General features: G+C 34.9%; 7 protein-coding genes across 36 annotated transcripts; 5 read left to right on the plus strand and 2 right to left on the minus strand.

The window, feature by feature from the left end:
• The first annotated feature begins 12,240 nt into the window (after nt 1-12,240).
• Nucleotides 12,241-14,726, plus strand: CBSX3 (Cystathionine beta-synthase (CBS) family protein). Of its 2 annotated transcripts, none has more exons than XM_007046345.3 (6): nt 12,241-12,390; nt 13,244-13,506; nt 13,593-13,674; nt 14,091-14,164; nt 14,252-14,312; nt 14,403-14,726. In XM_007046345.3, the coding sequence occupies exons 2-6, from the start codon at nt 13,249-13,251 to the stop codon at nt 14,543-14,545; spliced, it is 618 nt and encodes a 205-aa protein (XP_007046407.3). In that variant the 5' UTR covers nt 12,241-12,390; nt 13,244-13,248; the 3' UTR covers nt 14,546-14,726. The 2 variants fall into 2 exon arrangements, with proteins under 2 accessions (XP_007046407.3, XP_017973981.2); XM_018118492.2 differs by having other exon boundaries at nt 12,250-12,390; nt 14,392-14,668.
• Nucleotides 14,727-15,244: 518 nt separating this feature from the next.
• LOC18610616 (Phospholipid/glycerol acyltransferase family protein) lies at nt 15,245-20,835 on the plus strand. 4 transcript variants are annotated; one of them, XM_007046348.3, is made up of 6 exons: nt 15,245-15,615; nt 16,600-16,812; nt 16,941-17,068; nt 17,847-17,944; nt 19,408-19,545; nt 19,717-20,835. In XM_007046348.3, the coding sequence occupies exons 2-6, from the start codon at nt 16,604-16,606 to the stop codon at nt 19,999-20,001; spliced, it is 858 nt and encodes a 285-aa protein (XP_007046410.3). In that variant the 5' UTR covers nt 15,245-15,615; nt 16,600-16,603; the 3' UTR covers nt 20,002-20,835. The 4 variants fall into 4 exon arrangements, with proteins under 4 accessions (XP_007046410.3, XP_007046409.3, XP_017969877.2 ...); XM_007046347.3 differs by having other exon boundaries at nt 15,246-15,615; nt 17,859-17,944; XM_018114388.2 differs by lacking the exon at nt 15,245-15,615 and having other exon boundaries at nt 16,604-16,816.
• Nucleotides 20,836-22,019: 1,184 nt separating this feature from the next.
• Nucleotides 22,020-31,099, plus strand: ZWI (kinesin-like calmodulin-binding protein (ZWICHEL)). Of its 4 annotated transcripts, XM_088809447.1 has the most exons (25): nt 22,020-22,038; nt 22,163-22,245; nt 22,603-22,821; nt 23,008-23,080; nt 23,227-23,358; nt 23,442-23,680; nt 23,777-24,110; nt 24,989-25,088; nt 25,169-25,350; nt 25,428-25,543; nt 25,717-25,819; nt 25,931-26,083; nt 26,179-26,325; nt 26,691-26,891; nt 27,021-27,185; nt 27,268-27,372; nt 27,501-27,641; nt 27,733-27,927; nt 28,092-28,218; nt 28,395-28,597; nt 28,719-28,901; nt 29,210-29,305; nt 29,475-29,672; nt 29,863-30,134; nt 30,675-31,099. In XM_088809447.1, exons 3-25 carry the CDS (start codon nt 22,664-22,666, stop codon nt 30,865-30,867), a joined length of 3,816 nt encoding a protein of 1,271 aa, XP_088665573.1. In that variant the 5' UTR covers nt 22,020-22,038; nt 22,163-22,245; nt 22,603-22,663; the 3' UTR covers nt 30,868-31,099. The 4 variants fall into 4 exon arrangements, with proteins under 4 accessions (XP_088665573.1, XP_088665570.1, XP_007046414.3 ...); XM_088809444.1 differs by lacking the exon at nt 22,020-22,038 and having other exon boundaries at nt 22,072-22,245; XM_007046352.3 differs by lacking the exon at nt 22,020-22,038 and having other exon boundaries at nt 22,072-22,245; nt 23,777-24,104.
• A 1,785-nt stretch (nt 31,100-32,884) lies between these two features.
• LOC18610599 (AP-3 complex subunit sigma-like) lies at nt 32,885-38,404 on the plus strand. Of its 17 annotated transcripts, XM_088803097.1 has the most exons (8): nt 32,885-33,058; nt 33,180-33,217; nt 33,705-33,801; nt 33,944-36,936; nt 37,489-37,510; nt 37,619-37,655; nt 37,764-37,828; nt 38,244-38,404. In XM_088803097.1, the coding sequence occupies exons 1-4, from the start codon at nt 33,043-33,045 to the stop codon at nt 34,132-34,134; spliced, it is 342 nt and encodes a 113-aa protein (XP_088659223.1). In that variant the 5' UTR covers nt 32,885-33,042; the 3' UTR covers nt 34,135-36,936; nt 37,489-37,510; nt 37,619-37,655; nt 37,764-37,828; nt 38,244-38,404. The 17 variants fall into 17 exon arrangements, 7 of the variants coding, with proteins under 7 accessions (XP_088659223.1, XP_088659222.1, XP_088659220.1 ...); XR_016024271.1 differs by adding an exon at nt 33,439-33,500 and having other exon boundaries at nt 36,504-36,936; nt 37,489-37,828; XR_016024276.1 differs by adding an exon at nt 33,439-33,461 and having other exon boundaries at nt 37,489-37,828.
• Nucleotides 38,405-41,161: 2,757 nt separating this feature from the next.
• On the minus strand, nt 41,162-43,897 carry LOC18610601 (AP-3 complex subunit sigma-like). 5 transcript variants are annotated; one of them, XR_001928184.2, is made up of 7 exons: nt 43,738-43,879; nt 43,520-43,613; nt 43,291-43,352; nt 42,988-43,081; nt 42,027-42,194; nt 41,638-41,703; nt 41,162-41,499 (listed from the first exon to the last, which is right to left on the minus strand). XR_001928184.2 is itself a non-coding variant. In XM_018121888.2 (7 exons), the coding sequence occupies exons 1-6, from the start codon at nt 43,789-43,791 to the stop codon at nt 41,686-41,688; spliced, it is 423 nt and encodes a 140-aa protein (XP_017977377.2). In that variant the 5' UTR covers nt 43,792-43,879; the 3' UTR covers nt 41,162-41,499; nt 41,638-41,685. The 5 variants fall into 5 exon arrangements, 2 of the variants coding, with proteins under 2 accessions (XP_017977377.2, XP_007046421.1); XM_018121888.2 differs by having other exon boundaries at nt 42,027-42,127; XR_001928182.2 differs by having other exon boundaries at nt 41,638-42,194; nt 43,738-43,897.
• A 394-nt stretch (nt 43,898-44,291) lies between these two features.
• On the minus strand, nt 44,292-48,871 carry LOC18610602 (subtilisin-like serine-protease S). 3 transcript variants are annotated; one of them, XM_088810658.1, is made up of 11 exons: nt 48,539-48,871; nt 48,347-48,441; nt 48,135-48,232; nt 47,807-47,965; nt 47,184-47,295; nt 46,554-47,082; nt 46,370-46,464; nt 46,046-46,288; nt 45,838-45,952; nt 45,517-45,703; nt 44,292-45,035 (listed from the first exon to the last, which is right to left on the minus strand). In XM_088810658.1, exons 1-11 carry the CDS (start codon nt 48,626-48,628, stop codon nt 44,485-44,487), a joined length of 2,274 nt encoding a protein of 757 aa, XP_088666784.1. In that variant the 5' UTR covers nt 48,629-48,871; the 3' UTR covers nt 44,292-44,484. The 3 variants fall into 3 exon arrangements, with proteins under 3 accessions (XP_088666784.1, XP_007046422.3, XP_088666788.1); XM_007046360.3 differs by having other exon boundaries at nt 44,292-45,047; nt 48,539-48,869; XM_088810662.1 differs by lacking the exons at nt 48,347-48,441; nt 48,539-48,871 and having other exon boundaries at nt 44,292-45,047; nt 46,554-47,077; nt 47,807-48,008; nt 48,135-48,205.
• A 4,168-nt stretch (nt 48,872-53,039) lies between these two features.
• On the plus strand, nt 53,040-55,116 carry LOC148764400 (uncharacterized). Its single transcript, XM_088808078.1, has 4 exons — nt 53,040-53,260; nt 54,058-54,358; nt 54,464-54,897; nt 54,984-55,116. The coding sequence occupies exons 1-4, from the start codon at nt 53,040-53,042 to the stop codon at nt 55,114-55,116; spliced, it is 1,089 nt and encodes a 362-aa protein (XP_088664204.1).
• Nucleotides 55,117-60,004: the final 4,888 nt, after the last annotated feature.

Below are 60,004 nucleotides of genomic sequence, written 5' to 3' on the forward strand. Positions count from 1 at the left end.
TGTGAGGGGAGTGGGTGGTAAAGTAATCCAAAGGCGAATAAAAAAGCTGCAGTTGATGCATCAAATAAAGGTCTTGGTGATTTTGGAGCCAATGGTGAATGTATCCAGAATTGAATTTTTCAGAAGGAAACTAGGCTTTGATGGGGCGGTTTTTAATTGTTCTCAAAAAATTTGGATTTTTTGGATGCATGGGATCACATGCACAACTAGGTTTGACCACCCACAAGGTTTGCATGTTCAATTGTCGTTTCCTTGGCTTCCTTTTCCCATTCAAGCATCTTTTATTTATGCAAAATGTACTAGACTGGAACGGAATGCTTTATGGGATTTTTTGAGAATGATTGCAGCAGATGTACAAGACCCTTGGCTTGTTGCAGGGGATTTTAACGTGATTTTAAGTAGGGAGGAAAGATTATTTGGGGCAGATCCACATACAGGAGCTATGGAAGATTTTGCAACTGCTCTATTTGATTGTGGGTTGCTGGATGCAGGATTTGAAGGCAATAAATTTACGTGGACCAATTCCCATATGTTTCAAAGATTAGACAGGGTTGTTTATAACTCACAATGGGGTTCTCAATTTCCTACCACTCGGATTCAGCATTTAAACCGAGATGGTTCAGATCACTGCCCGCTGCTTATCTCCTGTTCCAACTCCAATGTGCAGAGGCCTTCATCATTTCGGTTCCTTCACTGTTGGGTAAAACATCATGGGTTTTTAGAGTTTGTGGCTAATAATTGGAATCTACCGATGCAGGGAATCGGAATGAATGCTTTTTGGTTGAAACAGCAGAGACTTAAAAAGGCACTCAAAGGATGGAATAAATATGTGTTTGGTGACATTTTTAGCAACTTACGTGCAGCAGAAAAACAGGCCGAGGAGAGTGAAAAACGTTTCCAAGAGGACCAATCTCCTGCAAACCGTGAAAGCATGCATTTATCCTATGCTAGACTCAATCATTTGCTCAGCGTTGAAGAGGCGTATTGGCAGCAAAAATCGAGGGTTAAGTGGTTGGTGGAGGGGGAAAATAATACACGATTTTTCCACATGAGAGTGCAGAAGAAAAGAGTGAAAAATTCTATATTTCGGATCGAAAATAATGATGGTTCGATTGTGGAGGATCAAAAGCTTCTTAAATCTGCAGCAGTGGATTATTTTGCTAATCTTTTACAGGCGGACAGTAGTGATAACACCAGGTTCAATGCTTCCTTAATTCCTTGCTTATTAACTGACCAAGATAATGAGTTGTTGTGTGCAGTGCTTACGCTGTCTGAGGTCAAGGAGGCAGTCTTTGGGATTGACAAAGACAGTGTGGCAGGGCCTGATGGGTTTTCCTCTCTCTTCTACCAACATTGTTGGAGTATCATTGCAAATGATCTGCTTTATGCTGTTCAGGAATTTTTTAGAGGAGCAAGGCTGCCAAAAGGAGTTACATCTACAACTCTAATTTTACTACCCAAAAAATCAGATGCAATACAATGGAAGGACTTTCGGCCTATTAGTTTATGCACTGTCCTCAACAAAATTGTCACCAAGCTATTGGCAAACCGTTTATCTACAGTATTGCCTTCACTGATATCCGAAAATCAGAGTGGCTTTGTGAAAGGTAGGCTGATCAGTGACAACATACTTCTGGCCCAGGAATTGATTGGTAAGCTGGATCATAAATCGAGAGGAGGTAACGTTGTCTTAAAACTTGATATGATGAAAGCTTATGACCGGATAAACTGGGATTTTTTATACTTGATGATGGAAAAATTTGGATTTAATGCCCTTTGGATAGACATGATTAAACGCTGCATTTCGAACTGCTGGTTTTCTTTATTGATTAACGGGCAATCAGTTGGGTATTTAAAATCTGAAAGGGGTTTACGACAGGGAGATGCCATTTCACCATTATTATTTATCCTTGCTGCTGAATACCTATCTCGTGGTTTAAATAATTTATTCTCTCAATTCTACTCATTGCATTATCAATCCGGATGCTCTATAAATATCAGTCACCTTGCCTTTGCGGATGATGTCATGATTTTTACTAATGGAAGCAAAGCTGCCTTGCAGAAAGTGTTAATGTTCTTGCAGGAATACGAACAGATTTCAGGGCAGAAGCTCAATCCCAACAAAAGTAACTTCATCACAGCCAACACTGTGTCTAGCTCAAGATGCCAGATTATAGCTCAAGCCACAGGATTTCAGCAAACAAAATTACCCATTACATATTTGGGAGCTCCTTTGTATAAGGGACCTAAGAAGGTGTTGCTGTTTGATTCCCTTATCAATAAGATCCGGGATCGCATTACAGGATGGGAGAATAAAGTTTTGTCTCCAGGTGGGCGTATTACTTTATTACGAAGTGTTTTGTCATCTATGCCGATTTATTTGCTCCAAGTGATCAAACCGCCTGTGATTGTTATTGAACGAATTGAGAGAATTTTTAATTCTTTTATTTGGGGAGGTTCATTGGATAGTAGAAAGATGCATTGGACGGCATGGGGAAAAATAGCATTACCTTGTTCAGAAGGTGGGTTGGGTATTCGTAATTTGACAGATGTTTTTGAGGCTTTCTCTGCGAAACTATGGTGGAGATTCCAAACTTGTAGTAACTTGTGGACTCGATATATGAGCGCTAGATACTGTACTGGCCAACTACCACACAAAGTGATTGCTAAACCACATGATTCACCTACATGGAAGAGAATGCTCATTGAGAGAGACATAACAGGGCAACAGATAAGGTGGCGGCTTGGGAAAGGAGATTTATTTTTCTGGCATGATATTTGGTTTGGAGATGACTCGCTGGTAAACTCTTTCCCCTCATTTTCTAATTCCATGATTAAAGTTCACTATTTTTTTCATAATAATGAGTGGGATGTTAACAAGCTGAGAACTGTATTGCCAACTAATGTCGTGAATGAGATATTGAAGATCCCTATAAGTTGTTTAGAAGAGGATGCAGCATATTGGGCTTTAACGCCTAATGGAGATTTTTCTACCAAGAGTGCATGGGAATTACTTCGACAAAGACAACCTAATCATCCATTAGGTAAATTCTTTTGGCACACAAGTATCCCACTTATTGTCTCATTTTTCTTATGGCGTTTAGTGAATAATTGGATTCCTGTGGAGTTACGGATGAAATCAAAAGGCTTCCAATTAGCATCGAAATGCCTTTGTTGCCGGTCAGAAGAGACGGTTATGCATGTTTTTTGGGATGGTTCGGTTGCACAACAAGTTTGGAATTATTTTGCGAAATTCTTTCAAATATCTGTTCTTAACCCTAACAATGTTATGCAAATTATTCATGCTTGGTATTATTCTGGGGATTACACTAAACCTGGACATATTCGAATTTTATTGCCTTTGCTGATCTTTTGGTTTCTTTGGGTTGAAAGAAATGATGCTAAGCATAGAGGCCTTGGAATGTATCCGGATAGAATTATTTGGCGTATTATGAAATTGTTAAGGCAGCTGTTTCAGGGCTCTTTGTTATGTCAATGGCAATGGCGAGGTGATCTTGATATTGCTACACATTGGGGTTTCCGTTTTGATCAAAAGAACCAGGATCCGCCAAAAATTATTTACTGGCATTGTCCATTGATTGATGAATTTAAGCTGAATGTCGATGGTAGTTCTAAAGATACATTCCAGAATGCCGCTGGAGGTGGCCTTCTTAGAGACCATGCAGGTAATATGATTTTTGCTTTCTCTGAAAATTTTGGACCTCATAATTCATTACAGGCAGAGTTAATGGCATTACATCGAGGTTTGCTTTTATGTATTGAGTACAACGTATCTAGAGTCTGGATAGAAATGGATGCACAGGTAATTGTACAAATGATACAAGAGGGACATCAGGGTTCATCCCAGACTCGATATTTGTTAGCCTCCATCCGAAAATGTTTGAATGCTCTCTCTTTTCGGATTTCACATATCCACAGAGAAGGGAATCAGGCTGCAGATTATTTGTCCAACCAGGGGCATACGCACCAAAACCTGCAGGTATTTGCGCAAGTAGAAGGTAAGCTTAAAGGATTTCTTAGGTTAGACAAATTAAATTTACCGTATGTTCGATTCAAATAAATGTAAAGGAGTAGTACTCCTAATTTATTTTTACGCCTTTTTTCTTTAGTAATTATTTAAACTCTTGTAACAGGAAACTGTTTCAATTTTATGTTTGCATTCACAAATATGCACATAAAATTACATTTTCCTCATTAGGTACTTTTCTTAACTCTTCACAATCTCATGTAATTCTGGAGGTTCGGTTTAGGCCCCCCTCCCTACTGTCCTTCATTTTTCTATAATTAATAAAATTAAACAGGATAGCTGGGTCCTGCGAGAACTTCCAGCTTAAAAAAAAAAAAAAAAACCTTAAACCTTAACCCCAAATCCTAAACCCCTAAACCCCAAACTCTAAACCCTAAATCCTAAACCCTAAACTCTAAACCCCGATATGTGTTATACAAAAATCGAGAAATTTTTCAATAGTTTCTTATAGGCAGGTTCAATGGACAGCAAAAGGATCCACTGGACTTCTTGGCACAATATCATTTTTTCAATTTCGGAAGGTGGTTTAGACATCCGTAGTTTGAAAGACATCTTTGATGCTTTTAGTGTAAAACTTTGGTAGCGATTTGACACCTGTCAGAGCCTATGGGCGAGGTACATAAGGTTAAAATATTGCACTAGCCAGATTCATCATAATATTGCTCCTAAACCGCATGATTCAGCTACATGGAAGCATTTAATAGACGAAAGAGAGACAGCAGGCCAACAAATACATTGGAGGATAGGAAAAGGTGGCAAATTTTTTTGGCATGATGCTTGGATAGGTGATGAGCCACTGGTAAATTCTTTTCCCTCATTTAGTCAATCTATGATGAAGGTTAATTATTTTTTTAATGACAATGCATGGGATGTGGATAAGCTTAAAACTATTGTTCCTAATGCGATTGTGGATCAGATATTGAAGATTCCCATTAGCAGAGATAAGGAGGACATAGCATATTGGGCCCTTACACCGAATGGAGATTTTTCCACTAAAAGTGCTTGAGAGTTATTGAGACAACGAAAATAGGTGAATCTAGTGGGTTAGCTGATTTGGCATAAGTCTATTCCCCTCACTGTCTCTTTCTTTTTGCGGTGCACGTTGAATAACTAGATTCCAGTGGAGATGCGTATGAAAACCAAAGGCATTCAACTTGCATCAAAATGTCTTTGTCGTCAATTGGAAGAATCATTATTGCATGTTTTATGGGACAGCCCAGTTGCACAGCAGGTTTGGAATTTTTTTACAAAATTCTTTCAAATCTATGTTCATAATCCTCAAAATGTTTTGTAGATCCTTCGTTCATGCTACTATTCAAGTGACTTTACTAAACTTGGGCATATTAGAACATTATTGCCTTTGTTTATTTTCTGGTTCTTATGGGTTGAAAGGAATGATGCAAAGCAAAGGGACCTCGACATGTATCCTGATCATGTTATTTGGCAAATTATGAAAATGTTGAGACAGATGTTTCAAGGTCATTTATTGTGTAAATGGCAGTGAAAAAGGGATATTGACATTGCTATACATTGGAGTTTTAATTTTGCACAGGAAAGATAAGCTAGACAAAAAATTATTCATTGGATTAATCCATTGATAGGTGAACTCAAGTTGAATGTCGATGGTAGTTCTAAGGATGAGTTTCAAAATGCTGCTGGTTGGGGTGTTTTGAGGGACCACACAGGTAATCTTATTTACTCTCCATTGGAGCAGGAGTAAAATCTCTTGTTGTGCCTTTTACCCAAGATCCCTTTGTGTACAAGGACCGACTTGTTGTTGTGTATTTTTAAGATGAAATACATGCCTTAGCACAACCGTTCAAGATGTCCCTTATGGGTAAGTTCTCCCATATGCCAAAATTGCAAGAAGTAAGAATTGCGTTTAAAAAGATCGATTTAACAGGGGCTTATGAAGTTAGATGGTTAGACTATAATCATGTTCTCATCCACTTGTCTAATGAACAAGATTTCAACCGGATCTGGATAAAGCAGGTTTGGTTTATAGCAAATCAGAAAATAAGGGTGTTCAAGTGGACTCTAGAGTTTGAATCGGATAAAGAGTCAACTGTGGTACCTGTTTGGATTTCTTTCCCCAACTTGAAAGCTCATTTGTTTGAGAAATCAGCTTTATTGTTAATTGCAAAAACGGTGGGCAAACCATTATTTGTTGATGAAGCCACTACTAATAGGTCTCGGTCAAGTGTGGCTCAGGTATGCGTGGAGCATGACTACAGAAAACCACCGGTGGACCAAGTTTGGATAGTGGTCAAGAATAAGGAAACGGGTGCGGTTACAAGTGGATATTGTCAAAGGGTGGAGTGTGCTCAGATGCCGGCATAATGTGACCAATGTTGTCATGTTGGTCATAAAGAAATAGACTGTATAGTGTTGGGAAACAAAGCTAGACCACCTGGGACTACTAAGTCACAGCCTATCCGAGTGGTGGAGAAGACCACGAGGTATGGAAGAGGCAGTTCAAAAAATCCTATGCCACTATCTAATCGACCCGAGGATGGGGGAAGAAGTGCAGGGTTTGAAGATGGTGGAGGTTCGGGTATGGAACAAAGAAAAGAAAAAAGAAAAAATCTGAAAAATGGAAAAATTCTAGACCCCGAGGAACCAACTAAATAACATCAAAACTGGCAATCGGTGAACAAAAGCAGTACAAGTGGTGTAAAGGATCAGTAGGGCAAAGAGGTGGTGTTCGAGAAGGACTCCAACGGAGATAACATTTTAGGTTCCAACCGTTTTCATGTGATCGCTGAAGAAAAAGAAGAAAAGCATATCTAAACCGAGAAGCATGGGAGTGTAGAAGAAGCGAACAGCAATGGAATAAAAGTAACCATTGGACGGGACGTTGAGGTACAGAATTCTAGGAAGATGACGAGGCCACCATCGAACAATTTTGAGACGCTTGAGGAGGGTGAGGACGTAGAACCGGAGATGAATGCAAAACAGGGGCGAACAGGGCACGTGAACAGTGCCATGCCTTTCCAAAAAATAGTAGCAGCAACTGAGCAAGTTTCTCCGGCACACGTTACAGTTGGGCACTTGTCCTAGGAGGAAGGATGAGAGTTGAAAGGTCTGCACTGTGAAGTGACAGAGGAACGAAAGAAAGGGGCAAAAGTCCAAAATGAAAATGGCAAACTAGATGGAGCAGCGATGGCAGCTGTATTTTTTACAAATTTGTAAACGATAAAAGACAGCATGCAAAGGCTCTTTCACGAATACGGGGTGTATGGGCAACCCTAAAAATACGTGGGGGAATGTGACAGTCATGCAGAAAAGAAACGTGGAAATATGGCAAATGAATGTGGCGAAACAAGGATGAATGCAGTGTGTTCTACGCAGACGCAGATTGAAAAGGGTGCAATGCAAGGGAATTTTCACGAAAATGGAAACCAAATTCAAATTGGAAAGAACATGGGAGAATAAGAGATGGCAAAAACGATAGTGGGTGAGCCTTCTTTGGCTGTAGCAGTAGAGGATAATGGGATGCCACATCACACAAGGTCGAATGAAGGTGCAAGCAGAAATTCACAAAATTATTTTAATAATTTTGTGAAAGAGACAGCAGCAGTTGCAAGCGATAGGACATTACAGCATGAAATGGGACATGCTGGTGCTGCAAAACATTTTAAAAATCATTTTCTTCAGCTACTAACGTAGGTAGCAATCAGGCTGCATGGGGATGGACAATTGAGGGTAGCAAGTGGGTTCGAGTGCCATGCAAAATATGTAGTGCCTAGAAATAATGAAAAAGGAAACTGCCAACAAAAGCCGACAGATAGGGTTGTAGGACCCAGTTCGCATAGTGAGAGCATGCCATGTCCAGACGGCACATTTGATTGAGAATTAATTCATGTCGGGGCTGATGCATCTTTGAAAGCAGCAGCAAAAGGTGACATGACATGGCTACAGAACCTTTTACAAACAAGTGTAGGAGAAAAAGATAAACTTAGTGCAGAGTGTTGTACAGTAGTTATCTCACGTAAACGGGATGCATGGTTAAACGAAGGAAAGAGTGTTAACAAAGCCCACAAAGGGCAAGGCTTCAACGGCCGCAGCAGTAGGTACATCAGCTACACGTCTTTCTCTCAATACCAATGGATAACAGGGCCCACCAAATAGTGCAACGGGTGGGAGAGATATGGAGGTGACAGTACCCGCAAAGGGTGATGGGACTATAGTACATAAAGTGGTGCATGAAGGCGCCAAGGAAAATTCAAAAAATTATTTTTCTAAGCCACCTGCACCGGCGGATATTTTGCTACATGGGGAGGACAAGCAGACATTAGAGAGTGGGATGGGGATCCAACATGTGTTAGTGGATAACTTGGAAGGAAGTGGAGAATACAGTCCATCCATTGGACAATGTGCAAGTTAGACTGTGTTCAGCATGTTCGGACAGCCCAATGATCAGCCCAACAAATGCCAACAATCAAGAGATATATTCATACAGCCTAATGGGCAGCCCAACAAATTCCAACAACCAGGAGATATGATTAAAGGAAGTGTGGAACACAGCCCAACATATGGATAGTTTACAAGTCAAACCAGGAACATAAATGCCCATCACCAAGTTATTTCATCAGAAGTTTGCTCACGTGAAAGGATGGAAAGTCAAGTAGACATTCCCCCCACCCAAGAGTCCGCCTCGAGTAAGTGCATGCAGAATAAAGAACTAAGTGATGTTCCTTCGTTTCCCTCTTTCTCTAGAACAAAATTCACAAAAATCGAGGTCCATCCTAGGATACAGCGTAGGAGACATTCAGACACTGAAGTTTCAATTGATAAAATATTAAGTTTAGCCTCAAACAAAGCTGTGGACATGGGGGAAAATGATGAGAACTCGGATGAAAATGCCATCTCGGTGAACTTTGCAGCTAGTTGGGAACGCGAGAGGTATTTCTAGTACACTAATCCAGAGAAGAATCAAGAAATTTTAGACATTGCAAAGTACATTTTCGGTTTCAAATTTTTTGCTCTAAGTGCCTCTATGAAACTTTCTTATGCTCATGTAACTTGAAGGTGCAGTTCATGGCCCCCTCATTTGCACTTTATATTTCGTAATTAATAAATTTTAACAGGGTAGTTGGGCCCTTCGTGTCTTTTCCAGTTTAAAAAAAAAAAAAAACCCCTGAACCTTGAACCTTGAATCTTGAACCCTGAACCTTGAACCCTAAACTCTGGAGAAGAATCAAGAAATTACAGTTATTACAAAAATAAATAATCTATGTCATTTAGGAACTTATGGTAGATGTTTCTAAAGTCAATTTTATTCACATAGATTGTTGTAATATGGAAATGTTTCAATTTTATGACGGTAGTAAAAATTATGGTCATAAAATGAAACACTCCATTCTAAGTGCTTTTCTTATTCATAATTTCTGTTTTAAATTTTCTTAAGATCATGTAACTTGGAGGTACGGTTTAGGTCCTCTTCTTTGTACTTTTTATTTCGTATTTAATAAACTTTACTAGGGCACCAAGGCCCTATTAAAAAAAAAAACCTGAACCTTGAACCCTGAACCCAAAACCCAAAACCCAAAACCTTAAACCCCAAATCCTAAATCCGTAACCCAAAACCCGAAACCCAAACCCGAATCCTAAACCCCAAACCCAAACCTCAAACTCAAACTTCGAACCCTGAACCCTGAACCCTAAATCCTGAACCTAAAATTTGAACCCCTAACCCCTAACCCCTAACCCCAAACCTTGAACCCCGAACCCAAACTCCTAAACCCGAACCTCGAACCCAAAACCCTGAACCCTAAACCCTAAACTCTTAGTAAAATAAAGGGTTTAGGGTTTATAATAACTTTGTTTTGTTGTTAATGCATGAGAATAGGGGGGAAAAAGATCTCAATCTCAAATAATGTGTGGCTTTTTTTCTTAAGAAAAATCAAAATTTAGATTATTTAACTGTGAATTCCAAACCTATCCTAGCTCGTATTAATCAAGGTGTGGTCTTTTTCTTTTTGGGTCTGCAATTTCAGTTTGGGTATGGTCATGAGCTCAGCCGATCCTGAAATTTAATTAGCTTCGACTTTGGACCAAATCTGGGTATAACTAGGCCTCTATAGAACTCCAGTTTGAAACTGTGGCCTTGAAGTCAGATATGTTGGGCTCATGTCTACGAAGGGGTAAAGAGAAATTATAAGTCCCATTTAAGGTGCACCTTATACTTATTTCTGCTTAGCCTCGGGTTCAGATAAATTTTCCATCATCTGCCTTTAATGTTAATATGTTCGCAATCTGGCTCGACAATTAGTATATTATATACGTGACATATATAGACGATTTAAAACAAGTTCGGATCGGCCAAATCCGCTAGTAAATTTTGAAGCATTGATTGGGCGGTGTTGTATTGCATTTCCAATAGTTTGAGTGCTCTAAGGTTAATCCAAGGATGATAATGCATTATTTGATGGAAAGTATTGAAAATGCAAATTTCATTAAAACTTGGATTATTGCCAAGTTTTTTCTTCCCATGATGAGGAGCTAGCAATTCTGCTCCTTCCTTGGACTTGGGATTTACAAATCAAACCCTAAGAACAAGCCAAAGAGAAGTTCGTAAGTCGAAATGAAGATGAAGTATGAGACGAGCAAGTTATATATCAAAATTGCATATAGAAAGAGAAAGAGATTTGTCTTGTTTCTTTGGGGTTGTGAAATCATCCAAAAGGTTTTTCTCGATTTTTCATTAAATTTAGATTCATTTTCAATGTCTAATGGTTGTGTTTTACTGATGACGGTTTTAACCTTGATATACTGGTGATTTCTACTAGTTTGTTATGCCTAGTTCTTTTGGTTGATGGTGGAATCTCTTGGATTACTTTTATTGTACATTCACGTGATTATTTTTGTTTTCTACTTGTTGGAATTATGTTTTTTATTGATATAGGTTCACCCCCCACAACTGGGAAAGTATGCTTGTTGTCTGAAGGCATATCAACCAATATGCAACCTTATTGATAATGTTCTTACCATGGGAGTTCTTTCCATCCCTCTATATCAATGGGCGACTTCTTATGATTTTCAAAAAAAAAAAGTCAATGCCTTTGAAACTATTTCAATCTTTTTCCTACTATTTGAAACTGTTTACCTTGCCAATCTATAAATAAAATCATCACAGCATATTCCTTATTTTGCACTGCTAATTGTGCATACAAAAACCGTACATGAAGTTATCAACTAATTGAATTCACTCTTGGTTATTTACTATGTCTCTTAGTTTCTTTGTTTTGCCACAACATGACACTTATTAAACATATAAGTCAATCAACACCATGCCTCAACTTTTGTATACTATTAATTGTTTCTTTTTCCATTTTGCAATAACTATTTCAATTGTTTACCTTGCTAAACAATTTTTTTGTATATTCTTATTATATTTATATATCATCATCTTCATATTTCATTGTTAAATATGTATAAATTGAGAAAATGTAATACAATCTCTTCATATAAATAAATAGATGAAAAATTTCTAAATTATAGATCAATACAATTTCTTTACTTGTTTTACAAATTCTCAACCTCTACCATTCTTCTGATCAAATAATTTATTATTTTTGCACGTACACAATACTAAATGTAGTGGTCTATGACCGAACTTATGAACTAATCAATTATGCATCCTTTTGTTGCATTGATGACATATAATTAAAAGTAGCCGTTGGTTATGAAGACATTGAGCTCAATTTCACTTGATTGTAAGTCAAGCTTTGGAGAGCAAAGGCTACACTGAAAAAACTAGACAGGGTCACGAGCATAATGTAAATATCTTTTTTTAATGTTGAGAAACCTTTACATTGCCGCAGCCTAATTCAAAATATATACAATATTGATATTTTTCAAAAAAAAAAATTCCAAAGGCTACTTTCTAGTTATAGATCAACATATATTGTATTTGCATTATACATTAATATATAATATATTCTATATAAACATATTAATAATGCTTATATTTTATAAAGTAAAATTTATTATTATTAACTAATAATTTATTTAATTAGTAAAAATTTGTTAATGTTAGGATCGAACTCACGTCTGAAAAGAAAACACTGCAACCACTAGCCATCTTTGCCAACCATACACATCGAGGAGGGCGGAAGTTTAATAAATAAATCTAGCTAATCGCCAAATATAAGACTAACCCTAGGTAACTCCTGGGCCCATTTTTTCCCGAACTTTTCGGTCTTCACACTCGCATCCGCCGCTGCTGCCTCCAAAGCCTTTGGCCCTGGCCGTACCGAGCCAACTGAAGAGCGCCTGAAGCTTCCTTTATCGCGCCGACTGCATCTTCCTCCAACAGCTCCTCGCCTCCTCCCTTCGTGGTACAAAATTAAAAGTTTACATGATTTGTTGTTTGTTTGGTCTGAGAATTGCTTCTAATAATTGATTAGAACCTCTATAAATTGTTTTCTCAATTCAGTTTCACGTAACTTATTTTATCTGTGTCGTGTTTAGTGAACTCAAAAAGCTTGCTTGGGAGTTCTCTTTGGGCTTGAAAGAATCTGTTTTTTAACCAATGAAGGGTCTGTTTGGTTTTGCTGGAAAAGAAAAACGAATTTTTCTTAATGAATGAGAATCAAAATTTTGTTAGTTTTCTCGGCAGCCAAACGGTGAATAAATGTGCAGTTTTTAGTTGAAGATTTTGAGGGAAGCCCCCACTCTGTGACAAATACCTTGAACGGTTTAGAATTATATATTAAGAACCCGAAAAATGGGCTTAGCAAAAAAAACTCATGATTATTTCCTATGATTTCCAGGGTGGATCTTCTTTATTTAAGCTGAGATTTCCATCTTCTTCAGATACTATCTTCACTGTTCTCTCTACTTTTCTTTAAACACAAAGGTTGTTCATCAGGTTAACTCTATGACAAATCAAGTAACTTAAAGCTCCTTAACTCTCCTGGAACTGAAATTAAAAGTCTTTCTATTAGCCCCATGTATTTAGCATTCTAACATGTGAGACATAGTATCGAATTTACTGCTGTCATTTGCTGCTTTCCAAACCTTATCAGTAGAACCTTCATATTACAAAATAACTTTTACAAGGCATGGCTTCAACTGCCTCTTAAGTGAATTGTTTCTACGTTTACATCAGATTACATACTTCTCTCATGTCAAAGCCATTGCTGAGACGGTTTGAATGATTTTTTTATGTGACTTCCACAATCATAACAGGCAGAATGAAAGGGGCAGTTCAAGCTTTTTTGTTGCATGGGAATACTGTAAAAAATGCTGTGTTGCAACGCATTCGGGTGGTCAATCCAGTTAAGCGACCCATTATATTTTCCCGCTTTGAATCAGTTTCATCTGCTCGCATGGAAGAGCACGGCTTTGAGAGCACCACTATTGCAGACATCTTGAAAGCAAAAGGTAAAGGTGCAGATGGCTCCTGGCTTTGGTGCACTACAGATGACACTGTGTACAATGCTGTGAAGTCGGTAGGCATCTTTATGATTTTCATAAAATCTCAAAACTTTCTCATGGAATACTTGATTTGCATCCTTAACTAGAACTTTCTTTGCAGATGACTCAACACAATGTCGGTGCCCTGGTGGTTGTAAAACCTGGAGAGCAGGAATCAATTGCGGGTATTATCACTGAGAGAGGTATTTGAAGAAGTATTGCCTTGATGAAATTAATTCTGCACTAATGACTGGTGTGACTAAGACGATTTTAAAATTTATAAGCTAAAGCTTGTTCATTTTTTGCTTGCCCCAGCTCATTTTTATGCTTATTTATATTGTTTCTTACACCTTATAGTTTGCAATTGCATGCATTTAATGCCATTATTTTGTTGTCAATTCTCCTGTTATTTGTCATGTCAAACAGTCAAAGCTACCCTTTATTTTGAGCATTGCATATACCACATTTAGAGCACCCATCAAATTTTATTCGCTTTGCTAAGATTGTACTTTGCTTCGTTGTGCCTTTCTTAATTATCAAGAAGAGATTTTGAAGGAATTATGGTCTGCTTCAATTCTGCTTGTTAGTTAATTTTTTTATTTGATGATATAACTTTCAGATTATCTTAGGAAAATAATAGTACAGGGAAGATCATCCAAGTCAGCTAAGGTTGGGGACATCATGACTGAAGAGGTATTATTTATGGCTGATTGTTTAGATTTGCCTTTACACCACTCCTTGTGTTGGGAATACTAAGATTCTATTATATGGTGGTTGTAGAACAAGCTCATTACTGTCACACCTGAGACCAAAGTTCTGCGAGCAATGCAATTGATGACAGGTAAACTATGCTGCTTCTAAGACATAATACTTTTTGTGTTCATTAGGCTGTTCCTTGTCAAGCTAGTCGTAACCTGTAGTATTTTGGCAGATAACCGAATCCGACACATTCCAGTGATTGATGAGAAGGGAATGGTCGGCATGGTTTCCATTGGAGATGTTGTTCGTGCTGTGGTGATTGAGCACCGTGAGGAGTTGGACCGTCTGAATGCTTACATTCAGGGAGGTTACTAGATGATGATGAAATCTTGTGTGTTTCACCTGTTATCTTGCATACTTGTTGGACATAAGTAAGCGGAGAGCTTGTAAATACTGTGTGTTTTCTGCATCCTCTGTCGCGTGGCTTTATCTTTCCCACATGTCGATATGCAACGATATGAAATAATATCATGTGGACTAACAGTTTACCAATAAACATTATCGTCTTGCTCGGCATTTTTTATTTACAAATAATTTAAATTTTTGAAAAATTTTGGTTTTTTTATATTTAATATATGCTAATATTTATATAATTATGCTTTGTTAATTCAGATATGAGTATTAATTGTACTTATTAAAATTTTTTAAGGGTTTGTGATAAAATTTTGTAAATTATCTTCAATTTTAAATACTACTGTTTTATCCTTTGCTTTTATAATTATTTAGAATTTTGGTGAGTGATTGACAATTTAATTCAATTTATTATTTTATTATTTATTTTTATTCTTTTTTTAAAGTAATTTCATAAGCTGAATTCATGAATAAAAAATAATAAATTACATAAATAAAATAAATAGTTAAGCGGTAAAACAATGGGTTAGGAAAAAACTTTATTGTTGTTAGATTTGACCCAAATCTACAAAGCTTGAAACATCTTGTTGGGCTACGGTGAACTCTCCTTTTCCTTTGTATCCAACAAAACGACGTAGTTTTGGTCATCGGATAAAATCTTAAGCTAAGCTTAGCATTCAAAACCTTCCTCTTTTCTTCATTTTTGCTCTCCTCCTCTTCTCCCATCAACGCTGGCAGCCAACCACTCCGTTGCCGGCGCCGGCGTCGTCGCCTTTGCCCTACTAGGCCTTTCCGCCGATGGCTCCCTCTTTCCTTCTTTTTCCTCTTTCTTCTCTTCCCGTTCCTTCTGCCTACAGTTCCTCTCTTTCTAAATAAGCCTAGCCACCGTTCTTCTTCACGGGGTGCAAGGTCTCTTTCAGTCTTAAAACTATATAATACCTCGAAATCTATTTTGTCCGTATCACCCACCTCTATCTCTCTGTCTCCAAAAAAAAACATATTTTTCTTTCTCCGTCTAATAATTATTAAATCAGGTATTTTTAATTCAATAATTCTCATTTAATTTTAGTTTTGTTTGTATTGTTTATGCATTCATGTTACTTTCTTCTGCAATAATCTGAAGCATAAGTAATATATGCTGAATTAAATCTGGAATTGGGGTTTAGGGTATATAGCATGTTTTTTGATCTGGGTGTTTTTAATTTGTCCAAAAGGTGTTAGATTTATTTTTTATGGGTGTTTATTATTGCTGATTTTAAAGGGATTTGATAGATTCTAGGATTATGTGTTATTGGGAGCTAAATACCTTTTTCTTTTTGGAGTGGTTTTTACTTTGCTTCCTTGCGAAGATTGTGTGAAGGGGATGAGTTGGAGTCAAGAAATATTGGGAAAGCAGTTATTAGAAATACAAAACACTGACAGGTGTCATTATCACACTTGTTTAGGGAAATTTTAATCTATCTTATAGATTTTGACCGGTCACATAATCATCCTCAATTATACCACATCACTTATGCTTTACATGGTCGTCCATTTACAGTAGTAACGGCCAACTAGCAAGTAGTGACGCAGAAAAATTTATGAAAAACGTACACAAATAGATAAAACTGGACGAAATAGAAGTCACCTTAAATCAGTTTCATCATCTTGAAACCGAGAAACCTAAACTGGTTTTGTTAACCCTAAAACCGATTTGGAGTTTCTAGCACCTGTTCGCAAAAACTTAAAATCGATTCAACAAATTTTAAAGTCAATGTGAAAACCTTGAATCGATTAAGTAAACTTCGAAAATGGTTCAAGAACCTTTGAACCAGTTCAACAAACCTAAAGTCGGTTTTTAGAACCCTTAAATCGGTTTACAAAATTTAAAACCCTGTTCAGAAACCTAAAACTGGCTAAAGTTTTCCTAAACCGGTTCTAAATTACACTACTTAGTAGTATTTTTTTTAAAATTTATTTAAATTTTAAATCAAATAGAGACTTTAATTTTGTATCAACACTTACAAAATTTAATGTAGTGAAATGGGAAGGAAAATGGAATGGGCAGCCAGGGAGAAGCACATGGGAGGAATACCAAGGAAGATAGTGTTCTTGGCGGTGGGGTCGTTCGCAAAGGCAGTAACCTCTCTTCTCAACACCTCCTCCATTCACAATGCCGAAACCCTCATTCGTCTTGTCCGCTCTCGACCGCCTGGCATACCACTTCTCACCGTTAGCAATCACATGTCTACGTGGGTAGACCTCTTAAATCCTTTTTCTTTCTCGCTTTCTTCTTTACTTGATTCTTTGTTAATTACAAAATAAATTATATGTGATTGCACTTACTCGGTGTTAACAATCACATTTGGTTGCTTTGCAGCTTGGATGATCCACTTCTTTGGGGATTCAAGGGTTTCCCCTCCTTGGATGCAAAATTGGCTCGCTGGGTACTTGCTGCAGAAGACATTTGTTTCAAAAATTTTCTCCTTACTTATTTTTTTAGACTTGGTATGCCATTTCTCTTTCCCATCTTTATGATCACCCTTCAACTTCTCTCTCTCTCAAAGAAATACTTTTTGATTTAATATTTCATTAGCTTATGAGTTTCATTCTATTATTAGCTTTGAATTGACTTAACAGTATTTATTGGATTCACATATAACCAACCATCTTATTTTCAACACTGTTATTTAGTTTGGAACAATTACCTTTCAAGGATTTAAGATACCTTAGCCCTCACCAGCATAAGGTGCCAGTCTTAGTTTAGTTAATTGAGAAAACAGACAAAGATTTTATAGTTAAAGTGGTACATTGAACATTTTTATAGCTTGGATACCATATTGAAAATTGACCTTATCTTGAGGCACCCTTTGTGTAATTACCGCATAAGTTAGTAAGCGAAGCAGCAACTCTAGATGAAATAATTTATTGTAGTTTAATCGAGCAAAAAATTCATAGTTGGTCAAACCTAGTAATTTATCACAGGCTTTGGTCAAAATCTGTGGGTTTAATTGATTCCCTGATGGGTTTGATCTTGCTAATGGTATAACTAGTTCTAGCCCCTGCTCCACAAGTTTATAGACTGACTATCCTTAACAGCCATGCTTTCACATATAACAATTACTATAAGGTATTATAAGAAATGCCTTTTGAATTGTGAATTTTGTCATTACTTACTGATGTACTTCTTGTATGACCTTCTTTATACCTAGAAGAAATCTTATGTGAGCTTGATTTGGTTTTTAAGAGAGCAAATAGTTTAAACTAAGATTTGTCTCTGAAATAGTAAATTGTGCAGGTAAATGCATACCTATTACAAGGGGTGCCGGAATTTATCAGGAACACATGAATGAAGCCCTTGAGTGCTTAAACAATGGAGCCTGGGTATTCACCTAAATTTATACTATCTTTACTTAGAACTTTCGGATAGAGCTTTTATATCCTGAGACTGTTGGGTTCTTCTGAGCTGTATTTAAACATGTTTTGTAATGTCTTGTTGCTTTTGTTCATCCTGGACAAGTCAATCAGGTTAACATTGATGCCTACTCAGTCATGGAGCCTCTCTTTAGAATTTCAGCTATATAGGTTTGTTGGTGAGAACAGTCGCATTACCAGTTTCATTTTTATAATTCTTCTTTCATTCCTTCACTTCTTCTTTCAAGCTCTTCAATAGTAGAGACCGAAAAAGATATACAGCCTTACTCTCAAGGAAAAAATGAACATTAAAGGAACCGAAACCATAGAGAATGAATATAATTTCAAGTGATGAATAATTTTATTTAGTTGAGATACAAGTGGTCCTTGTTTCTCTTTCTTTGCATTGTCTTCAAAATGTTGGGTTTGGTTTTCCAGACGTGGTAGCTCCATAAACCAGTTGTTAAGGTTGTACCTTGCATTTTCTGGCATTCAATTTTCATCTGCTACCTATTTGTTTTTTTAGTCCATCTCTTGCCACAGGACAGCCACTGTAGTTTTAAGTGAAGGAGAATTATTTGAAAAGGTATATGAGTGCTAATAAGTTGGTAGCTTATTGCCTATAATTCCGAACTAGTATTGGGGTAGTAGAGCCTGTTGGACAATAAAAAATATTATTTCACATCTAAAACATCTGAAGCAATCCTTGATGATTTAATGTAATATATTGGATAGCTTACATGTTGTGGTTAAAGTTTTTGGGTTCTAATGTCCGGTTCAAACCTGGATGATGTTGTCTCTTGGATTTTTTGTAGGCCAGTTTTTTAAATGTTCTGTACACTGTCTTATGCCTGAATTAATCCATGTTTAAGAATGGCAAACACGTGACAGATTGATACATGCATGGGCTTTTTTGTAGGTGAGTTTTTTAAATGTCCTTGGTGATTGAATGTAGTATATTGGATAGCTTACATATTGTGGTTGAAGTTTTGGGTTCCAGTGCATCGTTTGAACTTGGATGATGTTGTGAACTCTTGGATTTTTTGTAGGCAAGTTTTTTAAATGTGCTGTACACTCCCTTATGTGACTTTGCTGTCAGCATCCCTTAATTAATCCATGTTTAAGAATGGCAAACTCCTAACAGATTGATAAATGCTTGGGCTTTTTGTTGTGTCATTCATGAATACACTAAACTTGTTGATAGAATGGCTAAAAAGTTTTTAATTTAGTGTCCATGTTGCTGTATTGAGATTTTTTTTTTATATAATTGGGGGAGGGGGGATTCGAATCCTGCTCTTTAGGCAGGGGGATTATGCATCAACCAATGAGACAAATGATCGGGTGCATGTTGCTGTATTGAGATTTATTTTCTCAAAAATTCATACTTCATGGCTTTAAGCTGTCCTAATGTTTCTCACGTCTTCAATTGCTAGCTGCATACATTTCCTGAAGGTAAAGTTTCACAAGAAGATGCACCCATAAGACGATTAAAATGGGGAACTGCTAGTCTAATTGTTCGTGCTCATGTGACTCCAATAGTTCTTCCCATTGTTCATTGTGGTTTAGAAGAGGTTAGAAATCTTTTTGCTTTTGCTTCTTCTCTTCATTTTCCAGATTCAGTTTCATCTGAGTGACTTTAGGTTGTGAAAGTCTTAGAAATAATTTCCTGGGTTTTGTTTTACTCTGATTGGCCTATTTGTTGATTTTGGTTCATTCGTTGTGTCTCCAATTATAATGCACAGGTGATGCCAGAAAAATTTTTTCCTGACAGAAGGCCTCCATTTCCATTATGCAATAAAAATATCAAAATTATCATTGGTGAGCCACTAGAATTCGATATTCCTAGAATGAGGCAGACGGCGATTTCCATATCTCGTGATCTATCATGTACTTATCGAGGATGGCCCATTATCTCCCCATATGGATTGGATGAAGCAGCACAGAGATGCCTATACTCAGCTATTTCAGAGCAAATACAAACTGCCATGGAGGGTTTGCGAAATGCTGGTAAAAGTTTGTTAAAGTAGGTTATTTAAACCTTATTTAATGTTGAGGATAAAAAAATAAAATGGTTATTGAGTCTCTGTTTTAATTTTTTAAGTACACTCGCATGCGCCCAGTTTTGCATTAAGGAAACACACTTAGCTGGAAACCACGTTCAAGTCTTGGTTTTGAAAACATATACCTTAAAATGAATTAATAACTATGCAAGTGCTATCAGCTTGGACGTTTCAAAAACGTTCCTTTGAAAATTCTCAAGTCCGGTTTTGAATTTGAAGGTTATTCTAATATTATTGGTTAAGGTGATATTTAAGGAAAAAGTAGTCATTAATGTATTATATTCTTTTGAAATTTACAAGAATAGTGCATTAAATGTAATTATATTTTAACTATTTTTAATAAGTGTGAGTAGATTGATTAATCAAACTCTAAATTTGATTTATATTTTGGTCAACATTTTTCTTTGTATAAGCATTGGATGTGAATGGATGGTATATATGTGTATTATGGTGATAGAATTGCTAATTAATTGTTCAAAGTGTAAAGTGAATATTATGACTTAAATATTTATCAGAATACTATGTGATTATTTATTAGTCAAGACAACATAGGATTTTTTGAGAAATTGGACAATAAATTTGCATGGGAGAGAGGAAAAAAACAAGCGGACAAAAAATGAAGCGTAAAACCTACTATATTATTATGTAATGATGTTTGGTTTTTTATGGATTGCTTCCAACTTTTTCGTGTTTATCTTAGAAGGTAATAAACGCATTTTCCTTGACTCATTCTGCTGCTGGTTGTCGATGGTACTCTTTACGTATATAAAGCATATATCAAGACATACTTAAAAAGAAAAATATTAATAATATATGTCAAGACGACAAGTGATGTAGCCATTCTAAGTGGCATTTCTCGTGAACGAAAAGTTGTCAACTTTTACAATATAAAGGATCCTTCTTTATTTTCTTACTATTATTTTTTGCGAGTTGAACAACAAGAGCCGGTAAGGCATAGCCGGCTAGCATTTTGCAATTCCATGAATCTTTCGATTTTGTACGCACTCTTTTGGTGTTTCTCGTCCAAGTGTAAGCATGGGAGTCGAAGGGAGGCTTATTTGTTTGTCAGATTCACCGTTCAACTGTATACTTCCTCAACCCACGCAATATGCCAAAGCCCATGTTTACCTCCGCGTTCTTTGTCGTGTCCACCCTTGTCCTTTAGAAATGCTTCTATGGTCCCGAGATGAAGAAGATCCGGACATTAGTAACAAGAGTAGAGTATTTTCTAGTGCATTTAATCATCTTCGTCTTCTTTTTATTTTTTATTTCATTTAAAATCACTTTCTCAATAATTTTGCAGTAAATCAACGGGGGCATATGCAATTATGCCTGTTCATCTTCCAAAATGAGGATTGCTTTCAATTACCAAAATGTACCCCTAAATAAATCCTGTAAAACTAACCAACTAGAGATCTTTTTGTTGTGTACCTTGAAGTCAAGGAGCTACCAACAACGATCCTTATCGGGCGAAAAGGGGGTGAAAGTTAGTAAGGTAGGATAACGTAATTTAAGTAAAGCAAAGCACTGAAATTTGATAATGAAGATAAAATTATGAGTGAAAAAAACACAAGAGAATATTATTGGAAATGGACGAAATAGGTAAGGTTGCTTAAAAGTTAAATCCAAAAGTACGATCCTCTAGGAAAGGTGCAAAGTCCAAATTTTGCGAGTGCAGAATGATGCGTTAAGGGCCCGTGGCTGGGCCTGGTCCCAGAATGCACCTTCCCGCCTTTGGGGTGAGACTTGGACTGACTTGGGACTGGGAGGGGTAGTATTGCAATTTTAGACGATGAATAAGACGTTTGCAGACGAGTGATTTCATATGTTTTCGAATTGATGGAGTAATATTCTTTTAAGTTTTTTTTTTTGGGAGTGGAAATGTTTTTAAACATTTGTTTATTTGAATTTTGAAGAATTGATTTGATATGGGCAGTTGAAAATTCATTTGTTTCCACACCCATTCAAAGTGGTTGTTACTTGTTAGTAGATCTAAGGCCGAATGTAATATCGGACGCAAGCCATTTAAGATTTTAAGTAATTATGCATCATGTTGTCCATTTATAGCAGTCTCGTGACTCTCACCATTGTCTCTCTTTTTTCTCTTTTTGGTTTTTTATTTTTCTAGTCTGCCTTCTTCACTCCCCGCCCAGCTCATCAATAGATCTCTCAATAGCTTTTCTGTTCGTTGGGTTGCAATGCCACCGGCAGGTAACCCAGTTATTTCCTTTCCCCGTATTGCACCCATTTTATCATTCCAACGATTCTATTTTTTTTTGTTATAAATTAGCGTTGTTTTTTTCAATCCCTTTATGCATTTGTGGGATCGATTCTTGACTTCATTGCGCGATTTCGGCTATATTTATAAGAGCTCAATGCCGTTGGTGGAGTAGGAGTTTGCAGATTTCTCCTATTATCACCCCATTTATATGCAGTTCTTATGTGTGGATCTCCCGTTTTTTCTTTTTTCCCCGTTTGTCGTTTTACAGTAGACCGTAGTTGATTTCGGCAAATATTATCGCTGGCCTTGAGTTGTGTAATCTCTACTCAAATATCGAGTTTTTGCAGTTGTCCACATATAATTTAGGAGCAGAGCATCCTTGGTTTTCATCGGGCAGATTCCCGTGAAATGACCATTGACACGCTGCCATCCATGGCCCAAAGCATGAGAGCAAGTAGGTCTTCCTTTAGCTCTAGCACTGGAAATGAAGATGCTCCGTTACACAGCGCTGGTTCTATTTCAAATGGAGACGATTACGACAGCGATGGCTCCAACTTTGCACCTCCGTAAGTGCCCCTCAGGTGCACCTCTTTATTATTAATTAACCAAATTGTGTATTGCAATCAAGCCTCACTAACTTCCTCAGCATGAAATTTATCAGTTGGAAACGCCCGTATATATTTCTTTGCTTATCTGAAATATTTTCTACTTCTAAGTTCTAACTGATTGCAGTCTGTTTCTCTTTTATGCAGTACACCAACTACATTGTCCATGGCAATTCCAGCAGAACTTGCTGGTGTAATCCCCTTGATTGATAGATTTCAGGTGGGGAACTGCACCTTCTAGCTTTAAGGATATTGTGCAAAGTTGCCGTTGATTATGCGTGAAAAAATGATCAGAATTCATGTCAGGTTTATATTTCTTTCTGGACCAATGCTTCTTGAAATTCTGATTTTCAATCAATTGTGTAGGTGGAGGGATTCTTAAGAATGATGCAGAAACAGATTAATTCTGCTGGAAAACGTAGTTTTTTCTCTAAAAAATCTGTAGGCCCTCAAGTTCGAGAAAAGTTCACATTTGAGGATATGTTGTGTTTCCAAAAGGTAATAATATACTCTTTTTGAACATAATTTTTCTGTTAACCAAACTCTGAAACATCTAAGTTAGAAGTATTAACTATCCACAGGATCCAATTCCAACCTCACTACTTAAAATCAATAGTGACCTTGTGAGCCGAGCTACAAAAATGTTCCACATAGTTTTGAAGTATATGGGAGTTGATTCATCTGAACGAGTAACTCCACTAAGCTTAGATGAACGGATTGAGCTTGTTGCAAAACTATATAAGCAAACTTTGAAGCGTGCAGAACTTCGAGATGAATTTTTTGCTCAGATTTCAAAACAAACAAGGAACAATCCTGATAGGTAAGCATGTCCTTTTTAAGAATATGCCTTTCTCTTTTTATGTATTCCTATTCTCTTACTTCATGCTACTTATCTTCATTCATTTGGATGATGCAGGCAAAACTTGATCAAAGCATGGGAGCTGATGTATTTATGTGCATCCTCCATGCCTCCTAGCAAAGACATTGGTGGATATTTATCTGAGTATGTTCACAATGTAGCACACAGTGCAAGCACCGATTCTGAGGTCCAAACTCTTGCATTAAATACGTTAAATGCTTTGAAGCGTTCTGTCAAAGCGGGCCCCCGTAATACAATACCAGCCCGTGAAGAGATTGAAGCTATTTTAACTGGTCGAAAGCTAACAACTATCGTGTTTTTCTTGGATGAAACTTTTGAAGAAATAACATATGACATGGCAACGACTGTGTCTGATGCTGTAGAGGTACTAGTAAGCATTTTCAACTTTATGTGTATCATCAGTGTAGGTGTAATTTTATTAGAGGAAAATAAATTAATCACTTTTTTTCAGTCAAAACTTGTTGTGTATAAAGGCCAAAACTATCTATGATGTTTAAAAAGCCATAGAGCTGGTTTTCATAATCCGAATACATTACTTAAAGTCACGACAAATTGATAGGTTTTAGCATTTAATATTTCTTGAGCCAGTTGGTGAGAAAGAATAAAAAAAAAAAACCTTCTCCCTTTATTTTGGTGAATAAGGAATTCCTTATAATTGTTTTTGCAAGCTAAAGACAAATTCATTGTTCTTGTACATTCATCCGGAGTGTGTGTCTTGTATTGCATTTCTGCATCAGATTGAGAAAACTGAATCTGTTCAGTGAAGGGGTAGTTGTAAGAACTTCATGGTTGTATGGGAGGTTCACTTATTAAATCTTGCTTCCCGTGCATTTTTCCTACTTAGCATTTATATTAAAGTCTCAATCCACTGCTTAACCAATTTTTTCCTTTACAGCATTTAAGTTCCTGCGTGATATGATCATCTCTGGTAGGCTATAATGTTTAATATGAAACTCAAATTCTATGTTTTATTGGGAGGTTCTTTTCTAATTTTTTGTTAGATTGTTCCTTGGAATGCTATTACAATTTGGCTCACTATTTTTCAGTAAGAAATTAATTAGAAATTTCTATTCTTGGCCTTCAACCTGTTTACTAAACATGGTATCAGCTAAGCTTCAACACTGATAGATGCTAAGTAAATTTGATTAAGAAAGTTTCTTGTGCTTGGATGTCATTGGTGGGTATATGTTATCTTCAATTTCAGCACACATTTCTTTTGACTGTTTTTGTCTCAATTTCTTGCATCAGGAGCTTGCAAGTATAATTAAACTTTCAGCTTATTCTAGCTTCAGCATGTTTGAATGCCGTAAAGTTGTTACTGGTTCCAAGTCTCCTGATCCAGGGAATGGTATCTATTTTACTTCTTGATTATTTCCTACATAAAGATTTGCTGACACTATTGTCTAATGCTCACTTATTGTCACATAGAGGAATACATTGGGTTAGATGATAATAAATATATTGGCGATTTGCTGGCGGAATTCAAGGCAGCGAAGGATCGAAGTAAAGGGGAAATATTACACTGTAAACTCATATTTAAAAAGAAGCTATTTCGGGAGTCAGATGAAGCGGTAACAGACCCAATGTTTGTGCAGCTGTCCTATTTTCAAGTATGTGATCTGGTTTGAATTTGTATACAACAGCTTTAACACGATTGATATATTTCTAAACTTGATACTTTATGCAGCTACAACATGATTATATTTTGGGCAATTATCCTGTTGGAAGGGATGATGCTGCACAGTTGTCTGCTTTGCAGATCTTGGTTGAGATTGGATTTGTTGGTAGCCCTGAATCGTGCACGTAAGTTCTCTTATCCAGACTTCCTTTTGTCTAGTCATTTGAACTTCCAATACATGTAATGATACTGTTTCATTTCCTACTGTTTTTGGTGTCATAAGCATTACTGAATCATTCTTTGGTTTTGGGGATTTGAGCTTTAAGAAAATTTGCTGAATAACGTAATATCATTTTAGTGACTGGAATACTCTCCTAGAAAGATTCCTTCCTAGACAAATTGCAATTACTCGAGCAAGGCGAGAGTGGGAGCTGGATATTCTTTCTCGTTACTGTTCAATGGTGAGAACTTTAATTTTTAAATTCCTTATTCTTGATTGATTTAGTTTTCCAAATTTATGCAGCAGTGGTAAAATTTTCTTCTGATTATAATTTGATCTGGCAATCATGAAGGAACACCTGACAAAAGATGACGCAAAACAACAATTTCTACGGATATTGAGAACACTTCCGTATGGAAATTCAATTTTCTTCAGTGTTCGCAAAATTGATGATCCAATTGGACTTCTGCCTGGACGGATAATTTTGGGTATCAACAAGCGTGGGGTCAGTTTTGACATTTTGTTTGTGTGGGTCATGGTTTCTGTTTCACTATTCACTCCCAAATTGCTAAAGATTAATGTATGTGTTCATTTATGCAGGTTCACTTTTTTCGTCCTGTTCCCAAGGAGTATTTACATTCAGCTGAATTAAGAGACATAATGCAATTTGGGAGCAGCAACACTGCTGTCTTTTTCAAGATGCGAGTTGCTGGTGTTCTTCACATATTTCAATTTGAAACTAAACAGGTTTAGACAACTCTCTCTATCATCCTCCTCCTTTGTTTTTGGACAATGCAATTTATATTCAGCCCATAGACCTAGAGCATGTGGTGCAAGTCTTCAAGAGGGCACTTCAATGGTTAAATCTTTAGATCTTAAACTTGGAGATCTTAGGTTTGTATCTTGTGGGGTTGGGGTGATAAGATAGAAAATGGGTATCTCTCATTTTGTAGCTACAGAAGCCAATGGGCTTCCATATGTATAAAGAAGTGGAATATGAGGTGCTAGCTCTCATTACGCTTTTATTGTCTAGTTACATTGTTTGTGGAACTTTAACATCTCTTTACCATTTGTATTTTTGGTGACAATTGAATGTTTTCCATTTTATGCAGGGGGAAGAAATTTGTGTAGCTCTTCAAACACATATAAATGATGTCATGTTACGACGTTACTCAAAAGCTCGGTCTGTTGCTAATGGCTCTGTGAATGGAGATGATTCTAACAATTTTAAGCCTCCTAGTCTAGAAGTGTATGAGAAACGTGTTCAGGATTTATCAAAAGCTGTTGAAGAATCTCAAAAGAACACCAATCAAGTAAGCTTTAAAAGAAATTTGGCGATTCGCATTGAATCCGGATTACATTTTTGACTTCTGAAGTTCTGATTGTATATCTCTGTCTTGGAAACTTCATTTGAAATTAATGTGTTACATACTTGAATCTAGTTGTTGGGTGAACTGCATGAGAAGCAAAAGCAACAGTTGAAAACACAAGAAGAATTGGAGTGTCTGAAAAATGCCTTGAGGAAAGAGAAGGAAGACTTAATGGAAGTTATGTGCGACCGTGATAGAATTAGATCATTATGTGAAGAAAAGGATACTGCTCTTCAGGCTAGTATATTTAATCTTTTAAAATTAATCTTTATATCAATTTTCCCTGTACTTTTCCTGTTTTTACATTTGAATATTGTAGGCTGCTCTCTTAGAGAAGAAGGCGATGGAAGTGAGGTTGGCTAAGTTAAGTAATCTAGTTTCAGAGAACAACGCTGAACGGGACACAGGTGGAACAATTAATCAGGTAGGACTTCGTAATGCGATGCTATTAAGTAACGCTCTATGTCATCCTCCGATTTTATATATGATAATGACATTTGTTTGCTTAGATTGTAATTGATAAACCTTTTTGCACTATGTTCTATTTTGCAGTCAGTGCAGAATCTCCAAGATGAGTTGAAACTTCGTACAGAAGAGTTGCATATAGCTGAAGAAAAGAAAAAAAGATTAACAAATGAGAAGGTCATATTGGAACAGAGGATTTCTGGACTAGAAAGGAAGAAAGATGACGAGGTGATGTAGTGAGATTGGAATTATATTTGTGCAAGTAGCTGATTTTACATGGTAATTAGATTAATGATTCACACTGGTACTCAAAATATAGGTGAAAATTCTCAAGAAGAGCCTTGAGCAAGAATGCAAAGCCTTAAAGCTGCAAGTTTCCGAACTTGAAAAGAAGTTGGAAGGGGTTACCAAAGAGTTGGCTGTTGCAGAGTCGACTCTTGCAATTAGGAATGCAGATTTTGCTGCACTGCAGAATAATTTAAAAGAATTAGAGGAACTGAGGGAATTGAAAGAGGTACTGGTCTCTTTAAATTTTGAAGTATGTCCTCTATGTATGTGAATGGGACTTAGATATAAATTTGCCATAATCCTACAGGGAATTTCAATGTTTATGCCCTTGTTGCTCACAATTCATTAGTTGAATCCATTTTTACCTATTAAGTTTTATTGTCCTGTCAGGATATTGATAGAAAGAATGAGCAAACTGCCGCTATCTTGAAGATGCAAGGGGCTCAACTTGCTGAGTTAGAAGTGCTTTATAAGGAAGAACAAGTTTTAAGAAAGCGCTATTTTAATACAATAGAAGGTTGGAATAAAGTAGACAAATTCTTCAATATATTGTTGGAAATATCATGTTGAAGTTGTTTTAGTATATTGTATTTGTTATAACATATAGTTCATAGCTCAAGTTGAGGGTTTTTTTTTTTAATCTTTTTCCCTTTTAAATGACCAATACATGATTTACCATTGTTTAAACTTCAGATATGAAAGGCAAAGTTAGAGTTTTTTGTCGTGTGAGACCTTTAAATGAGAAAGAGATGGTTGAAAAGGAAAGAAAAGTGCTCACAGGCTTGGATGAATTCACTGTTGAACATCCCTGGAAGGATGATAAAATAAAACAACACATGTATGATCGTGTCTATGATGACAATGCCACCCAAGAAGATGTTTTTGGGGATACGAGGGTAAGCTGGATGGACCTTGGTAGTTTGTTTTAAATTTACTTTGATGTGGGATTTTAATTTTGTAGTTTTTAGGTTACTGTATCTCCTTCACCTTTTCCCTTTTTTGGTTTTTATGATGCAGTACTTGGTGCAATCAGCTGTAGATGGGTACAATGTTTGCATATTTGCTTATGGTCAAACTGGCTCTGGAAAGACATTTACAATATATGGATCAGATAGCAATCCTGGATTGACACCTCGAGCTATTGCAGAACTTTTCAAAATTTTAAGGCGAGATAGCAACAAATTCTCATTTTCATTGAAGGTAATTATTTTAAAAATAGTATAATTTATATACATAACAGGTTTCTTTTTCCAAATAATTTGGACATTAAATGCATAAAGCATACACCATTTTACTTGCTTTTATGATGTTGAATGACTACATCTGAATCATGATCTTATATTTAATTGAACGGTTCAAAACTATCAGGTTGCTCTCTCACAATTCTTTTCAACATGACAAGATCTTTTCATGTTGAACTAAATTGATAATGTTCCTTCTAAAAATGTTTGAAAATCAAATTTTTTATCCCATCAACTAACTACTAACATTCATCATTAACGTGACAGGCATATATGGTGGAGTTATACCAGGATACACTTGTAGACTTGTTATTACAAAAGAATGCTAAGCGTCTGAAACTTGATATAAAGAAAGATCCAAAGGTATAATTGCTTATAGTGGATAGATTGTGGCTTGTACCTTCACCGGTATTGCTTCTCGAAGAATTTATACTGCTTACACAATTTTTTTGCTATAGAATTTTCTATGATGATTTTCCCTGGCTTAGTTTATTTGTCTAGTTTTCATTTGCTTTTAGTTTGTGATATTCAGGGAATGGTGGCCGTAGAAAATGCAACAGTTATGCGAATATCAACTTTTGAGGAGTTAAAAAGCATTATTCATAGAGGATCAGAACGAAGACACATATCTGGGACACAGATGAATGAAGAAAGTTCAAGATCTCATCTAATACTTTCAATTGTTATTGAGAGTACCAATCTTCAAACACAGTCTGTTGCAAGGGGAAAGGTATAATCATTTTTCAGTATATTATGACTTTGCATAAATTTGAATCTTACAAAGTATTGAGTGCCTTGCCAAGGTTTTTAGTTTTTAGATATTAATACAAATAACATTTTTTTAAAAATAAAGAAGGATAAAGAAAATCTTGCACTTGCATGATTGTAAAAAGATGACAATCTAATGCTCTCATGTGCAGCTAAGCTTCGTGGACCTTGCTGGTTCTGAGAGAGTGAAGAAGTCAGGTTCTGTCGGTGATCAACTCAAGGAAGCTCAGAGTATCAACAAGTCACTTTCAGCACTTGGGGATGTCATTAGTGCTTTATCTTCTGGCAGCCAACATATTCCTTACAGGAATCACAAGCTAACGATGTTAATGAGTGATTCACTTGGTGGTAATGCCAAAACACTCATGTTTGTTAACGTGTCTCCAGCTGAATCAAATTTGGATGAGACGTACAACTCTCTAATGTATGTTTTCTATACAAGTTGTCTACATTAAAGTACTTCTGTTTTCAAGTGTTTTTATCATATTAAAGTGAGTAGTTAACGTACAACTGCATAAGTCAAAATTAGGGAGAATATGATATGGTTTTCGATAGAATTGATATAATAACCTTTAAGATAAATTATAGTGTCAATATATTATACAATATCATCTTTTCTTCCTGGATCTTCAATACAGGTTTTTGCACAGAAATTCGTGCTCAACATAAATTTTGTACATTTTTTTTGTAATTGGAGGATCGGATTTTCATTACTAGTTTAAGGTGTCTGATATGTGTGAGTACTAGTATGTTAAGAAAAATAAGTTGAAATAATACGAGATGAATGTATAACTAATTTGAAATGCATGTAGGTAGTGGATATTGTAAGGTTTTGTGCAAACTAATTCCGTGATGATGTTGCTTAAAGAAACTGATTTTCTTTGGTGAATTGGCTGTATTCTTGTCACTATTTGTGTTTCTATGCCTATAATGTTCTATTTCTAACCTCTTCTTGCTAATTTAGATATGCATCAAGAGTTCGGTCCATTGTAAATGATCCCAGCAAAAACATTTGCTCAAAAGAGGTGGCTCGATTGAAAAAGTGGGTTGCATACTGGAAGGAACAAGCTGGTAGGAGGGGTGATGACGAGGATTATGAAGAAATTCAGGAAGAGCGGACGACAAAAGACGGGGCAGATGGTCGTCACTCGATGTAGAGTCCGTGCTTTGTGAATTGACAAGAAACTGAGCTCGATGGATCTTGCAAATCAAATCATTCAGTATGACCTTTGTGGATGGACTAAAAGGGATTTGTTGATAGCATTTCAACTATGTACTTAGGTACAGTTCACATTAAGTTTTAACCGACTTGAGTAAGATTTAAAACTGTACTGTGTATATTTTCTATCTACTAATTAAATGAATGCATACACGAATGGGATAAAACAAGTGGTGGGCAGGAGTAAACACTGTTTGTTACGTGTAAGCAACGAAGTGCTTACCATGAGGAAAAACAATGTATTACACCCCTTAAAATTTTTTACTGTCAGTTTTTTGGATGTCCAAAAATTATATTATTTTTAACACTTATTATTCTCAATTTTTCTTAATATAAAAATTATTTGTCATAAAAAGCGTGGTCTTTGGTTTGCATTCATTGACCGGGGATTTTTTTGTCCATTTACAAATTTCAGGACACCATATAGAGAGAGAGAAAACTTTCATGGTACAATTGATTGACGAAATAAATATGAAAATAAAATGAAGTGAGAATAGAATAAAATAGTTATTATTTAGTTTGGTATGACAAAGGGAATAAGACAGAAATAATTATTATGACTTATTATAGTATTTGATTGATAACAATAATTTTGGAATAAGAAAAAAATAAAAAACAAAAAAATAAAAACACTTTTTATTATTTATATGATATTTTATTGTTATTAGATTTTTTAAATATTAATAATCTAGAATTTAATTAAAATATTAATAATTAATAATTTAAATATTAATATTTTATTTTTTTATATATTATTATGATTAATTTTTATTTTATTTTATTTTTAAAATATTAATAATTTATAATTTATTTAAAATATTAATAATTGATAATTTCAATATTAATATTTATTTATAATTTAATTATTTATATTTTAAAATATTAATATTTTATTTAATTTAAATATTATTATGACCAATTATTTTATTTTATTTTATTTTTTAAAATTAAAAATTGATTATTTATTTAAAATATTAATAATTGATAATTTCAATATTAATATTTATTTATAATTTAATTATTTATATTTTAAAATATTAATATTTTATTTAATTTAAATATTATTATGACCAATTATTTTATTTTATTTTATTTTTTAAAATTAAAAATTGATTATTTATTTAAAATATTAATAATTGATAATTTCAATATTAATATTTATTTATAATTTAATTATTTATATTTTAAAATATTAAAATTTTATTTAATTTAAATATTATTATGATCAATTATTTTATTTTATTTTATTTTTGAAAATTAAAATTTGATTATTTATTTAAAATATTGATAATTTCAATATTAATATTTATTTAATTTAAATATTATTATGATCAATTATTTTATTTTATTTTATTTTTGAAAATTAAAATTTGATTATTTATTTAAAATATTGATAATTTCAATATTAATATTTATTTAATTTAAATATTATTATGATTAATTTTTTATTTTATTTTTTAAATATTAATAATTGGTAATTTATTTAAAATATTAATAATTGATGATTTAATTATTAATATTACTTATATAATTTAAATGATATTATGTTTATTTATTTTTAATTTATTTTGTTTTTAAATAGGAATAATTTATAATTTATTTTATTAATAATTGATAATTTAAATATTAATATTTTATTTATAATTTAATATTAATATTTTTAAAATATTAATATTTTTAAAATATTAATATTTTATTAAAAATTAAAATCAAGTGAAAGAAAGAGGAGAGAGAGAAATAATATTTTATATAAATAAAGTTATAATTTTTTTAATTTGTAAAAAATATTTTTACCTTTATTAATTTTTAAATTTATTTTTTAATTATGAAATAGTTAATACGAGGAGAGTAGTATTAACTATTCTTTTATTTTAAAAGATTTTAGAGTAACTATTTCTATAAAATGGTTATTTTTTAGATTTTTTTAACTAAATAAAAGAATCAAAATTCTTTTGAATAAAGGGAGAATGGCTTAGCCATTTTCCCAACCAAACATGCTATCAGCGTATCCAAAATTCTGTTTGGCTTTAGAGCGAGAGAGTGGAGAGAGAGGAGCGAAGGTGATAAAAGCTGTGATGGCGGTGAACACTCGAGGCAAACCTCGCCTTGCAAAATGTTACAAATATCTGGTAAATTTCTCTTTCTCTTTTGAATTTCTTTTTACTCTTAAAATGAAGATCACGATCTTATTAACTTGTTCAATTCGTTTGCAATAATCGACGTGGCTCTGAATTCCGTTAAATCGGCCAGTGGAGAAGCAGCAGGAGCTTATAGGAAGCGTTTTGCAGGTTCCGATCTCTTACCAACGTTCTTCTTCTTCGTCATCTTCTTCTTAATTTAGCTGTAATTAATTTGAATTGCGCTCTGTTTGGATCGCATGAATGTTAGATGCAGTTTTTTAAATCTCATTGATGATTTGACGAAATCGATCATTCTTGAATTCGTACTTAGAGTTCGTATTTTATTTTTCTATTTTTTTTGCTTTAAATTAATTTTGATCTTTAAACAGTCTTGTGCAGTCGAGCGGAGAACGTAAGCAATTTCATAGAGGCTGAATCCGTTTTTGGTCCCGTAATTTCTTTTATTTTCTATTTCTTCTACATTTCTAATTTAATTTTCATTCCCTTGTTAGTTTAAGGTTAGAAATCAATTAAGTTTCATTTCGTTCTCCTCTTGATTTAAATTTCTTGTTCCAATAGCATGTAACAACTGCCATAGCTTTATTTTAGCTCTACTTTAAACTCTGTTTAATTGTTTTTGAATTCTCACTTACAGGATAGTTGCCTTGTATACAAGCATTTTGTTACTCTTTACTTTGTTCTTGTATTTGATAGTTCTGAAAATGAACTAGCGGAGCTTGACTTGATACAAGGTATGGTTCTAATTTTTCTTGTAGAGTTATGATAGAGTAATCAAGTTATGAAATGTGGTTCTTCTGTACTATGATCATTTCAAAATCAATATTTTAATTAATCAATACTTGGAGATGTCTGAATGCTTATCTTACATTATAGATAAGAAAACTTTTCATAAAGCTGAAGCGAGCCACTTTGATGGATTTTGTGATGATTTGAAGTTGCATTCAGTTCAGATACACCTTTTTGTGGAATATATTCTCTTGTATGAGCATTTACTGAATACGATAAAATTGATATTCATGCGCACTGGAACGAGTGATCATTGTTGTGTCACCCAACTTAGTTGAGTTTACCTCAGGTGTCTTTTAAGTGGCAAGGTTTGGTTGCATCGATACAATTTCTAGATGTTATCTTGTATATAACCATCTTTTTTTGTGTGGACATGTTAACCATTTTTCTTGTGATACTAAGATTCAATAAAATTCTTAGCTCTAAAATTTTTATGTTCTCTGATGAGAACAATGTCCCAGGTTTTTCATGCATTTCCTTTATATAACAATAATTTCTGATATTTAATTCAAATATCGGACAATTTTACTCGATGTTGTCAGTTAAAATCTTACAACGCAAGTATACGTATCGAATAGATAATATATTAGCAAGTAGGGTATCGATCCCACAAGAAATTAATCTAAAACTTTACTAAGTACTAAAATTAGAACAATTTAATCTTATCCAAATAATCAAAATTAAATAATTAATTAAAACTAAAATTAAAACCAATACGAAAAATCAAAATAATAACTTGAGAAAATATCAAATCAAACAAGTCTAAGATCATAATATCCCTCACAATTTATCTAAATCTTACCTCTCTTATTTAACTTATTTCAATGGGTTAAATTGCTAATCCAGAGTCTTAAATTATTTATAAGGGTCTCCCGACTCAATCTATAAAAATATCTATTTTAACCAAAACACTATATCCCTATGTGATTTGAAATTAAAACAGACTCATTAAGTTCAAACTCTAATCTGGCTACATACGGTTTATAGGTATATCCCTATTCTATATGGAAATCAATTAATTTGATCATATGCTATCCCAATTTTAGTCTACTTTGAACTCCCTTTTCCAAGTTTGTTTAGGTTACTAAATCAATTTAATTGGTGATCAGGCAATTAAAAGTATTAAGAACAAATTGAAATAAACAATTCAAATCCCATTAAAATAAGTAAGAAAGAGATTTAAAAATTTAGATTACATGTGAGTTCAATTGCAATCCTAAAAAAAGAAAATTTAGCCACTCATAATTGCAAAAACAAATAACATTATAATAAATTTAACCATTGAAAGTAACAAGAAAATTAAAAGCTACGGAAGAACACAAAACAATTATTGCCGACTTGTTCTCCAAGTTTCAGTCTCAATTTCTAATTTCTTGAATCTCTCAAAGGTTTTTTTTTTTAATGTTGTCAAACTTATCCTATTTATACTAATAAGCTTAACCTAAAGTTTCTTCAGCTAACCTAGGGTTTAATTGGGCTTAAAAGTGTAATGAAAGGCCCAAAAATTAATTCTCAGTCTTTACAAAATTTCATTCCCGGCACAATACGTCCAGCCATTTTCCGACTTGATTTTCTCTATCTTCGAGGCAGAACTGGGCAAAGTAATCTTCATCAAAGTTGTAACTCTGTCTCTTAGTTTTCCACTGATCCAAGAATCACATCATTTGGAGTTCTGTAACTCGAGATATAACCAAAATACTAAAACATACGCAAGCAGATTCTGAGTCTTTCAACACCTTACTTTTCAAAATTAAGCTCAATCACTTTAATTCCTACAAAAAATATAAAAACCAATAAATAATAACTAAAATAAAAGGAATGACATAAAATTAAAATAACTCACTAAAAAGTAACCTAATCATAAAAACAACTAAAAATAATTAAATTATAATTAAAAATTAAGAACTTAATTAATATTTAATAACAAAATTGAAATAAAATAATTCTACAAAATAGAATTATCAGATGTGATCCGTTCAGTTTTGGTGTAAATGTTGGATAGATGTTTCAAGAATGTTTGCGAGCTTGACATTATGTTCAATTGCACCAAGGTTGTATTCATCATTGATATATGCATCTATTAAGTGCCAGGGACTGTAACATTCTTCATATGGATAAGATTTTGCTAGTTTGGAATAATAGACATGAAATGCATTTTTATTTATTCTTTTTTATTCTTTTGAATGCAAGAGGATTGCAGCTAGGCTAATCTTAAATGAGATTATGTTTTTGGAAAACATATATGGGGTATGCTTCAGGTTCAGATTTCAAACATTACTTGATGGCTGGGAAAGCTTCTTATGCCCTGCTTGGCACGGTCTGTCTTTGGAATATGCCTTCTTATGACATCATTATAACACCTTAAGTGTACACTGAAAGTGATACAAAGTCAGTTTAATGCTTGGAAAGCTTCTTATGCCCTGCTAGCCAAAGTCTGTCCTTGGAATATGCCTTCTTATGGCATCGTTATAACATCTTAAGTGTACACTGAAAACTGATTCAAAGTCAGTTTAACGCTTTTTTAGTACTATATTCTGCTGGGTTCATTGATGGAATTTTAAATGTATCATATAATTGCTTTAGTCCGGTAATGTTCTTTTCCTTGGTCAATATCTTCATTTAATCAAATCTTCATAATCCTTTGTAGATACACAGTATCCTGGAAACATGATTCTTGTCTTTGTCATGCTAAATTGCTTTGCGTTGGTCATATTGATTTCTCCTTGCACTGTACCCATATGAAGCAGAAGACGTGGAAAGCGGCTACTGTCTAACAAATAACCATATTGAGGTCATGTGTTTTGTGGAAGATATATTTTCCCCTTTTAGCTTCTTTAGTTTCTTTTTTATATTTATATTTTTTAAGCAGAATGCATGTTGAGCAAATGATGTGAATTCTGGGTGTGAACTTGAAATATTGTCCAGATTATCCTGACTAATTGATAATAGCCAGGAGAACCTTATGCTTCAATTCTCACCTTCACTATACTGGTTATTATGTTTTCAAGGTTCACAGCTGACAGCGAGGACTCCATACTGCAAGAATTTTATCAAATGCAAACCCTTATAAAACTTTCGTGGTAAAAGTTTACCATAGATCAAATATATTAAATTTGAAGTAATTTGAATTTTTTATGCATTTTTTAGATATTATTAAAAATTATGATAAATTTTTTACCATTCAATAAATATTGATCAAATTTTATTTATAATTTACTTTTTACATATTGCTTATCTTTTTATCGAGTTCTACCAATCTATCGGTTTAAATTTTCAAATATAATTTTTATTTTTTTGTTTTTAAGAGAGAACTTTGCCTTAGTTCTACCTTTTGCTCTCAAATAATGTCTTTTGTATTTTTTGTGTATTAGACAAACAAGGATAATGGGCATCAGACACCTTCTATATTTATTCATTCACTTTTCTTCTTGCTAATTTGTCTATTACGTTCACATTCCTCTTCTTTAATTTTCTTCGTTTTATAAAGAAATGTGTCACTGCACAGTGATCTCCTTATAACTAACTCTGCTTCAATGTATCAGCATGTAAAGCATCACTTACATGAGATTTATTTCTTATACTATTGACAAAATCTTACATTTTTTTATACCTTTTAAACTTTTTGATGGCAGCTGGGGTGATCCTGCTTACAGGGTGAGTAGAATTTATCTTTGTCTCTTCCACTTCCAAGCTTAGATAGAATGTAAATCATTAAGATTTTTACAAAAACTCGTTCTTTTTCATCTTCTGTTTATTATTTAGCTGCTATGGTTGGCCGAAATGGGCCACTTGAGTGCAGGTATCATTGCTCTATTACTGAATGATTCCTCATAATCTTTTTTATATTGTTGGAATCATTTGCACAAAGATGTTTCATCTTGATTGATGAATATGCTCCGGAGTTCAGATCATCTATCATTGGCTATGACATGCTAACTCCTCCTGACCTTGATAGGGAAATTGGCTTGACAGGTTAGCAATAACTATGTGCATTAATCTGGCGAGCCTGCTAATTATGATGAAGAATTTATTTCTAAATGGAAAGTGTTTTTTTGGATGAATTAAAAGTGTTTTCAATCCTAGACTTTCTTCTCTGCTTTTATTCTACTTCGCAAATCATTTTTACAGATAACTCCCTTTCAAGCACGTCTTCTTACTACTTTTGGCATGCATGTGATAGACTTTAAAATTTCAACGACCAAGTCTAATATCAATATGTTTACTTACAATTTTCTGAAATTTTCCCTTCGCCATCCATGTCAACCTTTTCACCCCATTTTTTTCTCTTATCAAAGCACAATAGTATTATTGTTGTTTATATAATTGTATTTACTATGTTTTATCTTGAAAGCATTGAATTTTAGTCCCTGGCTTCCGTTGTTCGCAGGAAGAAATATCATCCATGGTGCAATGGGCTTCGATTCTCTTTTTCTCATGCGACCCGTTCAAAGGACAGGAAATCGGATTGCTTCTTTTTCCGTTTTCTTTATGAGAATGAGTGCATGTTTAAATTTATATATAAATTTTTGGCAATACTAGTATTACTTATAGCGTTCAACTTTTATTCTGGTTTATAAAAATATAATGACTACATATAAATATATATGTTTAATATGATTACAATTTAAAGATATAATGAATAAAGAATTATAAATGTAGCAAATTATTTTCTAAGGAAAGTGATTTAATAAAATTAGGATTCTTTACTATAAACCAAAAATATTTGAGTGCCTTTTTTCCTTTCTATTAATAAGAGTGAGTGCATGTATAAATTTATTTACAATTTTCTGTAATATATTATTATTCAAATTTGTCGGTGCAGGTGTCCGTTGCCAGGCCTTTACTTGTGCGGCAGAGGTGCTCATCCTGAGGGTGCTGCGAAGTGGAGTAATGGGAGCATCCGGCCGCAATGCAGCGCAGCTAGTTCAAGATTTCAATAAAAAATGGGATACCAAGCTCCACTTTTTCATTATGTTCTGGGAAATATATCCCTTAATCTACCTCCTTCGTGTCATTATTAATATTTTGCTATATAAAATTTTTTAAGTAGAGCATTTAATAATATAAAATATAGTTATAACTAAATATTGAAATGATATAATTCATTATAATAATAATTATATCGACAAATATATAGTAATTATAATTAACCATAATAAATTAATAATTTATACTATAAATCTATAATACTTATTAATAATATAATTTCGTTATAATTACTGATAATTAATTAGAGTAGTTTTAATTTAAATATTATATTTTTATATTAATTAATTAACAAATAATTGCAATATCATATTATCCAAAAAAATCAATTACGAATTATCGAAATATTAGTTAATAAATAATTCAACCAATATTTTTAAGGTAATAGCAAATTATAGTAGAATTATCGAAATATTAGTTAATATATAAATTTAAAATATTTGTCAATTAATTAAAATATTAATTAATAAAAATCTTTGCTAAACTATGTTAATTACAACTTATATTTTTTCTAATAAAATAATATAAATAAATAATCTAGGCCCCAAAAAAATAATATCAATAAATAATCAAATATTTATATAAATCACTAATTAGAATAATTCTACTTTTAATATTATATAACTGGTAATTATATACAAACTTATATAAAAAAATTGAAATTAAAATAATTATATTTATTGTTATATTAAAATCAATAAATTAAATATCTACATTCATTATAATAATTATACTGACAAATATATAGTAATTATAATTAATCACAATAAATTAACAATTATACTATAAATCAACAATAATTATTAATAATTAATAATTAGAGTATATTTTTATATTAATTAATTAACAAATAATTGCAATATCGCATTATCTAATAAATAACCAATTAGGAATTATCAAAATATTAGTTAATAAATAATTTAATCAATATTTTTTAAATAATAGCAACTTATAGTAGAATGATCGTTTTTATTAATATATAAATTAAAAATATTTTCAATAAATTAAAATATTAATTAATAAAAATATTTTGAAACTATATTAATTATATATTAATGTCATTTTCTACTAAAATAATAATATTAATAAATAATCAAATACATATATCAATCACCAATTAGAATAATTCTACTTTCAATATTCTATTATTAGTAGTTAAATAGTAATTATAAAAATAATTATATTACATAAATAAATAGTCGGCCAATAAAGATCTATATATTAATTAATAAGTTAAAAGCAATGTTTATAATACTTGAATAATATTAATTTAAATAATTAATGATTTGATTATTTATTATTGTCATTATTTTATTACTTTTTTTTCAATATTTTTTAATACTATTTATTTTTAGGAATTGTTATTAAATACTATTAAATAAAAATACCGAAATAATAGTATGCTAACAACTAAATTAAGTATTTAAAAATTAAAACAATATAACATAGCGTGTTATAATTTATGATATTAAAGTAATATAATGGGAGGTTACATAGCAAATATTCAGTCAATATATAAATATATAAAATATATAGCACCAGTTAATTATGATATATTAATATACTGTTACTAAAATATAATTAATATCAAAATAATTTAATATTATAATGTATGCATATATCTTTATATGTCGTTACTCTTTTAAATAAAATCATTAAATGAATTACGTCAAAAATCAGCAATAATGTTAGTTAAAATTGTAGGTCTTACCTATAATTTAAATGTACAAACTTATTAAATGTGATTTAAAAAAGTTAATATTGGAATCTTAATATATTGATTTTACTTTTTATATATTTCCGAATTTTATTCTTTTAAAATTTTATAATAAAAAATGCATTAAACTTATTACTTTATAAATTTATAACAATATTAAATCCATATATTAGATTCTCAAGAGTAAAAATATACACAATTTAATATTATTAGTAGTAAACATAAAGTCAAATAAAAATATAGTAATATCTTAATGTTAGTAACCGATATATTTTTTTATAAAATAAACATGTGTTATCATACATGTTTCTAGTGTTATCTCCAATAAAAAGGGAAACGAATCGCGAACCAAGACCTAAGCTGTTCATATTAATATACATATACAGATAGAGCCTAGAGTCATTCTACACATTATAGAACCAATTAATCGCGTTCAAACAACAAAAGAACTGAACTATTCAAGATAACTGCAAAGCCCTATGAAAATGGTGGCAAAGTCTAGCTGATGCGTGCTTCATTTTAAAAGCAAAAGGCCAGAAAAAAAAAATAGCAGCATAAATAGAAATCACTGTTCTTAACAATTTTAAACCCTAACTGAGACATCAGAGTAAAGCATATCACGAATTGCAAAAATCAGGATAGACACTCAAAGTTGGTGGCGTGTGCTAATAAAACAGCTTGTTACACGTATTTATTTCCTACTCTGAAGCAGAAAAAAACTAATCAAATATAATACCTCTTAACTTTTGATGATGTGGGCCAAAATGAAACAAATCTCTTCACTAAAGCCCAAGTTAGTGAAAATCACAAACTATCAACTCACAGTGACAGGAAATAATCGAGGAATGATTTTAACAGCATTTGAATGCAGAACTACCTACTTCGCCAACCAGAAGCAGACTTGGGAATGAGTGTGATAGCATTTGAGGCAGCTTCTAACCTACATCATTGTTAAGCGTCATCTGTTAATAAGTTTAAATACAATGCAAAAGGAGAAAGATTCACATTCATGTGAACTCATGGGCGCATCTACATGCTCCACACACACACACACACACACAGAGGGAGCACTTCTAACCTAACTTTTGTTGAACTTGTTTCCAGCACTTGACCTCCAAAAATTATCTCATCCAGGATAGCATATCTGCAAAGGATTGTTGACCATGGAACAGAACATTACCAGACTAAAGCAATTATATGATACGTTTAAAATTCCGTCAATGACCCCAGCAGAATATATTAGTAAGAAAGCATTCAACCGACTTTGATCAGTTTTGAGTGTTCATTTAGGATGTTACAGTGACGTAACAAAAAGTGATTATCAAGCATATTCCAAAGACAGCCCGTGGCTAGCGGGGCATGAAGGCACTAATGTTCAGCTAGCTTTGGCAGCAACAAAGGATTCACTACAAAATCAACAAAATAGGCTATCAAGTAAAATACTGTTAAGTTAACTTCCAAACTCACTCTAAACAAGAAGCTTTCCCAGCCATCAAGTAACGTTTGAAACCTGAACCTGAAGCATACCCCATATACGTTTTCCAAAAACATCATCTTGTATAACCTTGCTGTAATTGAACACAATGTCAAGCTTGCAAACATTCTTGAAGCATTTGTCCAACATTTCCACAAAGACTGAAGGTATCACATTTAAAGTAAGTAAAATTATCCTATATTTGAAATAAATATCAGCAATTTTTGTTATATCCACCTTTGTAATTTATAAAGGAAATGCATGACAAACCTGATATATCATTCTCATCAGAGAACATGCAATTTTTAGAGCCAAGAATTTTATTGAATCTTATAGTTTCATAACAATAATTGTTAACATCGTCCATACAAAAAGGACTTTAGTCAATCTTATAGCTAAGGCAACTATTATGCCATCAAGAGTCTTAGTCAATAAGGGCTTAAAGACTTGAAGTGGCAGGATGGTAGCTGACTTCAGTAATATATCACCTTTCAAAAAAAAAAAAAAAAAAAACAAAACATCATCCATAAAAAAAAAGATGGTTATGTACAAGTTAACATCTAGAGATTTCATTGATGCAACCAAACCTTGCCACCTAAAAGACACCTGGGGTAAACTCAACTAAGTTGGGTGGCACAACAATCTTCTCTAGTTCCAGCGCACATGAATATTAATGTTTTTTTATCTCCTGTTCAGTAATTGCTCATACAAGAGAATCTATTTCATGAAAAGGTGCATCTGAACTGCATTCAACTTCAAATCATCACAAAAACCATCAAATGCTTGCTTCATCGGTATGAAAAGTTTTCTCATCTATAATGCAAGATAAACATTCAGACATCTCCAAGAATTGTGTAATTGAAATCTTGATTTTGTAAAAATCATAACACAGAAGAACAACATTTCATAACTTGATGACGCCATCTAGCTCTACAAGAAAAGTTAGAAGCATACCTTGTATCAAGTCAAGCACGGCTAGTTCAATTTCAGAACTATATACAACAACAAAGTCAAGAGTAGCAAAATGCTTGTATAGAAGGCGACTATCCTGCAAGTGAGAATTCAAAAACGATTAAACAAAGTTCTACAACAAAGCAGAGCTAAAATAAAGCTATGGCAGTTATTACACACGATTGAAACAACAAGTTTAAATCAAGAGGAGAAGGAAATGAAAATTAATAGATTCCAACCTTAAAATAACAAGGAAATGAAAATTAAATTAGAAATGAAGAAAAAATAAAAGATAAAAGAAATTACCGGACCAAAAATGGATTCAGCCTCTATGAAATTGCTTACGTTCTCAGCTCTACAGCACAAGACTGTTTAAAGATCAAAATCAAAGTTAAAGCAAATAAAATAGAAAAATAAAATATAAACTCTAAGTATAAATTCAAGAATGATCGATTACGTCAAATCATCAATGAGATTAGAAAACCTCATCTAACATTCATGCGATCCAAACAGATCGGCAATTCAAATTAATTACAGCTAAAGTAAGAAGAAGAGGACGAAGAAGAAGAATGTTGGTAAGAGATTGGAACCCGCAAAAACGCTTCGTGTAAGCTCCTGCTGCTTTTCCACTGGCCGATTTAACGAAATTCAGAGCCACATCGATTATTGCAAATGAATTTGAACAAGTTAATAAGATCGTGGTCTTCATTTTAATAGTAAAACGACACTCAAAAAAGAGAAAGAGAAACTTACCAGATATTCGTAAAATTTTGCAAGGCGAGGCTTGCCGTGAGTGTTCATCACCATCACAGCTTATATCATCCTCGCTCCTCTCTCAGTCCACTCTTTCCCTCTAAGGCCGAACAGAATTTTGGATGTTAAAAGTTACAATATATATATATATATATATAATGTCCTGAAATATGTAAATGGACAAAAAAGTCCTCGATCAGTGAACGGAAACCAATATAAACGGGGTTAAATTAGGAATATAATAATATTGGACAAAACCAAATTATTACTCCCATTAGGGTGAAATTAGGGAATTGACAAACGAAATTGTAATGTCTTAATAACATAATAATCCACGTCGTCTCTAACCCGGACGAGCCCTAGAATTACGAGACCTAGTTTGACAGTTATAGCAAATACATACTCTAGATAGTCGGTCCTCAGGGAAATTAAATGTCTATGTTGGGTTCCGACCGAAAAAAGAAATATTTGTTTGGCAGACGAAGCCATGAAGTTTTTACTTTAATCTCAATAAAAGTGTCAAAAATAACTTTAAATGTTGAACAAACGAAATAGACAAATGAAGTTTGTGTATGTTTGTTTTTGATGAATGATCGCACAATATGTTGGTTGGTGTTCAGTGTCCACCTACAAATTTTTGTTTCTGTGGGATTCTGAACTTGTCTGTAGTTTGCATTAATGTGTGCCCGTCAAAAGATTAAATAGAGATCTTAAAGAGCCTAAGCTAAATTACAAAAATAATTCCTCTTATCTCATCAACCCCATGTCAGAAGGTGCTAGTCCGACAACTAGAGGGCTTGTAACCCGTAACTTTCTGTTTCTCCACGTCAAAAACCCAAATGCATAACCCTTCCTTGGACCGGCTACTTCAAAATGCACGGTGAAACTTATCTTTTGTCCATAGCTGTGAAAGATTAAACGCTTTGGCACTACAGTTATATTGATGCCAATAGGAGAAGACACTACAGCTTTATAGGTACTTTTTGGTTTCCCTACATTTGTTACCGTTCGGATCACTGATGTTCTGTCTCTAAGATTAACCACCGTGATAGAGGGATAATTCAGGTCAGAAGCTGTTCTCAATGTCTCCTTACATGTGCTGTTGTCTCTTGTAATCAAGTGGAGGGATTTCTCGTCGTAACCAATAGAACAGAGAAATGCTCTATACTCTTTTGGCTGCACATCGTAGATGAGACCAGGATCAAGAACTTTTCTGGGGTTCACAAAGCCAGACCCATAATCAAATGCATTTGCCCTCCCTCCCTCAGGATCCACTGTGATGGGCTTGCGTTTCTTATCTAGGATGGTAGCTGGATATGCCATTTATAATCAGATTATCATAGGATAGAAGGGTCAGAACAAAAAAAAAAAAAAAACAACAAAAGAAAGCTGATGACTCCAAACCCAAGCGAGATTCAACATTACTTTAGTATTTCTATTTCCTTTCCATTTATAAGACAAAAAGGAGGAAAAAATGAATCTTGAGTAAATCAAAGACAAACCACGGTTACGGAATATATCTGTTAATGCTCAGCTCTATCTGAATCCGAATCAGGAAATGTCGCAATCAAGCAATTGCAACTTACAAAAGCAGTTTTCGAATTTAGCCAATAAATTCTAAAATACAAACAGAACTTAAAGAAGGAAAAGTAAGAAAAATCTGATTGACAGTCAAATCATATTTTGGTGCATTCAATAGAATAGAAACAGAACTACAAATATTATCAAACATTTGGAGAAAAAAACTTCGAGCATGTATGAAACATGAAAACCTTTCACCTGTTGTCATTAATGCAGATTTGATAGCAGATGGAGACCATGAAGGATGAACTGCTTTGACCAAGGTTGCAATTCCTGTTACATGTGGGCAAGCCATGGAAGTTCCAGAGAGGATGTTAAATTGCATTTTTCCAATTGCCGGTGACCAGGCTGCCAGGATGTTAAGTCCAGGGGCTGTGATATCAGGCTACAAAAGCAAAATGATCAGGAAACAAAATGAACTAAGTGTTAAGGCATGAAGGACACTTAAACTAGTAGCTACAAGCCTACAAAATTCAGCACGTCCAAAAAAATTTTATTAACCTTTAATTGAAATTGCACCTTTAAAATTTCTGGAGTCAGAGCATTGGGACCCTTCGAAGAAAATGCTGCAACTCGGGGTGCGGGATGAGATCCCAAAACAGTCCTTGCGTTGAAAATTCTAGAGGTTGCATCACTGTTCAAAATAACAATTGCCTGGAATGAGACATGCAGATAAACCTGAATACTAGAAAGTCAAATCTGTATATTCACAATGGCAAACACAGACCGTGTCTGATTAACGTAGGAAATAATCTTGTCTCCTGTAATTCTTCCAACTATAGCTGCAGGAATAACAAAAGGGACGGCAACATCCTTATCTGCCTCATCAATGAGGATCATCCCAACTCCACCAGCTTCTTTCACTACCTCGCTCTTAGCCAATTTTGACTCTGATGAACCCTCAGCATGTCGACAGACCAAAACTTTCCCTCTGACTCTGGTAATATTCAAGGAGCTCTCTAGACAATAGCTATGAAACCAAGAAAGAACAATTATTATAGGTTCCCCACTTAACATCCTAAGTGTATTACTTTTAGAAGTTGTGCTTCACCTGGATTGATAAGGGGTAAAGTATCCTGCATAGGCTTCAGAGGCAGAGATGATCCTTGCAGAGGCATTCATTTCAGTGAGACTGAGGCTTTCCCCCTATTCAATGACAGAAAACTGATGAAGCTCAGAAGAGGGGCGGGGGAGCAATTCAGTATGTCCAAAAGTAAGAAGGTAATTAGAATTACCGTAAAGTTAGTACCATCTCCTAGAACAATATCAGATGTGAACTCTCTATCTGTTGAACTAGCAGCAACAGTGATCACCCATGGGGCAACGTTTGTGGCAGAACCTTGACTTCCTTCATTCCCAACTGAAGCAACAACCAAAATTCCATGGCTAGCAGCATGGAAAGACCCCACAGAGATGGCATCATTGAAATAATCTCCCTGAGGAGCATCAGGGCCCAGAGACAGGGACAAAATGTGCACCCCATCTCTAATTGCATCATCAAAGGCAGCTAGTAAGTCAACATCATAGCATCCAGAGTCCCAACATGTCTTGTACACTGCCACTCTGGCGACTGGGGCACCTCCTCTAGCCCCTCCCGCAGCCAACCCACTATAATTCATGTTTTTCACATAGCGACCAACGGCTGTAGAGGCTGTATGGCTACCATGACCAGAACTATCCCTAGGAGATCTGAACAACAGTGTATTTTCTGAAACTCCTTCAGCTTCATAGCCGCTCATATAGTATCTTGCTCCAATGACTTTCCTATGTGAAATATTGGTTTTCAATTATGACGATCCCTCAAGTATCTACCAAACAGAAGTCTGTTGAATGAAACAACACAAAAGGCATAATTATGAGGAAACCTGTTGCAAGATGAAGCATTGAATGCTTCACCTGACTGGCATTGCCCCTTCCATTGATCTGGCACGGGAGGCATGTTGGCATCACTAAAACTTGGGGATTCAGGCCAAATTCCTGTATCACTACCATTTTACTTTCCATATAAATAAATAAAAATCCAATAAATAGTTTTTGTACAACTGGAGGCCACACAATGCAGATCATGCATGAAGCAATAACACGCGACTGCCAGGATAAAAAACCTGGTTCAATTATTTACTAAGCATTTGAAAAATCAGAGATTGACTGTGAGAGCATAATTATAGATAGACACGGAGAAGTCTTTATTACTAATACAAATGGGGGTGACTCACGGCAGTCCTGATGACCACTTCTATTTCAACAGTTGGAATACACATTTCAATTACTGTTGAAAACGTAATTGAAAGTTGAAACGTTGGAATGATAGACTGAAAGACAAACAGAGCCTTTTAAGGATGAATTCATGAATGAAATTAAGAACCATATGTCAATGGACAATGGATTACCCCTTCTGAAGTTAAGGACTATACATGAAGTCGGATATGAATATATTACTCCTAAACTAGTAGTTTCTAATGAATGAAGAAAACTAGATAAAGCTTACCTGTATCAATAAAACCAACGATAACATTGACTTGGTTCCTGGTTGAATATCCAGGAATCTCCGTTATTTCGTCGCCAACAAGGCCGATGAAATCCCATGAGTGAGTTGTGTGTAGCCTTCTTTTCAAATTTGGGAACACAGAGACCACGCCGGACAGTTCTGGGGTTTTTTTTTTTTGGGTGAATCAGAAAACGACTTGCATCTTGTATGTAAAGGAGAGAATTAAACAAAAATTGGAGTTCGGAGAAATCTATCCCTCATTACAGAACACAGACAAAGAGACAAAAAGAACAGCAAGGAAGAAAGAAATAAAATTCCAGAAACTCACTAGCTATCTTTGAAGCCTGGCGGTCCGTCAATTTGGCAGCAAAGCCCTTGAAACCGTGTTTGTAACTGTAGACGTGAGATGCCTGCGCTTTCTCGATGCTGTTCTTGTTTGAATGTTAAGCAACCACATAGGAGTATACCCAATAAGATAAGCACCGATAAAATGTTACGGCGGGGAGAATTAAGGGGAAAAAGAAAAGGAAGAACAAGTACCTTCCACCGTGAACAACAGTGAGCATTTGGTGGTGGAGGCTGAGAATGTCATCGGGGTCCTCACCATTTGTACTTCCCATATATACCACATACACCTGCAACCACCACAACCCAACTAAACCATGAGCCTATGAAATTCAGAAGATAGTTTAATGGAAACCCAGAACCGGCATTGCTGCCAATGTAATGCACCTTGGCAGAAAAGCAAATATGACTTTGTGCAAGAAAAACCCAGAGGAACAGATGAGCGGTGAAACTCCTACGACTCCTGGCGGAAGCCATTTCAGGAAAAACTTTCGCAATAAGTTACAGTGTAGTAAGAAGAAAGAGAGGGAAGGTAGACCGCAGTGCGCAGCGTTGCAGGCAGCCAATTTTAAACGGGCTTGCCGGTGTGGGAGGCAAGGTAGAAGTGCCAGACTGCCAGTAGAGAAGGATATAATGATAATCTAATAAAAAGAATACAAGTATAAAGGCATAACGCGACAGAAACGCCCGTAAAACCGTGAAGGAAGAGTGCACTGCACAGCTGAGTGGAGTGGTGGTTTGCTTTGCTTTTTACTTTTAGCAACTAACCAGCCACGCTCCAATAAGACACAGAAAAGTTTCCCTCAATTCTCGGGCGCCAGCAACCATCCATACCATATTCCTATTGGTACCCCTAGTACTTTTCAATTTTCAAAGAAATCCTCTTCTCCTGGGCTCTAGTCTCTAGATTTAACGTGTGTAAATATCTACTATTTTAATCCATATCATGTAAATGTTTTTTTGTTTTTGTGTTTGTGAAAATCTGAACCTACTTTTCTGATACAGTTAGTAAAAAAGATGTTGCCGTAACTTAATTTCTATTTACCAAAAATGATTAGAAATCATATAAAGTCAACACTTGCACTCGAGCAAACCACCCAAAGCAAGGAATCTGGCTATGAGCTATGCACAAAAATTATTATCATCATCGTAATCTACTGACTTCATATCACCAATCTGATACAATAATGAACAATAATTGCTTTATGGCACTAAAGGCCACAACCGCTCATTATTTAACCATAAAAAATGCCAATAGTATATGTGCTAATTATTGTTATCTAAAATTCAAATAGTGTTATTACTATGCTAATAATTAATTTTGATTTGATTTGGTTTGGTTGTAGTTTGTGCAATTAACAACACTGGTTGAGCCTGCGGACAAAGGACCGGCTGTAGTGGTGTGAAAAAGAATGATCAAACTTTAACGAGGAGAATTTTAGTTGGAATATTTTAATCTCAGTGCTTGAACCATAAAGGAAACTGAAACTATTAAAAGTTGTATAATTATTTTGAGTTTATTTTTATGAAATTAAATGACTTTTCAGTTGACTGCTACGAGAACGATCCTTTCGGTGGAAACTACTGATTCAAAGCTCGGGCCTCCTATACACGAGTTGTTGTAGCTGAGTGTACGCCGATTATGGTTGTTATGATTACATTAATCATGCTGGTGCTGAAATGATTTTGATCCTTAATCTCAAATTACAAACCATTATCCCTATTCTCGTTACCTACATGCATACATATAATATCCTCCAAGTTGATATTCATCCTTAGAAGGCAACCAAGCAATTCCCTTTCATTAGAGTGACTAACAAGCCAAGGACTCAGGAATGACATACAAAAAATTAAGTGAAAATTGTGAGAAATGACTTTCGTAGTAAAATGACTTTAAAAATAACTGTATTTATAATTTTAATTGTTTTTAGTCAATTTTTGACATGACTTGACAAGAATACCTTTTAAACCAATTAATCTAAATGAAGGTGCATCTCGGTTTTTTTCTTTCTATTCTCCCGCCATTCAGCTAAAAATTCTAAAATTAAATCTCGATTTATATTTAGCTATCCCTTCGTCTAGCTCTCCAATGCCATCAGGGTATATATCTAGCCGTCTAGCTCTCCAATGCCATCAGGGTATATATCTAGCCATCTAGCTCTCCAACGCCATCGAGGTCTACATCAGCAGCCAACTTTCTCACGATTTCAAAATACAGAGATGACATTAAGGTATTTGTTATGAGTTCTTGAGTTTATTTAGGGTTATTCATAGAACAAAAAAGTTGATAGGTAAATTATATGAGTTTGGAAACTTAAATCTGGCTGGGAATAGCGAAATCAATTAGTTTATAGGTGATGTGTGAATATTTGTTAGGCATTGAGTCACTAGATATTAGGGTGTGTGATTGGATATTAGGAATCGTAACCTATTTATTTGGCATTAGGTGCTTGAATATTACATGACTGAATATTTGTTGAACATTGCGTGACTTGTTTATAGACATTACATGATTGAATATTTGTTGAGCGTTGCGTGACTTGTTTAAAGGCATTGCGTGACTGAATATTTGTTGAGCATTGCGTGACCTGTTTGTAGGCAATGCATGACTTTATCTATCTAATGCTGAAGGTGATTATCTACTAATTCAGCCCCCTTAAAGACAAATTGTGTAAAATTAGAAGAGAAATAGGCTAAAGCTGTTTAGTAAACTGTTTAACAAAATAAATTATATAAGCTGTAATTTCAGTTAAAAGTACCATAAAGGATATTGAGTGTCATCTTCAATAACCTAATAAGCTATAATGTAATTCTTGAAGTTTATATATAATTTTAGATGTTAAAATCAAAGAAATCAATAAACGAAACAATTTTCAGACTTGTATAGTAGCGATAGTATTAGATTTTGGTTGGTCTACCAAGCAATCGAACCATGATGTTTAAATTAAAAAAAAAAAGAAAAGATGAAACAATAAATATGTAACATTAAAATCCTTTTGATTAGTGAAAAAGAGAAAAAACCTTTAAGCTACTTTTTATTACGAATTTCTTGAAAAATGATGTTTGGCTTGACTTTTACTTTTAAGAGGTAAACAAGATGAAACTCCAAGCCGAACCCCTTCATTGCACTTATATGGGTGTAGAAAACGAAGAGTCAGCATTCATGCTTATAAATAAAGGGAACCATTAACCATTTGAATCAAATTCAATTATCTAAATCAATCTCAGATTATTATAAAATGGCCTCTAGAGATCCAAGAGTCGATAATGGGGAAGAGGCAGCCTCTGAAGAGAAGGAGATGCCTCTGAGGGAGAAGGTGGAGATATTCCAACAAGAGATGGATGCCCTCATCAACAAGCTGATGGCCAAGACTTTTGAACTGGAGGCTGCCATCTTGGGCAACAACAAGATTCTCGCCGAGATATATGAAATAGTAGATGAACTAAGGAAGAAATGAATTACGGTTCATTTTTTTTTTTGTATCATCTTCTTTTATTTCAGAGAATCTAGTTAATAAAATTTTAAGAATTTTCATTGAGTAGATATTTTCTTATGTCTTTTCTTATTTTTATTTTCTTCATTTAAGTTATATTATGCTGAATAACTTCGTAAGTAGATATTAAGCATTACGTGGCCTATTATTAGGTATTGGGAGACTGAGTTATACGCGGTGCATGAATTGTGCAATGCATATCTTCTGTTGAGACATTGCGTGAGTGGTTTGTATGTATATGGAATAAAGTACATAGGTTGACATGTTGTTATGTATTGGGTGACGTTGGGCTAGTACGTGACTGGTTAAGTTGGCATAACGTGAGTGGATATTAGGCATCAATCAACTTATCATTAAGTATTGTGAGACTGATGGTGCGTGACTTGTGCAATTCACCTCTTGTTTTAAGGCTTATTATTATTAGGCATTGAGTGACTTATTTTTAAGTGTTGCGAGCCTTGCGGTGCGTGACTGACTTGTGCAATTCGTATGTTATTTTGAAGCTTTTGTTCAGTAGTTTTTTAGGCATTGCATGACTGATTTTTATATGTTACGTGACATGTTGTTATGTATTGCAAGAGTGCTGGCGCGTGACTTGTGCAATTCGCCTCTTGTTTTGGGGCGTTTGTTCACTAGTTTTTAGGTATTGCATGAATATGTATTAGGCATTGCGACACTTAATTTCTGTTAAATTTCAGAGGTCGATCAAATGTGACTTAGGCATTACGTAAGTGGTTTCTATGCATTGGGGGGCAATATCTGATAAATTGACTGATTGTCACACTTATTTTCTTTTAAATTTCAGCGGCCTGCCAAATGTGAAGCTTATGATTACATACGGTGGTCATTGGGTCAATGACACTTACAAGGGTGGTGAGACACGAGTAAGGGATGTTGGGAGTGATTTATCATTTTCGGGCCTAGTGAAGCTGGTTGAAGAGGTTGTTGGGGTCAACTCACATAATAATGAAATCGAGCTACATGCATCGCTCAGTCATGCCATAAGGGTTTCGCACACAGTTATCAGAGATGATGAAGATGTAGTAAGTATTCTACGAGATGAGAGGGCAGTTATTGTGTTTGTGACAGTTAAGGCAGGAAATGCAAACGATATTCCACATGAACACGATATTCAACATAGTAATCACCTACAATAGAATGTTAATTATTCTGACATACCACACCATGCATTTCCAAACAAACAACTATGGCAATCACATTTGACGTATCCTCATGAGTTTCAACAACTCGGCACACACATGAGGTGTCTGCAAATGATGTCTGCACAATTTCGATCGGAATGTGCATCGAACGAAATACTTGGTACTTTGCAACAAACATAACTATCGCTCGAAAATGCATTGGGTCCATTGTCATTTGCAAACGACACTGTGATGGTTGTGAGTGATGATGATGCATCTGATAAGATAGAAGATGATGTTGAAGAAGACGACACAGCGGATTGGAATGATAAGTTGCGTGATGACTGTGAAGATGATTATGCTGGTAGACATGAAGATCGTTCAAAAGACGACAGGGTTGAGCAGACCGACATTCCTGATTGTAATCATGCAGATAGCAGTAGAGGTCATACCACAACTGTTGTCTTGAAGAGGTTGAGTTGGACGACCATGCCACAACCGTTGAATTAGAAGATGTTAAGGGTGTCAACCCTATTTACAAGAACGCCATTGCACTTGAGAACGACATTTGTTCGCCTAACGATAGTGATCAAGAGAGGGTAAATACAGGGGTATCTCATCAATGGATTATTCTTGAGCTAGATATGATATCCTTCCAAATAGTTAGGAGTGAGGAATCCAGATCAATGGACGACCACTTATATCGCGAAAAAATGCTTCCATTGAAGGCTGAATTGAAATGAGCTTTGAGCATGTTGGCACTAAAAGAGCATTTTGAGGTTAGAGTTAAAAAGTCATGTCACGCTCATTTTGAGGTTAATTGTAAGGATAAGGCATGTAAGTTTGTTTTACGAGAAACGAAATTGCTTGAGGGAAAATATTGAAAACTTCGAACGTTCCAGAAGATACACACATGTACTATTGAAGGTTTGCAATATGGGTACCAAACTGTTAGCTCTAGGGTAATTGGTGAGCTTACTTCCACCAGGGTGTAAGAAAATTATGTAACCCCATTGAGACCAAAGGAATTAATGGAAGAGACGAATCGCAAGTAGGGATTGCAATGCCTATATGGTAAGGCCTGGCAAGTGAAGGAGTATGCAGAGAGTCCTGTGTTTGGTCCGTCGAAAGAGTCATTTCAACTTCTTCCCTTGTATTTTCATATATTGAAATGTGAAAATCTCGATACTATCACGTGTGTCACTACGGATGGGGAACAATGATTCAAATATTGTTTCTGGGCATTTGAGTCATGTATTCGGGGGTTTAGTGCTGTAATATGGCCTGTAGTCGCTATTGATGCCACACATCTGAAAAGCAGATTCAAGGGTATTTTGTTTGTGGCGGTATGCAAATATGTGAATGAGCAGATATATCCACTTGCATTTGGCATTGGCCACGTTGAAGACGAAAAGTCTTGGTCGTGGTTTCTTAACCAATTACGTTGTGCAATTGGTTGTCCTGAAAATGTAATGTTCATTTCTGATCAGCATTTTAGCGTTAAGAATGCAATTCAAAAAGTGTACAAGGACGCTCATCACGATCTATGCAATTACCACTTAGGGAAAAAAGTTAGAAACAAGTTCAAGCGCAAAGATGTTGCCGCAATTTTCACCATGGCCGCCAATTGCTATAGGCTCGCCAATTTTAACAGACATATGAATCAACTGAAATAGCTTTGCAAACCTGCTTATGACAGCCTTATGAGATTAAGCACTGAGATATGGGCACGTGCATGGTCACCAGTAAGGCAATACAAGCTAATGACATCCAACATTGCGGAGTGTATTAACTCTTGCCTGAGGCATGTAAGAAAAATGCCAATAATGATGTTGATCGAGTGCATCAGAGGCATGTTTCAACGTTGGTTCCATGACCAGCACAATGAGGCATTGAATTTGACCACACCCCTCAGCTCTTGGGCTACAGATTTGTTGAACAGACAATTCAATGAAGCATGTCACTTTTTCATACAAGCAATCAATCAGGTGGAGTTTCAAGTTATAGGCGGGACTAAGGACAAAGTGGTCAACCTCTCCACCAAGAAGTGTTCATGCGGTGAGTTCCAGACCGATCTACTCCCTTGCACGCATGCCATGGCAGCAATAAGGTATGAACTGTGATGTTTTGTTATTTTGTGCATGATGAATTGAATTTTTGCATTGTTCACCAACTGTGATTTCATTGCCTTGGCAGTAAGTGCAAACGTGCAGCTATTGAATTCTACTCGGACTATTATAAGATTCTATCTTGGGTGGAGGCATATGCGATTCCCATTCGCCCAGTTGGGCATCCTAGTGAGTGGGACATCCCCCATGATACAAAATAGGTGAGTCACGCGATTCAAGATCGATTAGTCACGCGATCCCATATCATCTAGTCATGCGATTCCATAAGAATTGGTAATGCCACTTTATATATACTACTCAATCGACTCCATATCAACTAGTAACGTAATTCCATAATAACCAGTCAAGCGACTCTATTTTTTTACTAACGCGATTTTAGAATAAATACTCACGTCATTCCATAATAACTAGTAACGTCACTCCATATTTACTACTCACGCGAGTCAATATGAACTACTCACGCGATTCTAAATCTTAACGGTTCATGCGATCCATATTTATTGCTCACTCGATTCAAAGTCGATTAGTCACCCAATTCTATATTAACTACTGACGTGATTCAAAATTTAGTACTCGCGTGACTCCATAACAAATACTCTCGCGAATCAATATCAAGTGGTGACGCGATTCCATCTCCACCATTCACGTAATTCAATATCAACTGCTTACAACCCTATCACGCAATGCAATTCAACATGTCATATAGGCTATAAAGTAAAAAAGTAAAAAGGGGTTAGCATATGTAAATACATGAACGCTGTCATGTAAATTGTGTAAATTAGTAACAGATTTTACGATATGAATAAGAAAAAAATGATGTTGTTCTTATTGGACTCGTATGCTTATCACATGAATGAATACAAAGAATAATATGAAAATGATACAAAATAATGTTATTTAGAGATTGAAAAAGAATAAACAAATTAAAAAACTTTACAACTTATGCTATTTGCAAAAATCTCAAGCGCAAACTTTTTTCGAATACCCTCTATAGCATTTGCCTTCAGCGTTTGATCCTTCGACCCGATCAACCATTGTAACGAAGCTCTAACCCAATATCCGCAATTGTGCGAATCTTGTTGTATCGAGGTCTTTTAATTTAACCTATATTTCATCCGCATCAAAGGTCGCTTTTGACGACTCAAGCTGACAAAGTACCCCGCTTGGTGGCATATAATGGGAAACAATGATGTTAATGGACTCATCTGCTTATCACGCAAGTCGAACTTCAGTGCTTTTATCCTACTATACAATGAGTCCACTAACATCATAGTCCATTTCAACAAGTTAATGTGCACTACCACCTAGTGGTCGTCGAAATAGCACGATACGAGAATTGAGTCAACCTCATGCCATGGCAGACCCCACGGAGGTCTCCCACCCCTTGCATACTGAAGCACATCGTTTGGCATTACCGCCTCACTCGGCTTGAATGTCTTTTCGTGGGGGAAGGTTGTATTTTTTTGCTCAGACCCAGCAAAATAAGCTGTCAATTACATTATGCACAATAGTTAGATGCAATTAACTAATACACACCCCATACATTTGAATAATTACAACTCAATAAAATATAATATACTTACATAGAAGCTGGTGTCAACGATGTAGATTCTCTGCTTATAGTATTGTGGATGGTGCTCATGCGCCCGCTTACACAACATGCTGATGCATGCATCAATCTGTTGGTTGTCCATCAACTTTGTCGGCATCTCCAATTGTCAAAAAAAATCAAGGCTCTCCTGCCCTTCAATGCCCAGAATGTTAACCCTGCATATTTATAATATAGTTAAATTATAGTGAAGTTACCTTAATACGAAGGTCATTTCTCACAATTTTTTTTATAATAATACCCATGTTAAAAGGTCTATGTAATAAATACTTTAGAACCGTTAATCTCAATATTGTCTACTATTTTCATTTTACCTGGCTTGCTCGTTTTTCATGAAGGACTCATATCTGTCCTTCAAGTAGTCCGTCATTTTTCATTGGACTAATAGCGGGTTAACATTTGGGTTTCAAAGGTATTTGCTGGCCAAGCTCACACGTGCATCTTCGGGCTCAGGTCGAGGTGGAGCCTCAAGAGAAAGTGTGATCTTACCATTTGGGGGGGCCTCTGCTAGAGTTAGTATAGAAGTAGGACTCGCGGAAGTTTTAGTTTGACTACTTACAAGAGGTGGAGCCTCGGGAGGTGTGTGTTGAGAATGCTGGGCTACCTTTATTAGAGAGAGGATAGGAACAGAATAATGTTCGATCGGCCAACGGGAAGTGAGCTTCGAGTCGATGCACTTGATCGATTTATGACACCTGCATCGTCAAGATCAACCCCAATACCGCTACCCTCTTTGTAGCGCGTACCCTCCTCTTTACCCATCGATCGACCCTAAACGATCAAAAAAATCAAACACATTAGAACAATGTATACATCGTACATGTTATAACTCATGCGATGAATAACATAAAACCTTATACGTCAACACGGTCGATCAGCCGACCCACAATCTGATCCTTCAGCCCTTGCAGTGAGTGTTGGATATGCTCATGCACTGACTGCATCTGCATCTGCATAACCCGCTAGATCTTCAACTGCATTGACTGCTGGATCTCCAATTGCATTGCATGCATCTACATATGCATATTCGTCTGCAATGACTAGAGGTTTTTCTTTCACTATGTTCGTATCTTTTGCAACTCTCGCTTAATGCTTGTAGTCATTTACGGACGCAGCTACTGATTGCGTGGCTGAGCATGAGGGGCAGCAGCAGAAGTAGGAAGAGGGGCAGTAACAGAAGCAGGAGTAGCAGCATGAGAAGCACCATGAAGAGTTGTAGGAAGAGAATTAGGTGCCTCAACAGCACCGAACTCGGAATGGACTTCCTCTTTTGTGGTGCGTCTCTACTTAACGGCTCATCTACCAGACTTTTCCCTTTGCGATCCATTATTTTCCTCATTTGCTAGGGACCGAATTTTGGCCGACCCTCCAACTTCTATAATGGAACGTATTATTACCCCTCGGAGATATTGACCTCAATGTCCACCCAATATGCAATTCACATCTTTTCTGCCGATGGCTCTAACGTCCTCACTGTCCACAACTGCACAAAAACATACATTGCCATTAAGTATAACTCTCGCTACCCTATGACAATAAAAATAAAGTTTAATAAAATAAAAAAAATATGGTTTCTTTACTCACCTTGCCCTCTCTGTCCAAACTTGCAATATTGGCGTGGAAGTTTGTAGGCCTCTCGTCACATTGCCATTTAAGCATTCTTAGCCAAACTTGTCCGGACTGCTGCTGCCTTCCGAACAAGCTTTTGATTTCAAGTATTGCTTCCAACGCCTAAAACTGCACATCAATTGTGTAACATTTTTACTCACCTCATAAATTCTTATGCGAAAAGAATAATGATAATGATAAACATTAGGGTATGGCAGACTACCTGAAACGTCCATATGAATATATAGAGGTGGTAGCGCTTCTTCTCTATTACGCCCACAGCATGAGGTTCAAAACCCCTCAACAAGTAATCCATAGTCAGACTCCAAACATATGTGCCCTATGGGAATGCATTCCACTCATCGATGTTATCGACCAAAGACAACAACCATGGAACCACTGATCGTTTGTAGTCTTGACCGAATAAAACATTAGTTGGGATCAAAACAAGGGTCATCTTAGTCGCCTCTCCCTTTTGCTGAAATCGCCCTCCTTTGAACGTATCTAAAATCTGCTAGATCTTCACCTCCTTCCCCGGTCCCCAATATTGTAGGTGAATTCCTCTAGGGAGGGCCTCGAACGAATTTACAATGAGGGCTAGTAAGGGACCAAACTTCAATCTTGTCACCAGACAGAACTCCTTCTTAGAAAAATGAGCCTTCGTTTTCCCTATTGCAAACCATAACTCTGCCTCGATGGCGTCAGGTTCATTGATTCTGCGCAACATTAGGTTGTGCACGAGACTGGTGCAGAATAAACTCTTGTCTGATTTGACATCCATCATGTGCCCAAAGCAAGTTCTCTTAAAGTTTTCCAACTTATTTACTTGACACAGCATCTCACGTATCACATGCAGATGCGACCACTTACAGTAGATGTTAATGCCAGCATTAAACCCCTATCGGTGCCTCAGCACACAAAGCAAGGACTCCACGTTATCTTGCTCTGTTCCTGTGCTGGCCATCTGCAACATAAAACAGATAACATTCTCATTTTAGTCATGTCAATACCATCATTGTAGATTAACAAAAAAAAAAAAAAACTAAAGGAATTTCTTAGAAATAGCCTTCTTCAGAAGCTCACTAAAAAAATAACTCTTACAATATTTTTAACTATTTTTAGACAACTCTGAAACAGAATAATTAATCCAAGTGTGGAGCATGGATTATTAAGTAAATCAACATATACACATTAAAGTATTACAGTTGACCCAAAATAATACAGAATGAACCCAATGTCGGTCATGCAATGCCATGTAGATAAATTTCATGCAGTTATGACACTCGTGCAATTTCCTACAACAAGAGTCATGCAATGCTTAATCAATTAGTTATGCAATTACTACCATTAAATCACACAATGATTTATAAACAAGTCACGCAATTCTAAGAACAACTAATCGAATCACGCACACACTAACTGACGCTATGGCTGAACAATAGTCACGTAATAACTTAGAAATCAGTCATGCAAAGACCTATCAATTAGTCATGTAAAGTTAAACCCTTTTGCAATCACGCAAACCCTACGTGACCCCATGCCAAAATCCACTCACGCAAAAAGTGCCAACCACTTAAGCTAGTCCTCACTCACGCAATATCTAAACCCTCAACTGAATTCCTAACAAAAGGTCATAACATATACATATAAACCAGTCACTTATGCCTGGTCACCTTTCCACACCAACAATACCACCTTCATGTTTATATTAAAAAATTTCAAACAACAAGAATATCAATATGAACAAGCAATATGTATAGGTTTATACTCAAAAACCTTAACCCTAAACATGAACAATAACCATTTCTCAACATGGTTCAAAATAAAATAAAAAATTTATAAAAAAATATTATACATTTCTCAACGTAATA

The sequence above is a fragment of the Theobroma cacao genome, chromosome 1, assembly GCF_053813885.1.
Source record: "Theobroma cacao isolate CCN51 chromosome 1, ASM5381388v1, whole genome shotgun sequence".
NCBI classification, from domain to species: Eukaryota; Viridiplantae; Streptophyta; class Magnoliopsida; order Malvales; family Malvaceae; genus Theobroma; species Theobroma cacao.

Coding starts and splice junctions, on each gene's coding strand:
- LOC18610599 (XM_018114451.2), top strand. Junction 33,218..33,704: donor TTATAGGAAGCGTTTTGCAG/GTTCCGATCTCT, acceptor TCTCACTTACAG/GATAGTTGCCTTGTATACAA. Junction 33,802..33,943: donor GGAGCTTGACTTGATACAAG/GTATGGTTCTAA, acceptor CTTACATTATAG/ATAAGAAAACTTTTCATAAA.
- LOC18610602 (XM_007046360.3), bottom strand. CDS start 48,628: ATGGCTTCCGCCAGGAGTCGTAGGAGTTTCACCGCTCATCTGTTCCTC. Junction 48,442..48,538: donor ATATTTGCTTTTCTGCCAAG/GTGCATTACATT, acceptor TGGTGGTTGCAG/GTGTATGTGGTATATATGGG. Junction 47,296..47,806: donor CGTTGGTTTTATTGATACAG/GTAAGCTTTATC, acceptor GTAGTGATACAG/GAATTTGGCCTGAATCCCCA.
- LOC18610601 (XM_018121888.2), bottom strand. CDS start 43,791: ATGGTGATGAACACTCACGGCAAGCCTCGCCTTGCAAAATTTTACGAA. Junction 43,614..43,737: donor CAAAATTTTACGAATATCTG/GTAAGTTTCTCT, acceptor TAAATCGGCCAG/TGGAAAAGCAGCAGGAGCTT. Junction 43,082..43,290: donor CTGAATCCATTTTTGGTCCG/GTAATTTCTTTT, acceptor TCTCACTTGCAG/GATAGTCGCCTTCTATACAA.
- LOC148764400 (XM_088808078.1), top strand. CDS start 53,040: ATGGTTGTGAGTGATGATGATGCATCTGATAAGATAGAAGATGATGTT. Junction 53,261..54,057: donor ACAACTGTTGTCTTGAAGAG/GTTGAGTTGGAC, acceptor TCGGGGGTTTAG/TGCTGTAATATGGCCTGTAG. Junction 54,898..54,983: donor CATGCCATGGCAGCAATAAG/GTATGAACTGTG, acceptor TTGCCTTGGCAG/TAAGTGCAAACGTGCAGCTA.
- CBSX3 (XM_007046345.3), top strand. CDS start 13,249: ATGAAAGGGGCAGTTCAAGCTTTTTTGTTGCATGGGAATACTGTAAAA. Junction 14,165..14,251: donor GGGACATCATGACTGAAGAG/GTATTATTTATG, acceptor TGGTGGTTGTAG/AACAAGCTCATTACTGTCAC. Junction 14,313..14,402: donor AGCAATGCAATTGATGACAG/GTAAACTATGCT, acceptor GTATTTTGGCAG/ATAACCGAATCCGACACATT.
- LOC18610616 (XM_007046348.3), top strand. CDS start 16,604: ATGGGAAGGAAAATGGAATGGGCAGCCAGGGAGAAGCACATGGGAGGA. Junction 17,069..17,846: donor TACTTATTTTTTTAGACTTG/GTATGCCATTTC, acceptor TCTCTGAAATAG/TAAATTGTGCAGGTAAATGC. Junction 19,546..19,716: donor TTCATTGTGGTTTAGAAGAG/GTTAGAAATCTT, acceptor TATAATGCACAG/GTGATGCCAGAAAAATTTTT.
- ZWI (XM_088809447.1), top strand. CDS start 22,664: ATGACCATTGACACGCTGCCATCCATGGCCCAAAGCATGAGAGCAAGT. Junction 23,681..23,776: donor ACAAGGAACAATCCTGATAG/GTAAGCATGTCC, acceptor TGGATGATGCAG/GCAAAACTTGATCAAAGCAT. Junction 28,902..29,209: donor AATTCTCATTTTCATTGAAG/GTAATTATTTTA, acceptor TTAACGTGACAG/GCATATATGGTGGAGTTATA.